Here is a 72,089-nt window from a genome sequence, read left to right on the forward strand (position 1 = left end):
CAGAACTGATTTATTAAAAAAACCCACACATGCAGGACATTGACTGAACTGCAGCTTTAATGACCTTGATGTTGGGATCGAGAGCAAAGTCTCCATCTTTGCTGATGATACTAAATTGTGTAAGGTAATAGAATCAGAGCAGGATGTAATTTCTCTTCAGAAGGACTTGGAGAGACTGGAAATGTGGGCAGGTAAATGGCAGATAAGGTTTAATACAGATAAATGTAAGGTTATGCCTTTGGGTTGCAAGAATAAAAAGGTGACTTACAAATTAAATGGAGATATATTGGGGGAATCCTTGATGGAGAAGGATTTAGAAGTGCTTGTAGACAGCAGGCTTAGCAATAGTGCCCAATGTCATGCAGTAGCTGCAAAGGCAAACAAGATCTTATCTTGCATCAAACGGGCAATGGATGGAAGGGAAGTAAACATAATTATTCCCCTTTACAAAGCATTAGTAAGACCACACCTTGAATATGGAGTACAATTTTGGGCACCAATCCTAAGAAAAGACATTATGGAACTAGAGAGAGTGCAGAGAAGAGCTACCAAATTAATAAAGGGGATGGACAATCTAACTTATGAGGAGAGGCTAGCTAAATTAGATTTATTTACATTAGAAAAGAGGCGTCTAAGAGGGGATCTGATAACTATATACAAATATATTTGGGGACAATACAAGGAGCTTTCAAAAGAACTATTCATCCCATGGGCAGTACAAAGGACTCAGGGCCATCCCTTAAGGTTGGAGGAAAGGAAATTTCACCAGCAACAAAGGAAAGGGTTCTTTACAGTAAGGGCAGTTAAAATGTGGAATTCATTACCCATGGAGACTGTGAATGCAGATACAATAGATTTGTTCAAAAAAAGGTTGGACATCTTTTTAGATGGGAAAGGTATACAGGGATATACCAAATAAGTATACATGGGAAGGATGTTGATCCAGGGATTCATCCGATTGCCAATTCTTGGAGTCAGGAAGGAATTAATTTTTTCCCTTAATGGGGTTTTTTGTTTGCCTTCCTCTGGATCAATACGTAAGTATAGATATAGGATAAAGTATCTGTTGTCTAAATTTAGCATAGGTTGAACTTGATGGACCTACGTCTTTTTTCCACCTCATCTACTATGTAACTATATACTATGTAACTATGTAACTATGTAACAAAATGTATATACGTATCAAGATTCCCTTCGTCAATACCCCCGTAGACCTGTAGGGGCGCACAGAGGAGTTCAGTTAAGGCCCATGGATGGTAGGAACAAGATTCTTCAATTTTTAGCTTAGGGTACTGTATATAAACATCACCCAGCCTGCTATAGTTTTTGTTTATCAACTTTTTTGTTCCCGAGCTGCAGTCTGGCTCTTCTCTTGCCCCCCGCTCTTTCCCTGGCTGCCATTACTTTGCATCTATCCATGCAGACTTTTTAAAGATCCTTTTTGTTTGACTTTTTTCATTAACTGCCTTGGTGCGAACACTAAACACTATCTATTTAACTTACAGAAATATATAGAGTAGACAGCACTCACCTGAAAGTAAATAAATGAACCTGCAGGGTGCCAGCGGAACTAGGAGGACCCAAAACTCTCCTCAACAATAGTTATAACCACTAGTCCCAGCACTCACTGACTTATAGAAAAATGTAGTACCACGGATTATACCACTAGAGAAAATATTTAATATATGCACAGGAAAATGTAAGGAGCAATGCAGCACACCGTTGGAGGCAGAGAGCAAACTTGGAAGTGATTCATGGTCTTTTTACCTGATGGTCTGATTTCTGTTATTCATACTCTCTCTGTTGCACCCAGGACTGATTCTGCTTTAATTAAGCTTCGAACTGATATTCTTTAGGTCTCTGAGTTCTGCTCTGGTCATTGGGGCACTAGGGTATAAGGGATGTACCTAGACCTGAGGGAACGGGCTTGAGAAAGGGGTGTCCCCCCGAAACATTGCCCCTCTGATTACCCTACCCCTGCTGTGTTTTGTCCTCAGTTTTTTTGTCTTTGTATTGTCTAACTCCCTTCTCCCTAGTGTATTCACCCCAATCACTATTGTTGTGTATGTACATTCATTTGCTTTTGTGCTGCATTGCTCCTTACATTTTCCTGTGCATATATTAAATATTTTCTCTAGTGGCATAATCCGTGGTACTATATTTTTCTATAAGTCAGTGAGTGCTGGGACTTGTGGTTATAACTATCTATTTAACTTGTATCGGTCCCTTGTTGTTTCGGGGGTTCCGTGTTACCTCCGATGGTTCCATTCTCCATACTGATAATAGGCATGACATCAAGAGAAAGTGATGTCTCCTGTTTTAGAGCATAGTTGTAATATTAAACTGCTAAGATCTTGCATCATTTCTAAACATCACTGCTGCTGCCAGACATTTTTTATACTCGCCATAATTGAGAGATTTCTCGCCCTTTCGGCATATGGGATTGATAAAGTAACTCTTGGGGATAATTTAGAAAAATGTCTCCTTCAGAGTGAAAGCAAATTCATACTGAAACTTGGTTCTCTTATGCCAGCGGGATTGAATTCATCTCTGGGTTTCTCTGTTTGTATACATTTGGGCATACACGTTTGAGTTTAATTCTGTGTTCATACCATTTTTGTAATATGGTCACATGTGAGGCGTGACGCTACTGTGATGGGTGTATTGATACAGGGTGTGACATCACTATGGTGAGCATATTTGTACTTCTGAGATACTGGATTCACATCAGACCCCCCCCGGAAGATGCAAGTAAGCGAAATGCGCATTGGTGCTGCAATTCCCCCCTCAATTCTCCAATGCTGGGCTTACTGATGTTATTTTATTTGGGAGCACCTCTACTTTGGAAGCAGCACTCGCTATCTCCACTACCCAGAACGCTGATGCTCCAACACTGGTTAATCATATAATCAATTTTTTTTAGGGTTTTGTCATTTGTTTTTATGTGATTTTTTTCAGCTACTACGATACATATTTTTTTCGTTTTAATGACTGGATATCTTTTCTGCACTATGAGTTTGCGATCATCTGCTATGTTCTTATCATCTTACTTGTGGATTATAGATGGTATTTCAGCTGTGCCTTATTTCATCATGTAAATGTGTGGATTGAGGTATGACAACATTGTAGAGAGATTTTTTTCATATCGGACGGTAGTGGTGTATTAACCACATAAGCTAGTTGCAGTTTCTATTTGGAGCGTGAGGTTGAGATATGAGCTACTATTCAATTTGTGCACATATTTATCTGCATCTTTGGAGATTGCAGGGGGTTTTGTGCGTGGGCTTCCAAATATTTTTTATGTGATGTATTTGTAATTTTTTTCTGTGTGTGTACCTGAGTTTTCTTTTCTTGGGGTTGAGGAGGAGCGCAGGATAAGTTCGTGATATGTGAAAAAATAAAAATATATATAGTGCAGATGGTAGATCACTGCTAAAAAGATAATCAATAAATGAAATGAACTCACAAAAATCGTATTGTATTACTGCATGTCAGAGATCCATCTCTCTCTGACTGGAGCCCTTTGTGTAGCTGGGGTCAGGATGCCTCTCAGTGGAGTGGATGATATGCAAGTGAAAGAAACCACAAATAGTGCATACTGTATAAACTATAAATATGTATTAGTCACAAATGTTAAGGAAACTCACATTTTCCATAAATTCAATGGGTGGTGGAGAGAACCGCCGATAGAAGGGTGGTGGAGTGTAAGGCTGCTGCCCGGTGCTTCCTTTCACTTACACCTCACAGTGTAGTTCCGCATCAGTCTCTGCCGTCGCGTCACTTCCGGTTTCGCGTCACAGGTGAGGGCAGGAAGCCAAAATGGGTCTGGTGTCAGCAGTAGATTGCCAGTCCTTCAGTGAGCAAATTCTCTCCAAACTCTAACTCTACGCGTTTCGCACATTGCTTCGCGTAGAGTTAGAGTTTGGAGAGAATTTGCTCACTGAAGGACTGGCAATCTACTGCTGACACCAGACCCATTTTGGCTTCCTGCCCTCACCTGTGACGCGAAACCGGAAGTGACGCGACGGCAGAGACTGATGCGTAACTACACTGTGAGGTGTAAGTGAAAGGAAGCACCGGGCAGCAGCCTTACACTCCACCACCCTTCTATCGGTGGTTCTCTCCACCACCCATTGAATTTATGGAAAATGTGAGTTTCCTTAACATTTGTGACTAATACATATTTATAGTTTATACAGTATGCACTATTTGTGGTTTCTTTCACTTGCATATCATCCACTCCACTGAGAGGCATCCTGACCCCAGCTACACAAAGGGCTCCAGTCAGAGAGAGATGGATCTCTGACATGCAGTAATACAATACGATTTTTGTGAGTTCATTTCATTTATTGATTATCTTTTTAGCAGTGATCTACCATCTGCACTATATATATTTTTATTTTTTCACATATCACGAACTTATCCTGCGCTCCTCCTCAACCCCAAGAAAAGAAAATTCTACATCCTGGGACTTGGAACTGTCCCACCAGAGGAAGTTGAGCTGCACTTGTACACTTTTATTTCTATTATCACTTTGTGGTGTAAGGTTTATTGTGTGTATCTAAGGTGTGTCACTAATTACACCAATCTAATATTAATTGGGAAGCGCCCAGTCCATCCACATTCCCCACTCCCCCACCCACTGTCACATACTTGTGTACCTGAGTGCTAGATTTGGACGCTTTCTCTCTCCCCTTACTTCACCAATAGATTATTGTTGTTGATGGTTCACAAAACAGGAAATAAATAGTAGTGATGTACAGTATTGCTAATCCTGACACATTCATGTAGAACAGTTAAATAAAGGTGTTCTTAAGAGATGATCATGATAGTCAAATTTCACATCTATTCTGAAAAGCTTCAGGACATGCAACATTTTGGACTGCACTGAGTCCTTTGTCAAGCCACCTGACAAATTGTAGCTGAAAATGGATTCATGTAGCCTGAAACGCTGCGTGTCCTGATGATGTTTAGAATAAATACATGACATAAGACCATAATGTCTCTAATAAGCCTTTATTGGTGCATTCTACCTGCGTGTAACAGGAGTAGCAACTCCTACTATTTATTGTCTATTCAATCAATGCTGGAGCCAGCCTGGCAGAGGAGTAAGCACCGTGACTTTCCCCCCCACCTTTTGGAATATGCATGTTCTTCTTTTTGGTTCACAAAACAGGACACGGCAGGGTCTCCTGGAAGAGAGCAGGACACGGCACGGTCTCCTGGAAGAGAGCAGGACATGGACGGGTCTCCTGGAAGAGAGCAGGACATGGACGGGTCTCCTGGAAGATGACAGGACATGGCAGGGTCTCCTGGAAGATGACAGGACACGGCAGGGTCTCCTGGAAGATGACAGGACATGGCAGGGTCTCCTGGAAGAGAACAGGACACGGCAGGGTCTCGTGGAAGAGAGCAGGACACAGCAGGGTCTCCTGGAAGAGAACAGGACATGGCAGGGTCTCCTGGAAGATGACAGGACACGGCAGGGTCTCCTGGAAGATGACAGGACATGGCAGGGTCTCCTGGAAGATGACAGGACACGGCAGGGTCTCCTGGAAGAGAACAGGACACAGCAGGGTCTCCTGGAAGAGAACAGGACACGGCAGGGTCTCCTGGAAGAGAACAGGACACAGCAGGGTCTCCTGGAAGAGAACAGGACACGGCAGGGTTTCCTGGAAGAGAACAGGACACGGCAGGGTCTCCTGGAAGAGAACAGGACACAGCAGGGTCTCCTGGAAGAGAACAGGACATGGCAGGGTCTCCTGGAAGAGAACAGGACACAGCAGGGTCTCCTGGAAGAGAACAGGACATGGCAGGGTCTCCTGGAAGAGAACAGGACACAGCAGGGTCTCCTGGAAGAGAGCAGGACATGGACGGGTCTCCTGGAAGAGAACAGGACATGGTAGGGTCTCCTGGAAGAGAACAGGACACGACAGGGTCTCCTGGAAGAGAGCAGGACACGACAGGGTCTCCTGGAAGAGAACAGGACACGGCAGGGTCTCCTGGAAGAGAGCAGGACACGACAGGGTCTCCTGGAAGAGAGCAGGACACGGCAGGGTCTCCTGGAAGAGAGCAGGACATGGACGGGTCTCCTGGAAGATGACAGGACACGGCAGGGTCTCCTGGAAGAGAGCAGGACATGGCAGGGTCTCCTGGAAGAGAGCAGGACATGGACGGGTCTCCTGGAAGATGACAGGACACGGCAGGGTCTCCTGGAAGAGAACAGGACACGGCAGGGTCTCCTGGAAGAGAACAGGACACGGCACGGTCTCGTGGAAGATGACAGGACACGGCAGGGTCTCCTGGAAGAGAACAGGACACAGCAGGGTCTCCTGGAAGATAACAGGACATGGTAGGGTTTCCTGGAAGATGACAGGACATGGCAGGGTCTCCTGGAAGAGAACAGGACACAACAGGGTCTCCTGGAAGAGAACAGGACATGATAGGGTCTCCTGGAAGATGACAGGACATGGCAGGGTCTCCTGGAAGAGAACAGGACACAACAGGGTCTCCTGGAAGAGGACAGGACACTGCAGGGTCTCCTGGAAGAGAACAGGACACGACAGGGTCTCCTGGAAGAGGAGGTTGAAAACCACAGAACTAGAATTTATATGAAAGCTCTAGGGTTTGATTCTACAATGTTCGCAGTGACCTATCACACCATGATCGGCCTAAAACTCCTATTCATGTTAGTGGGATTTTTTTGGACGATCATACAAAGCTTGTAGAATCCATCCATTACTAAACATTAATAAATCACCTCAAACATGAGATTTCCCTCTTGCATACATTAGATGTCTTGTGATATGTTTAAAATGCAAAATCTTGATGATTGACACTTTTTTTTTAAACTGGAAAGGAAATGACTGGTTTAGATCAGTCATATTAGTAGAAATATTTAACCATTATTTTTTTTTCTAAGAAATGCAGAATTCATGTACATTGTGACCAATAAAATTTCCAGTACCCTAACGACATACTGTACCTATACGTCATGGGCCCTGACATGCCAGAGTCCCTTACGAAGTACCAGGCACATCATGGGCACTTGCTTATTTTCTAGGGGGTGATCGGGATGACCACTCCAATGGAGTGGCCAACCCAATCATAACCTACGTGCAGCCCCCTTCATTTCCGTTTCCGACATCCGGGGCGTGGTCACATCATGTGATCACGCCTGGAGTGATCACATGACCTGACAGTGCTGTTAACATACCAGATGACTCAAGTAGTTAATAATATTAACTAAATTCTAACCATTCCTTTTTTTTTAAAAAAAAACAGTGTCTCAGCTTGTTAAGAATAAGCAGACATGACTATGAGATGAAGTGGAGCATCCATTATAATGACTATGCAAAATAAATAGTTTGCATGTACTAATTTAGTAAATCAGGTAGTTCAGCATTTAAAAATTGATCCAATTTCATATGGTTATCCTGCTTTATTTAAGGCCTTTTAAGAACTTGGTCCTTGATGTGTTCTTTAATTTGGATGTTGGTGACTATTTCTATTTATGTGTGTAGCAGGGTCACCTCTGACTACTATTCTACCCAATGGGCTGGCAGTAAACCCTGGTACTATCAGGTTGCCAGTAGTTGCTAAGGGGTTTTCCCCCTTACCTTTGGTACTGCACTTGAGTGATAGCAGAGGGTGGTACATCCTGTTGTAGCTGGGACAATGGGGTTCCCGCCTCCTGGCTGTACTTAAGGGCAGGACCGCCCTAAATTTAGGAGTTGTTCCTTTCCTCTGAGGAAGGTAGGTCACACAACTGGGAGCCTGAGAATGGGGCCTTCCCATGTGCTCTTCCCTCCGGGGGAGAGTGAGTATGGACCCTACCTCTGCCTCCGCTAGGGAGGTGGGGAAGAGCTAGGATGGCTGCGGGTCCAGGGACCTTCTTCAGCGATAGCTGACCTGACAGACTGTATACGGCAGAAGACTGCTGTGTAACTGTTACTGCAGAGTGTAGTAATAAACCCGTTCCTGTTTTGCAATATACCTCCTGCCTTGCAATATACCTCCTGCCTGGTGCGTGACCGTACTGGGGGGAGAGGTAATAAGTTCTACCGTGGGAGATCATCTTCAGTTCCTGGAGTCCATGGCAGATGGAGGCGCTGCACTGCTAAGGAGTTATGTGGGGTATGAACCCCAGAAGCTTGTTCCTGTGTCCCCACTACCATCGGTGGATGACTCAGCCCTCCTGTTGCCAGCAGGTATATGCACCACACACCCTGTAATGGCCCCTATCTGCGATTGGGTGGGGAAAACACTGTTACGTGTATGCATGTATGTATATATATATTATACACACACACAGCGGTGTGAAAAAGAAAGTACACCCTATTTGAATTCTATGGTTTTACATATCAGGACATAATAACAATCATCTGTTCCTTAGCAGGTCTTAAAATTAGGTAAATAATTTTGATAAGATGAACAACAACACATGACATATAACACTGTGTCATGATTTATTTATCAAAAATAAAGCCAAAATGGAGAAGCCATGTGTGAAAAACCAAGTACACCTTATGATTCAATAGCTTGTGGAACCACCTTTAGCAGCAATAACTTGAAGTGACCGTTTTCTGTATGACTTTATCAGTCTCTCACATCATTGTGGAGGAATTTTGGCCCACTCTTCTTTACAACGTTGCTTCAGTTCATTGAGGTTTGTGGGCATTTGTTTATGCACAGCTCTCTTAAGGTCCCGCCACAGCATTTCAATCTGGTTTAGGTCTGGACTTTGACTGGGCCATTGCAACACCTTGGTTCTTTTCTGTTTCAGCCATTCTGTTGTAGATTTGCTGGTGTGCTTGGGATCATTGTCCTGTTGCATAACCCAATTTCGGCCAAGCTTTAGCTGTCGGACAGATGGCCTCACATTTGACTCTAGAATACTTTGGTATACAGAGGAGTTCATGGTCGACTCAATGACTGCAAGGTTCCCAGGTCCTGTGGCTGCAAAACAAGCCCAAATCATCACCCCTCCACCACCGTGCGTGACAGTTGGTATGAGGTGTTTGTGCTCCGTCCTGCACTGTAGGGAAAGTGTCCAGGTATTTCGTATGCAGACCTCCACACTCCGTGTATCTGGTGCAAGAACACTGCCACAGCAGCCCGTCAGGAGCGCCTCACGTAGCTCTGCGCCACCGGGAAGTTTCCACTGCTCCAGCCACCTCGTGTAAAACGCAGGCTAGCATTCTCCGAACAGCTCCCTATCAGCGTAGTGACATCAGTGCGTCACGACTTTCGACGCGTTTCGTCATGTGAGTGACTTCTTCATAGTATATCTCTGCAGATTCATTATAGTTCCTCTTTGCTCATTAGTACTGTAAACAGGAAACAATGGTGGATTCGGTGCAACTGCGCATGTCTGAGTCAGAGAGGCTCCTGGAGTTCTTCAACAAACTTTATTGGCAAAACACACAAGGGCTAACACCGCATTCTCCCCCTCTACGCGTTTCACCCTCAAGGATAGGGCTTCGTCTTGGTCATTAGTACTGTGCCTGATACCACTTAACCTTTTCTGTGATTGATAGTCTGACACTGCATTGAAATACAATGTGCTGTACCTCCACATCATTAAAGGAGTTAAAATATCATTCACAAAATGTGCTAATCTTTATTGACGAAGATTATCAACATGATCAAATTAATTTCACGCTACGCACCTCCAACAAATATATTCTTAGGTCTGTTGACATAAAGATTAAATGATAAAGGATAAATTCCTTACAGGTGAAGTAACTATAAAAATAAAGTCCAGAGCACTTGAGTTAAGAATCCCCTGATGTAAAGATAAAAGCTTACCAAGCCTTACCATACCTTACCAAACCGTACCAATCCGTACCAATCCGTACCAATCCGTACCAACCCGTACCAACCCATACCAAGCCTTACCAAACCTTACCAAGCCTACCAAACCTGAACTCAAAATACTCTCTGTTGGACAGCAGGCTATACATTAAAGACACATAATCAAAATGGATGTGTATTTACGCAGCGTCTCTCCCTTTCTGCTTACTAAATATAGATATTGTATATTTCTTTTTAAAAGATGGTAACAATAGTTTCTCCTCAATGTAAAATGAATTTAAAGGCACAGTAGCACTAGTTTGTAAGCCACTTTCTCCAGTAATAGTTAGCAGCCTACATTGAAAAGGTGTTATATACCACGACACCTTTCACCAGGAAACACCTTACATCCCAATTTAAGTGAATTGATTTTGAGGTGTCTACCAGCGCCGGGAAGTTTCCTACGGTATTAGTAAATATGGGGTACAGTCTTTTGAGTGCATATCATATATTTATTTGTAACCCTCCCAGGAATTACTAGTTTGGTTAAAGGGGTTTACATTATGTGGTTAGAGAATGTAACGCCCCTGTCCCATCACATGGTACAGGGTTACAAGGCAGAAACCTTAGCCATGTCCACCTTCTGAAAAGTGTTTATTCTGCCCCTTGGTGTAGGATATTAAGTATAATTATTGCCACTCCTACTGTAGGCATGGTGACCTGTGATCACTAGTGGGTATATATGTAACTTCTAGGTCCATGTCCCCAGGAGGATGAGGTGGGGAATCTCATTGTATATAGAGTCTAGTTTAAGTGTGTAACTCCATGTGCCAGGATGTATGGTCAGGGGAAATATCCCTTATTGAGAATAGGACCACATTATGTAGGGTGATGCATGTCCTACCCAATACAGGGGATGTGCATGATACTCAGCGGGGGGATCCATTGAATAGGGCCTCAGAGTATCATAATGGTGCTGCTCAAATGACAGGTATTGTATTGTATGTCTTTATTTATATAGCGCCATTAATGTACATACAGTAGCGCTTCACAGTAGTAATACATGTGGTAATCGAATAAATAACAGATAATATAAATAACAGATCATGGGAATAAGTGCTTTAGACAAACATAACATTAAGGAAGAGGAGTCCCTGCCCCGAGGAGCTTACAATCTAATTGGTAGGTAGGGAGAACGTACAGAGACAGGAGGAGGGAGTTCTGGTAAGTGTGTCTGCAGGGGGCCAAGCTTTATGTATCATGTGTTCAGAATGTTCACAGTGCTATTCGTATGCTTCTTTAAGCAAGTGTGTCTTAAGGTGGGTCTTAAAGGTGGATAGAGAGGGTGCTAGTCGGGTACTGAGGGGAAGGGCATTCCAGAGGTGTGGGGCAGTCAGTGAAAAAGGTTTAAGGCGGGAGAGGGCTTTAGATAAAAAGGGGGTAGAAAGAAGACATCCTTGAGCAGAACGCAAGAGTCGGGATGGTGCATAGCGAGAAATTAGGGCTGAGATGTAAGGAGGGGCAGAAGAGTGTAAAGCTTTAAAAGTGAGGAGAAGAATGGAGTATGAGATGCGGGATTTGATTGGAAGCCAGGAGAGGGATTTCAGGAGGGGAGATGCTGAGACAGATCTAGGAAAGAGTAGAGTGATTCTGGCAGCAGCATTTAGGATAGATTGTAGGGGAGACAGGTGAGAGGCAGGAAGGCCGGACAGCAGGAGGTTACAGTAATCAAGACGGGAGAGAATAAGGGCCTGAGTCAGAGTTTTAGCAGTCGAGCAACAGAGGAAAGGGCGTATCTTTGTTATATTGCGGAGGAAAAAGCGACAAGTTTTAGAAATGTTTTGAATGTGAGGGGCGAATGTGAGAGAGGAGTCGAGTGTGACCCCTAGGCAGCGTGCTTGGGCTACTGGGTGGATGATCGTAGTTCCAACAGTAATGTGGAAGGAGGTAGTAGGGCCAGGTTTGGGAGGTAGTATGAGGAGCTCTGTTTTAGCCATGTTGAGTTTAAGGCGACGGAGGGCCATCCAGGATGATATAGCAGAGAGACATTCAGAAACTTTGGTCTGTATAGCAGGTGTAAGGTCAGGTGTTGAAAAGTATATTTGTGTGTCGTCAGCATAGAGGTGATATTTAAACCCAAAGATGTTATTAGGTCACCTAGAGAGAGTGTGTACAGAGAAAAGAGAAGAGGTCCCAGGACAGAGCCTTGGGGTACCCCCACAGAGAGATCAATAGAGGAGGAGGAAGTGTTAGCAGAAGAGACACTGAAAGTACGATGGGAGAGGTAGGATGAGATCCAGGATAGAGCTTTGTTCCGAATACCAAGAGTATGGAGAATGTGAAGGAGAAGAGGGTGGTCCACGGTGTCAAATGCTGCAGAGAGGTCGAGTAATATGAGTAGAGTGTAATGACCTCTGTCTTTGGCAGCATGGAGGTAGTCAGTTATTTTAGTGAGGGCTGTTTCCGTGGAGTGAGCAGTGCGGAAGCCAGATTGTAGAGGGTCTAGGAGAGAATAGGTGTTGAGAAAATGGAGCAAGCGAGAGAATACAAGACGTTCAAGGAGTTTAGAGGTAAAAGGCAGGAGGGAGACAGGTCGATAGTTAGAAAGACAGGTAGGGTCAAGCTTGCTGATTTGAGTAATGGTATGACTGTTGCATGTTTGAAGGAGGATGGAAAGGTTTCAGAGCAGAGGGAGGAGTTAAAAATGTGTGTGAGCGTAGGGATTATAGTAGGAGCAAGAGGTTTTAGGAGATGGGAGGGAATGGGGTCAAGAGGGCAAGTGGTAGAGGGAGAAGTGGCGATCAACAGCGACACATCCTCCTCTGAGACAATGGAAAAAGAGTCAAGGAAGGCAGGAGGAGAGTTAGGAAGAGGTGTAGGATGGGAAGAAGAAACAGGGGATGTTCTGACGTATGGATTTCACCTTTTCCTTAAAATAGTCGGCAAAGTCCTGAGCGGAGATGGAAGAAGGAGAGGCAGCTGAGGGTGGTTTGAGTAGAGTATCAAAGACAGAGAACAGTCAGCGTGGGTTAGACTTGTGCATGTTGATTAGTGCAGAAAAGTAGGCTTGTTTAGCTTGCGAGAGGGCAGAGTTGAAACAGGATAGCATAAATTTGTAGTGAAGGAAGTCTGCGAGAGTGTGAGACTTCCTCCAGAGGCGTTCAGAGGAACTAGTGGAGGAACGCAGCATGCGTGTGTGGGAATTTAGCCAGGGTCTAGGGTTAGAAGGGCGAGTGCGGCAGAGAGAAAGTGGGGCATGTAGATCAAGAGAGGAGGACAAGACAGAGTTGTAGTTCCTGACCAGGTTGTCGGGGTCTGTAGCAGAGCTGAGAGAGGAGAGGGAGGAGCGTAAAGTGGACTCAAAGTCAGGTAAGTGAATAGAGCACAGGTTTCTGCAGAACCGGGGTGTAGATGGAGGTGGAGAAGGGGAGAAGCGAGATAGAGAGAATGAGATGAGATGATGGTCAGAGAGAGGAAAAGGGGAAATGGAGAAATCAGAGAGAGAGAAGTTCTTAGTGAAAACCAGGTCTAAGTAGTGGCCATCCTTGTGGGTGCTGGCTGCAGTCCACTGTTGAAGGCCAAAAGAAGAGGTTAGAGAAAGAAAGCGGGAAGCCCAAGGGAGAGAGGGGTCATCAATGTGGCAATTGAAGTCCCCAAGGAGAAGAACATGGGAGTCTGAGGAGAGGAAGAAAGAGAGCCAGGATTCAAAGTGAGAGAGAAAGGCAGAAGGGGGGATGAGTAGAGGTAGGTGGGCGATAGATGACCGCCACATGAACAGGGAGAGGAGAGAAAATCTGGACAGTGTGAGCCTCAAAGGAGGGAAAAGCAAGAGAGGGAGGAATAGGAAGGGTGGTAACGACAGAGAGAGGAGAGCAGGAGCCCCACGCCTCCACCCCTGCCATCAGTGCGTGGAGTGTGGGAGAAGGAAAGGCCACCGTAGGAGAGGGCAGCTTCCAGAGCAGAGTCAGACTGAGTGAGCCAGGTCTCAGTTATAGCAAAGAGAAGCAGGGAGTGAGAGAGAAAGAAGTCATGCACAGAGAGGAACTTGTTAGAGAGGGAGCGAGCATTCCAAAGGGCACAGGAGAAAGGGAGAGAGGAGGGAGGGTGGCAGGGGATGGGTATGAGGTTGGAGGGGTTGACACCAGAAGGAGTAGAGGTTGCAGTTGGCAGGCGAGGACGAGCGCATGTAGGAATAAGACAGGGACCAGGATTGGGAGAGATATCCCCAGAAGCAAGGAGGAGAAGCATGGATAGAAAGAGGATGTGTGAGGATGATTTGTAAGGGTGTTTTTTAGTGCAGGGGATATAGCTGTGTGGTGTCAGAGGACGCAGGTAAGCAAGAAATTCATGTGAACTGAAAAGTGGTGAAGGAAGGAGAGATGGAGATATATGAATGGAGTTAGAGACATACTGAGGCTGGTAAAAAGAAGTGCATAATTTGAGAAGAAGTGAAGTCACAGCAAATATAAATGGTAAAGGCAGCATCACAGCAGTAATGATGCAGTCTGGTATTGATGATATGCTCCTTTCCAGCGTAGTTCAAATGCAGGAATCAGGGCCTGATGGGGTGTCCACTTCTTCCTCACTTCTTTTGAACTTCCTTTTAAACTTCAGTTGTTCAGTAGTCATGCCACTTATAATGGGCCACTTGGATATGGGCTGCAGGTAGACTAGCTGTTCTGACTGGGGTTATATAGGCCTAAAAAGTCACCTGACAATGTTTTTCTGTCTGCTTAATTAGCACATCTGAGGCACATTCAAACAAATGGTTTTCTACACAGGGTGTTCCCTGCCTAGGTGGCAACACTTAATTTGATTAGGGGTAGACAGAAAACAGCATTCAAAAATGTTTTTTTACCTAGCATTGGATCACTTGCATATACTATATAATACACACAGCAAAGGCTTCAATGATGATTTAGAGATGGTTTTTACCTAGCATTGGATCACTTGCATATACTATATAATACACACAGCAAAGGCTTCAATGATGATTTAGAGATGGTTTTTACCTGAGGAGAGAAGAAGGATAAGATCCATTAGGGTAAGAGTTCCTTCCTTTTAAACTTCAGTTGTTCAGTAGTCATGCCACTTATAATGGGCCACTTGGATATGGGCTGCAAAAGCACACCTGCATCCAAGGTAGGGACTAGGTGTGCATCTGCGCAGGGTGACAGGATGTGGATACTTGAATGAGTGTACTACCCTGCAGCCAAGGATCCCGGTGGAATGTAGGAATTACCCATTTACTACGTGAGAAATTGCAGATACCCATGGATGTAAAAGGGGACAAGCCATGTGCCTCTTTGGGATGCTGCCTGGGCACCCAGAGAAGTGTGTATGCTGTTCTATGTTGAATAAAGCATGTAGTTCCTGGCGGAGAACGGAGCACAGCAAGCCAAAATAAGGGGGCTAGATACCGGTATATAGATAAAAATCCTTTATTCCATGGTAGACATCATGGCATGGGATGTAAAAGCCTCTTACGCGTTTCGGGCCGTAGCCCTTTGTCAAAGAGTGAACAAATTATGTTGAATAAAGAAACTGTTTTGTGAGAGAAAAGTTCCCGACGCCCTTCATTTTCATCACAGCTTACAATGCCAGCCAGCACGGATGCCAGCCCTCTGAGAAGGTAAATACCTACACTGAGCACCACCTGTACATCAATAATACCTTGACGGGACACTACTTTTGAGCCGGGCAAGGAGAGGTTACAAATTTACTTAAGAATAGTTTACCAGGAGAAGTACGTTGAGTTGAATACAGACAGAATAAGTGTCCTGGAACACACGGGACACTTTGGAAATGTTGGACATTCTTCTGGCCTCCCAAGAGCAGGATCCTTCATTCCACAGACTGGATTTGTTCCCCTGCTGGTATAATGTTCACACACTATGCAGTATACCACAGAATATGATGAGTAATGAAGTAGTACTGGGAGAAACTGGGCAATGTATTTCTTCTCATACAGTGACCATATAATGGCTAATATGGGGGTAGCTAGATAAAGAAGCCACTCTGAGGAGCTCAAAAATAAGAGGGTGATGCCACTAACACATAACAGTTACTCATGCATACATTAGGCTGAACAATGCTTTTAAATCAAAGCTACCTACCACCTCCTATTCCTCCGCAAAAAATATGTTTCCTAGGGTCACCTGGAGTATAATCCCTCCGGTTTTACTGTTTCACTGCTGTATGCCTCTATAGGTTCTCTTGTGGTGGGCAGGACAAAATGGACCCAGCCAAACAGTTATTATAATTGACAGGCTGTCACCCAATGATGTTACTGGCAGCCATATTATCTTCCCAATCCTGCAGGATGAATGTGGCTAAATTGTGGTGGAACTGGGGATACTTATGTTCAGCGAGGCCATCGCCCCACAAAAAGAACATGTGGATTGCTTTATTAATAGGCTAATTTTAGTGAAAGATATGGGTGAAACTGCTGTGTCTACTTGGTCCACTATGCAATATGCGTGTGTGTGTGTGTGTCTCTGTGTCTGATATATATATATATATATATATATATATATATAGTGTATATATATATGTATATAGTGTATATACAGTATAGTGTAGGAAGGGCATTCCTTATAAGGCAGGAACTCGACCCGAAGCACTGAAATGTATAACCTCTGATATGAGAACCGGTGCCTGCAGTGGTTTCACATTAAGATAAAGAGCTTATTGTCACATCCAGTGAGAACCGAAACTGTACTCTTTATCTTCATGAGACGCCCCTGGGAGTGCTGGGTCCTATAGCTAAGATATATGTTATTCAGGGTTACATTATTAACAAAATACACGCAGGCATTCCGATAAAAAAAGTCATTATAAAAATGACAAAAATAGAACAGAAACTTGGTATCTTAATACTTTGGGGATTTAAGGACATAGTTACATAGTAGTTGAGGTTGAAAAAAACTTATGTCCATCAAGTTCAACCTATGCTAAATTTAGACGACGGTTACTTATTCTATATTTGTATTTACAGTATTTTGATCCAGAGGAAGGCAAACAAAAAATCCCAGTGGCACATCATTTAATGATGTCTCATACAGGGGGGGGAGGGGGGTAATGAAATTCCTCCCTGACTCCAAATAACGGCAATCAGATAACTCCCTGGATCAACATCCTTCCCATGTTTACTTATTCTGCATATCCCGTATACCTTTCTAGAAAGACGTCCAACCTTTTTTTGAAGATGTCTTTTGTATCTGCCATCACAGTCTCCATGGGTAATGAATTCCACATTTTAATTGCCCTTGCTGTAAAGCCGGGGTGCGCAAGCTGGGGGGAGGGGAGGCGCAACATTTTCTGGGGTGGCGCAGCACTTACAAAGACCCTGCGCTCTTCCTCACAAGATTTAGGACGGTGGTGCGGGAGGCCTCTGTAACTGCCTCCTACCTTCTCACCGGCGGTTTCTGGCATTTCTACGCCATTGTAGCGTGCTGTCACATAATGTTGTGATGTCAAATCACTCTGCCGCCGGAGAGAAGGTAAGAGAGGAGGGGGGTAGGCGGGAGGCGCGACTCCTGGGGGGGGGGGGGGGGCGTTTGTACTGCCTTAGGATGAATAGTTCTATTGAAAGCTCCTTGTATTGACCCTGAATATATTTGTATATATGAAGTAAAGGAATCCAGAAATTAGAAGCACTGTATAAAATTAAGGATCTTTCACTTTAGTTTTTTTTTAAATCCCAGCACAGATTTATGGTGGGAATCTACAACCAGGCAGGTTTTCCCTTTACATAACAGAACACAAAACCCCAGCAAGCTCTTTTATATGTATGTATTTAAGTGTCAAAATGGAGTGCTATTGAGCGTGGCATATGTATACAACAGACGACAGAGAAGCCCAATGCTGCATCCAACATGACAGAAAGTTTTCTTTACCTTAATCATTAAGTCATTATGGTCACTGGAAATTTTCCTGCCCATTCGTTAAACATTAATAGCCACTTGAAATGGATACGCAATCCTAACGTGTGCGTAACAATGACATTGTCATTGCCAGCAAGGAAGATTCTCGGGTCATATTTACTTAGCAGAAATTGACACATTCACCAAAAATGCAACATCCCTGGAAACATGAGGGCAAAATGAAGAGTCTAATGATGTTCTAGAGCAGGGGAGGGCAACTCCAGTCCTCAAGGACCACCAACAGGTCAGGTTTCCAGGATATCCCTGCTTTAGCACCGGTGGCTCAATCAGTGTCTTCCACTGAGCCACTGATTGAGCCACCTGTGCTGAAGCAGGGATAGCCAGAAACCTGGCCTGTTGGGGGCCCTTGAGGACTGGAGTTGCCAACCCCTGCTCTAGAGTAGAGTGTGGATTGGTATGTTCATAAAGTAATAGTGCAGACCAGGCCCCCCCTACTTTATTATAGTGTAGATGGGGACAGTGCCCTTGTTAGTTAGGATCCTGAAGTAGAATAAGGGAGTCAAACATAAGTCTCACAGTATGAAAACGGCGTGCCACAGAGGTCCTCAGTAACCAGGGCTCCTGAGTGTATCTGCTCTACCTGCAGATCTGTATTAACATTTCTCTCAGGCTGCTTGGAAGTGGCAGTTCCCACACAGGATGCCCAATGGTCCTAGTATTGCCGGGATAATACACAGAGGTATCCTAAACCAAAAAATGAGGGGAGTCAGGGTCTCAAAACAGTTAAAAAAACCAAGATATATCCCTCCCTCTGAGTGTTAAGTGTGGGCACCCATGGAAGCACAGTGTGCAGCGATGGTAATAGAGAAACCGTGCAACGTTGTCATAAGTGTGGTGTGCGGTCCCCGTGCCAGGGGACATGAATAAAAGATTGTGTTGTACTGTAAAAGTTCCTGGTGGCTATTATTCTACAAAACTTGCTACCTCATCGCCCAGCCGCCTGAATCCGGCACCCTGAGTCACGGTAACCCCTGCGGAGTAGCCACACAAAGGACACCGATGAAAACTCCCTAGGGGCCAGGTAGGGAGGGTTACAATACCAATGCCCAACCCCACATGTATAGATAAGGTCCCCCCCCAAACAGCACCCACATTAAAACTACCAGGTGTCACATTACTATGTATTAGGTGAGCTTCCTTGTTCATCCCATTACACTTGTGGTTTGAAAGGTGATTACACACATTCATAAGTTGTTTTAATAATGTGGGACTGTCCCTTTAACAGCACCAAGTCTGATTTAGAAGAGTCGCCGAAGCAGTCATCCTCTGGAGACCAGCCAATTGGCTGTAAGAAGAGGGGGATTCCTAATACGTGGATCAACACAATGCCAAGTTACACTGGTGCATAGCAATAATCTTAGTCACCATTGTTCAAAAGTTTAATTTAACTTGTGCTGGTCTATTTAAGGGATTGCTTCTTAAGTCTCAAAAACCCACCTACCTACATATAATTAATATACTCCAATTAAATATTTGCAAATGTGTATTCATGCATCACAAACGGTTTCACAAATACAATACCAGCAGATATAACCTTCCTATTTTATTATTTGTGGAATATATGTCTGAAGTATTACAAAGGTGAGGAGCTAGGCTTGACTTTGGCCATACACTCCTTGAAAGTTCTAGAAATGGTCAGCAGACTGAAACCCCTCTAGGATGGGATACCTTCCCCCAATCCTGGGTCTCATATCTGTGAGGGGAGGGGATGAGTTCATGACAGCTCTCTCTCTCTCTCTCTCTCTCTCTCGCTCTCTCGCTCTCTCTCGCTTTCTCTCTTTGACATGCAAATGAGCACACAGTAATATTTCGATTTTATATATAGATTGATAGATAGATAAATCCTACATCTGGGGAAGATGACCACTTTGACTGAGCGGCCAGCCCAGTCAAAACGGAAGTGGAGCCCCCTCAACTTCCGTTCCTGACATACAGGCGCTAGGAGCGATCACATGACCGGAAGTGTCTGCGGTTTGGTTCCTGGTGCTGCCAGATCCCCAGCACTATAAAGGTTACGTGGAAAAAGAATAGCACAAAGAGAACTTGATTATTCTCATTATAACATGTGCATTACCATAACTCCTCTTACTGACCTTCTCCGAAACACAATCTGGGGCAGACGGGGCAAAATTGGAGCATAGTATTTTGATACCTTGACACAGGATAAAATGTCCCAGTAGCGCCCAACATTGACTTGATACATAGACCCTATAATATTCCTAAAGACCTATAAATTGACTATACTCTGCAATACAAAATTCAGGGGTTCAGAAAGATTTTCAGATAGTGGTTTTCACACCTGCATGACACAGTCTAGTCCTTGTGTAAGAATAAGCTGTATTCACTGGGTTGAGAAGGTTTTATAAAGCACTATATTTACATGACCGGTTCTACAGCACAGAATGCAAACCTACTGTATAGTAATAACACCAATCCTGCATACTCTGGGGATTTTATTTATGTGGAATTTGCTTATCTCATGACGTTGAATCCCCCTGGTTTAAGAGAAACAATGCAATAAGAATACAAAATGGCGGCACCCATTTCTTTCCCCCTGGGTTTTCTCTGCAAATATCTCTTGAACTGGGAAATTACAGGTGATAAGAAAGCAGTAATTCTGCGGTTTAGTTAACATAATAAAGAATGCACTTGGGAGGGATTTCATTGATATATTGTTACTTTTTATTTAATCCTGCTGTGAATGTACCTGGCATATTTAAGCATATTTCACAGAGGCAACACACACTGATCTCCATGTAATCATGTGAGTGTTAGGTAGGCAGTTCGCTGAGCCTGCATAATTTGGCTGGCAGGGTGCAGAAAACTCTTGCACAGCCTGGGGTGTTTGGAAAGGTGCATGATATTCAGCAAGTACAATGGAAATAAGTAAAATAGCTAGTTACAGCAGAGGATTCGCTGTGACTTGTGTGATTTATTGTCTTTCCAAAGCATACTTTGTGAAACGATGCCTATCTGGATCTGGAATTTCTTGCTTATCTTGCCAGAGGAAAATGCTGAAATATGCCCCTCGTTGCCAAAGAAAGCTGGGAATCACTGCTCTGCTCATACGGGCTGCTATAGTTCTGAATGGGTTAAGGCAGGCCTGCACAACTCCAGTCCTCGAGGGCCGCAAACAGGCCAGGTTTTCAAGATATCCCTACTTCAGCACAGCTGGCTCAATTAGTGGCTCAGTCATACTGGGTTAAGCGAACATCACCTTACTTTTTCCTTTTTCTCTACTTTTTTCCTGCTATACAAATTATTCACTTCCTTTTGTTCCCCCTCCCAAGCACTCTACTTTACTTGCACTGATTCCTGTTCACCACTTTAGCTCTTTGTACTTGTTACATTTTTATTTTTACTTCCAGTCCTTTTCTAATACATCTCTACATATGTTTTCATTGTATTTGTGTAGGTTGCTATTAAAGAATTTACACAGACGTTTTCCAATATCTCATAACACCACGAGCTTGCTCATAATATTTCTTGAGGGAAGTATACATTTCAGACTTCATTTAGATAATTGGGATTATTATGTGCTCAGATGCATTATTTCACCCGGGTGCATTATCCTTAGTTAGTCTTTAAATATAGTTGCTGGCATAGTGAAAGCTTGCAAGCTATTTCCCTAATTGACATTTTTGCCTTAAACACTCCTTTGTTTGCCTTGGAACAAATAAGTATACCACATAGTTAATAGCCAACGTCATGGTATTTGCTGCCGTGTAGTTTAAGAGCATTTCCCACAATGAATACTTTAGCTGAAAACACTTGTGCAGAGGTGAAAGAGACTAATGAAATATAATCTCTGTATTAGGTTACAATCTTATATATCTAGTGCGTCGCAGTGCTTGTAAGATAAATACTACTAGGTCCTTTAGGCATAAATATTTGCCGTACCTATAATTGCACATTCTGGACCAACATTGATATGCCTTACTCGCTACACCAAGGGATGTCCTAAACTATCAAATGTTACCATGTGGCATGAGCTGAGCATCCCGTGCTTCTCTCTTTCATTCCCATAGCCAAAAAACTTTCAAACTTCCACATTTTAAAAGAATATATATAGGGGGAAAACAATGTGATACCCTTCGGGGAATGCAGCCGGCAGCTGTAGCTGCTAAAGAGGGCTACAGTTGTATATGCTGCCAATGGGTAGATCATCAGTGCTGTAGGTGTTGGTGAGCTTGAAGGAGCATGCGCCCCCCCCATCTCCCCTCCAAGCCAGACTCCATTTTTTTTAGTTTACATAGGGGGAACCCAGTGGATTGACAGAGCTGAACGGTGTTATTTTTAGCTCCAGCGACCCCCTGGTATGCGAAATACTTACCGGAATGCTAGCGCAGCTACTTCCTGGTTATTTAAATACCTCGCATCGCGCGGGCCGAGAGGATGATGTCACGGCTTCCTATTGGCTCGCATATCGCTGGAGCTTTAAACCGCCATATTGTTTCCCATGGAGTGGGGGGCGGCGCAGGTAAATATCTCAGGAAGCAGGGGTCCCCAGAGCTTCATTGTGTTTCAGCTTTGGAGACCCCCTGCTTGCCACCCATGTAAAAAAAGAGGGGGGCGGGAGGCACACAACAAACGAGTAGGGGGAACTGTTGCTTTCAAACAGTAATGAGGTGGGGAGTCATAACTCACCCCCAAAACTCTGCATAAGCATAAAAAGAGGCTTATTTCTGCCCTCTCTGACTGGAAGGCGTTGCTGGGCAGGCCCTTCAGGGGGTAAATGGGTTGGAAGGCAACACAAAGGAGTGCAATTTTAAGGAGCATTCCCATTTAAATGCTCCCCTGTTTCAACATGGGTGGGAAGCAGGGAATCTCCAGACCCGAATGGCGTTAATTTCAGCTCTGTGGACCCTTTGGTTCCTGAGATATTTACCAGGGAAGGTAATTTCCTGGGCGTTTAAATCCCCTGCATCCCGCTGGCCAATAGGAAGCCACAATGAATGATGTTGTGGCTTCTAATTGGCTAACAAGCTTTATTTTGTTTCTCCTGGAGGGAAGAACCTGGCAGAACTTTCCCCGTTAAGTAACCTGGAAACCAGGAGGTCCCCGGGGCTGTAGTGAATACAGTTCAGCTCCGGAGACCCCCTGCTGCCTATACATGGTAAGAAAAGTGGGAGTAAGAACCATTTTCTGTAGTGAACTGATCCTTTAAATAGCTTTGTTTCCAGACAGGCCTGCAACATTGTATTAAAGTTAAAGGGTTAGATTCTGTAAACTGGACTTTATTCTCTTTCAGAAATTCATGTTGTATCCCATCAGACGTGGGCTACTGTACGTATGTCACTATTAACATATGGGCCAGATCCTGGTCATGCCAAAGGGGTTGACTGGAAACCTGGATTCAAATATGCAATATGTTGCAATAATGCTATAATTACATGAACATGCAATGTTATGCCAACACAAGCACAAAAGCATAGAGGAAGGAAGGAACAGAGACTAAGTAAAAGTGGGTTGTGATAAAGTGAACAGATTAATTAACGATAAAGCAAGTGAAATAAATTGGGGTAGGGATTATTGGGGAACTCATGGAATAGGTAGATGAAGAATGACTAGAGAAAGGAAAAAGCTGAAGACAGAAGAGACGAAAATACATAAAGACAATTATCCCAGCTACAAAACTGGGGCAAATAAACTGCACCAAATGTATAAGGGAAACACATTCCCATTAAAACCAATGGGATTTTCTTGCTTAATAAATCGGCTGCAGTGTTTTTGCACCCTTTTTGTCCTGATGTTTGCAGCTGTGGGACTTTGATAAACAATCCCTTAAAGGTTTTGAAATCATTGAGATTGAAGAAGTTGACCAAAATAGGGCATTTTAATGGAAAATGTATGTTTTTTTCCCCCTTATCAGTTGTGCTCTGTTGGACGGTATCAGAAAGTGAGACTGACTCTAAAACAGTGAGACTCATAGGAAATCAGTGAGACTCGTAGGAAATCAGTGGAACTCGTAGGAAATCAGTGAGACTCGTAGGAAATCGGGGAGACTCGAAGGAAAACAGTGAGACTCGTAGGAAATCAGTGAGACTCGTAGGAAATCGGGGAGACTCGAAGGAAAACAATGAGACTCGTAGGAAATCAGTGAGAGTCGTAGGAAATCGGGGAGACTCGTAGGAAATCAGTGAGACTTGTAGGAAATCAGTGAGACTTGTAGGAAATCAGTGAGACGCGTAGGAAATCAGTGAGACTCGTAGGAAATCGGGGAGACTCGAAGGAAAACAGTGAGACTCGTAGGAAATCGGGGAGACTCGAAGGAAAACCGTGAGACTCGTAGGAAATCAGTGAGACTCGTAGGAAATCGGGGAGATTCGTAGGAAAACAGTGAGACTTGTAGGAAATCAGTTAGACTCATAGGAAATCAGTGAGACTCGTAGGAAATCAGCGAGACTCGTAGGAAATCAGTGAGTTGACTGCAACTTTTTTCATGTACTCAAGTATCAGTTAAACAAAATGCTGATTTTGGAATCCAATAACAAAAAGGCCCTGTATTATGTGTACAGGCACAGGGCAAAATGTATTAACTGGTACTTTTCCATGAGTCACTTTCTAGTGCGGGAACACGTTTTTTCCACCACTTTATAAGGGCCTAATTGTCAGGCATTGCAGATTACTGTCTTGCTATTAAACTAATGCTAAGAGACAATTTAATGATGTATCTCTTAGGCTCCTATTTAATATGCTTTGAAACTGCCTCCCCAAGCTGGAGAACAGATCAGCTCCAATCCAATGAATGGGACAAAGGTCTTCCCCAGCTTGAAGAATAAGGAGCTTAATGTCAATGTATGGAAGCACTTTTAGGAGTGGTTATATGAGGAGTTAGTTGATGAGTTTATTGGTACGATATGAAATTGGTATGTATTGGGCCTCCTTCAATATCCTGTGGAGCCGTGTTCTGTATTTGAATGGGGCTGAAAACTTCTCTGTCAAGAAGACCACGTCACAGCATGTTAATTAGGGGTATTTATGTCCATTTAGTCTGGCAAGCCCTGAGGTGGCATTACAGCAATGCTAATACGGAGAACCTGCCGGTGTGATTCTTTATCTAAACTGCGTTTATACTCCTGTTGACTCTGGACTACTGAGCTTATACTCTGCTTTGATTGTACATGTATGGACTAGCACCCTCTCTATCCACCTTTAAGACCCAACATAAGACACACTTGCTTAAAGAAGCATATGAATAGCACTGTGGATATTCTGAACACATGATACATAAAGTTTGGCCCCCGCAGACGCACTTACCAGAACTCCCTCCTACTGTCTCTGTACGTTCTCCCTACCTACCAATTAGACTGTAAGCTCCTCGGGGCAGGGACTCCTCTTCCTTAATGTTATTTATATTATCTGTTATTTATTTGATTACCACATGTATTACTACTGTGAAGCGCTATGTACATTAATGGCGCTATATAAATAAAGACATACAATACAATACAACCCCGGTAACCAGTTTTCTTTATTAAATAGAAATAACAGTGTTTTGCACTCGTTTAAAAATCATCTGTGTATAAAATGTATTTTGTTTTTTCCCCGTCAATGTATGTGTGACCCTCACAGCAGCTAATGGGTTAAGAGGGAGACTTTACAGCTTTCAGTTTGTATTCATTAATTTCTTTACAGCTGTTTATTCTTAGCTGAAAACATGCCATCTACTGGCTACATAGTGCACTTGCAGCTATAACATGCAAGATTATAAATACTGTACTGTACAGTAGCAGCAGTCAAGACAGAAAAAAGCAGCATAACGTGAAATCTTGTTAAAAAAACAACAAAATAAATCAGTTCTGTGTGTCTGTTAGATAATAGTGACTGTTTTTATTTATTTTTTATTCAACTCTAAATGCTATTTTTTTTATGTGTTTTAATATACTGAGCATCCTTTAATTTCTAAAGCAGGCACCCACCTCCCCAGCAGTGCAAGATCTTTGTAAGGCTGAGTCCATGCTGCCGCTGAGCTCGCTCATGCTTGGATAGGGGTGATGTCACCAGCTCTCAAGCATGAGCGATCGCTGTCCCGCAACATTTTTAGAGCAGAAGTGGGGGGGCGTGGCTATAAGGGGAGGGGGCATGTCATTGGTTGAATAGGGGCTGTCTGTGTATCTCTCTCTCCCCCCATTTCTCTCTCTCTTCCCCCCCATTTCTCTCTCTCTCTCCCCCCCATTTCTCTCTCTCTTCACCCCCATTTCTCTCTCCCCCCCATTGCTCTCTCTCTCCCCCCCCCATTGCTCTCTCTCTCTCTCCCCACCTGCGCTCTCTCCCGCCCCCTGCGCTCTCTGTCCCGCCCCCCCTGCGCTCTCCCCCATCACCCCTGCGCTCTCTCTCGCCCGCCCCCCTGCACTCTCTCCCCCCCTGCGCTCTCTCGCCCCCCCTGCGCTCTCTCTCCCCTGCCCCCCCCGCACTCTCTCTCCCCTGCCCCCCCCATGCTCTCTCTCCCCTGCCCCCGCGCTCTCTCTCCCGGCCATCCCCCGTCTTTCCCCCCTTGCTTTCTCTCCCCCCCTTGCTATCTCTTCCCTCTCTCTCACCCTTCCCCTCTCCCTCCCTTCTCCCCCCTCTCTCTCTCTCTCTCTCTCTCTCTCCAATCTCCCCCTTTCTCTCACCCCCTCTATTTCTGTATCCCCCTCTCTCTCCTTTCTCCCCCACCACACCACTCCGTTTGCCCCCCAACACACAGCAGCACTCCGTTTGCCCCCCCACCACACAGCAGCACTCCGTTTGCCTGTTTGCCCCCCCTTGTCCGTTTCCCCCCCTCTGTCCATTTGCCCCCCCCCCTGTCCGTTTGCCCCCCCCTGTCCGTTTGCCCCCCCTGTCCGTTTGCCCCCCCCCTGTCCGTTTGCCCCCCTCTGTCTGTTTGCCCCGCCCTCTGTCCGTTTGCCCCCCTCTCAGTCCGTTTGCCCCCCCTCTCAGTCTGTTTGCCCCCCCTCTCAGTCCGTTTGCCCCCCCTCTCAGTCCGTTTGCCCTCCCCCCCTTTCTTTCCACTTCTCTCTTGCTGAATTCAGTGTCACAGTGTGTGTGACAGGGGAGTAGAACACGCCCCCTCTCTCTTCCCATTTGTCAGAGCAGTCTCTCTTCCCATGTGTCATGTGACCCTGCTCTCGGCACCAAAGTATCTCTCCCTAGTCTCCCCAAGCAGAACGCTTGTGAGAGTGCTTGTGCGCACACGCATGAGCGCGCGAGCACAGCGGGAGAGGGGATGTGCTGATTCACATAGAAGAAAGTAAGTGCCCCAAGCACCAAGCGCCAAGCGAGCTCAGCGCCAGCGGGGACTCAGCCTAACACTTTCCTATTTGTGATAATCTGTTGCCAATGTTACCAGCAGTTTGAGTTGCAAATTATAACAACAGATAATGTTACCTTAGTAATGTAAGGTCTCGGACATGGTCAGCGCTTATGCGCTGACCCGTGCTGAGCCGTGCTGCTGCTCGGCACTGAGCCCCTGCAGCCGCAATGAGACCGGCTTTAGCAGGGGCTCGCGCATGCGTCAGCACGCTTGGGGAAGCGTGTGTCTGACGGAGTTTTGAAATTTCCCCGCTTGCCGGAGCGCAGGCCGGTCACGTGAGCGGTTCTCCCAATGAGGGCAAACCAGCTCCGTGACGTCACTGGCCCACCCCCGACCCGCTCCCTGATGGTGCGCTGTGTAAGGCCAGGGAAAGCACCGCTTTCCCTGAGCCTCAGCGCGCCTCAGCACTGTTTGGGGCACTATGTCCCAGGCCTAAGGATACATTGAAGCTGCTGAGTCACGCTGACTGAAGGATTGACTGAAACTGAAAGGCGGCCATTATGTTAGGCACACAATCAGGATTTTTACAGATTTATAGCAGGAGCACCAAACGATTGCCAGCTTTGGTAAGGATGTAGAATTATACACTGTCACATGCTTTACATATACAAATAAGACAAAAAAAAGGGGGGAAAGCAGTATTGCTGCTTTAAAAGCATCTTTCCTTCACCCCTGCCCCACCAGCCTTGGCACACCCTTATTTTATTACCAGAATGGGAAGCAGAGGGTCCCCAGAGCTGAACTGCATTAATTTCAGCTCCGTGGGACCACCGAGTTTCCAAGATACTCTCAGGTACTGCCTGATATTTAAATTCCCTGCGTCATGCAGGCCAATATGAAGCTGCTGACATGGCGACTTCCTATTGGCCGCATAGTGCAGGCTATTTAAACTGCCATTTTGTTTCCCCTGGAGGGTACAGGAACACTCGACTTTTACAAGTAGATATCTCAAGAACCAGGGGGTCCCTGGAGCTGAAATGAACTGCTATTATCGATTAACATGTTGCTTTAACTCATGACAGAGGAGGTAATTTACTAAAGAGCGCAAACTGTTAGTGCGCAATATCTGTACTGTTTGTCAATAGCCACCACACTTCAGAGTACTTATTCTTAACAGCACGAGGAATAGTGTTACAGAAAGGAAAGGTCAGGGTCTAAGGATGTCTAAAAACACTAAACTAAGTGCGCACAAAAACTTCTGCTGAATTTACTCTTTGGGATTAGGCTTTAGAGGCTAAGGGTATAACTACCAAAAGTGAATGTGTAGATAGAAAAACAAATGAATACTATGTATCAGAAAACACTATATAGGACAAATATAAAAACCACAACAGTGTCCAGTAAGTCTTCCAAGATAGGCGTGTGAAAATGCCGAAATAGCACCTGTTGCGAAACGCGTTGGAATAGATTGTGTGCTATTCCTATTGAGCTTATTCCCGGGAAGAGTTCTCCATTTGTTTCTTCAAATCCTACACTTGGTTTTACCCTGTTTCAAATACTGCTAAGCTGTGACGTCACTTCCCAGCACCCCTGCTGCAGCTGCTGTATCAACAGAGGTAATTTCATCTCCACCCATACCGGCATAGCCGGCGGAAATGTGGGACACTTACCTCTGAGACCGGGAGCGGGTGCATTCCCTGTCAGAGCTGATTTCTCTCCCCCTTGCTGTGGGTGTTGGTTACAGCGACCAGGAGCATGTACCGTTTCCAGCAGAGCTGGTTCCTTTTCCTTTCCTCCAACGGGACTATATCCACTACTACAACCGGGAGCGGGTGCCTTCCCTACCGGACTTAGGGGCCTATGCAGTAAGTGGAGAGTTTTGTATGTCGCCAGCGCTATTATTTCTCAGGTTTTTGGCGGGTATGTGGCGCAATATGCGGTAATTGGCGATTTCGAGTGAAGTGGTGTGTTCTACATGTTGCGAGTACACGCCGCAGAGGTTCGCATCTCCGCACTTTGTGGTTGCCTATTTGTTTTGGCGTAGCTTTTTTGGCGCTTTTTTCGCAATGCCATTGTGCCGCGCGCCGCCGAGACCATACTCGGCATCAACTGCATTGAGAGTGGTGCTGACTATGGCGAAATAGCCATTCTCGCCACACGCACGGCGCTTTCTTTCCGAGACCAGTAACATATGCCGAGTTGAACTAATCTCGCACACATTTCGCCAACAATAGAATGGCATATGCCATACTTGCCAAAAAATAGACGAATCCAGCCTTCTCCTCATTTGCTGCATAGGCCCCTTAATGTGTGTTTGAACCTGGACATTCTACTCTCCCACACACCACTTTGTCGGTATCAAACCTGAGTGCATCATTAACCTTATGACGACCACGGGGTTCTGGTAACGCTGTATGACTGATGATTTTCACATTTATGTGCTTTTATTATGTGCATTTTTTATATACATTTACATATCTTTTACTAAAATCATTATTTCATGAGAATGTTGCGCTGGTCCTGTTTTTCAATCTTCCAAGATAGGTGCTGTTTCTTCAAAAAGGTTCAGTTGGACCTCCGTGACAAAGTAAGTGATCTAAAAAAAAACAGAACAAAAAAAGCGCAACCACCACAGTGTATTATTTACTGTAAAAAAGTATAAATCAGCAAAAATACGAGGTATCATACTCACAAACGACTACAGAATGTGCGCGTTGTTGAGTTTAAATAACTTGGATGTTTGCCGTCCTCTGGAAACGTCTTGCTCAGTCCCGCGTCTGCTCAGGTTCACAGAATCCTGTGTAGAATGTCGCGTCTGGCGTCACACGCAGTCAGATTACCAGGCCTGACGCCCGTCTCATCAGGCACACTCAGTGGAACAGTGCAAGGAAAGTGAGCGCAAACCTTAAATACACATATATATATATATAAATAAAAACAAATAAATATCACCAAAAGGAGATGCAGCTGGTGTGAGAGATTTCGCAATCTCTCAAAGTAACTTCTGGGGGGAGGACACAAAGCGCAAAAAAACTTCCTCTCCAGGGTGGAAATAACACAAGGAATCTCAAATGGGTAGCATATGTAAGGAAAAAGAGAAAAGAAAAATAGTGCAACACAATTTAATTATAAAATACAATCGAGCAAGGAGGCTCCAACACACTCACATGCTCCCTGAAGAACACCCCTGAAGAAGTCCATACCTTGGATGAAACGCGTAGGGTTTTTCCTGTGCGCTCAGACCTTGTTGAAGCAGTCAGTTCTTTCTGTGGACTCTGTTGTGATATCAGCTATTCGCCGCTGCACCCTCCCGTTTGGATACATCTGCGTTGTATTGACTACCACGGAGCCAGATGATCCTCCCCCCACTGCTGGATAGCTGAGGGAACCGGTCCGTGACGTCACATGCTGATCGAGTGTGGAAGCAGAGGACGTGAAACAGCTGATTGGAGTCCACAATACAGCGTCTGAACCCAGAGTGGTTAAACTGCTTTTATATATTCGGGAGCATGTGAGTGTGTTGGAGCCTCCTTGCTCGATTGTATTTTATAATTAAATTGTGTTGCACTATTTTTCTTTTCTCTTTTTCTTTACATATGCTGCCCATTTGAGATTCCTTGTGTTTATTCCACCCTGGAGAAGAAGTTTTTTTGCGCTTTGTGTCCTCCCCCCACAGTCAGTGGAATGTCCGCAATCTGGCCCTCCTCTCTCACAGGATCAATGAGCAGTTCCATTCCACAGGCCCAAGGATTGTTCCTCCACAGAGGCCAAATGGTTAACTCGCCCGGCTGCTTGGGTTTCTTGTCCAGTTAGCCGTCTGCCTTTCTATGTATTTCCTAAAAAAAGTCATAAAGGTCTATCTCTGGGATTTACGATGCGTGCAGCGTTTTGCACTCCGATTCAGCATTAGCTGCCTTTGGTATGAATGGCAGCCAGCAGAGGATTGGGTGCGATACCCTGCATCGGCACTTAGTGAATTTCCATGTGTCACAGTACCTTTGTTGCCTTGTTCGTATCACCTGAGGGGTAAAACAACAGGACAACCTAGGAAGGAGTTAAGCCAGGGGTGCTCAACTCCAGTTCTCAAGCCTCCCCCCAACAGGTCAGGATTCCAGGATATCCCAGCTTCAGCACATGTGGCTCAATCAGTCCGAGCTTCAACACGGGTGGCTCAATCAGTCCCTGATTCAGCACAGGTGGCTCAATCAGAGGCTCAGTTTTTGACTGGGCCTCTGATTGAGCCACCTGTGCTGAAGCTGTGTTATCCTGAAAACTTGACCTGTTGGGGGGTGGGGGAGAGGCTTGAGGACTGGAGTTAAGCTCCCCTGAGTTAAGCAATGGACATGTTACAATTGGATATGTCAGGGCCTGCATGTCTAGTTAGCATTAAAGATCTCCACCAAGTCTGAGATAGCATAAACCTAAATCTGCTAATAAATGGTCACATTTAAGAAAGTTAATTAACCCGGTTCTTAATTGCTCTGCGTCAAATCAAACTTTTATTTCTTTGACACCAAGGCCTTATAAAAAATCATGTTTGCCTACATAAAAAGGCTTGTGTGGGTATCTTTGCCTACATTTCGCCCAGCTGTGCATGGTCCATCATGAAAAATACAATAGAAAAAATAAAAAAATAAACTTTTTCTTCTTTTGTTCTCTAAGACATCACAGCAGAAAATTGGAATATAAGCACTTGGACACAGTGAGAAACATCCATCAACATCCCTGTACAAAATAATCTCTGGGAGGTAACTAAAACAATATGTACCATGCACTGCAACTCCATATCCTATGTGTGTTACATTTACGGTTCAGTGAATTAGCTAAATAGTTCTGCCTGGGTTTGCCCTATGTCTTCTCACATTTCTGGCCCCTTTCCAGCATCAATCAATGGGCTAAATCCACAAAGCTCTGGTAAATCAGGGCCCTTATCGTGACATTCCCTAAAACAGGAATGGACGTTATACTCCCTGAGGTCAATGTGTAGACTCACAGCTAATTACATGCAAAAACATCTTCTTAACTACATCTCAGGCTGAACATCACGTTGTTATAGCATAACATCGCGTTGTCATCCAGTAACGTGACTTTATGAATGTATTAGCGTTAATCCGATCCAGACCCGAAAAAAAAGGTATTTAGGCGCGCAACAGAGGCGAGGGAAATAATGTCAGGAAATAATACTTAATGAAATCCTGTGCACCCATCCAGAAGCTGCCAACAGCTTATGTCAGGTATGGATAGGAATAACGTCAACTGACATACACCATTAGTTAGGTGACTACTGTATAGCAGGTCATTTTATCGCCCTGTACTTCAGGCATCAGCCCTAAATTGTACGGTCATCGGAGCAGAGTCTGTGCTTGTAACATTCTATGTACAGCACTGCGTACTGTGTACTATGTTGTAATTGTGAAGCGCTTTGAGTTCCATTGGGAGAAATGAGCTCTACGACATATGACATCCGTTGGGTTTCAGTCGAAATTGTAGATCCAAATGTTTCTTTGCTTCCTCCCGGAGTTCATGTCGTCACCTGATTTGAATTTCAAGACGATTCTTTTTTTAGCTTTCTCTCCCTCTGAGTGGAAACAATTTGCTTGCATATTATATCCAATTTTAATTTCTGATGTGTGATTTCTTTCTGGCGAAAAATATGACTCACCATTTGCTTTTATTCTAGCTGGCATTCTGTCTAAATGGTAAAATGCTAATTGGAATACATAAGTCTTTTCAAATTAGATTTATTCATTTCGTGACACTGAAATAGTAGGCAGGAAAATAGATTTTTAAGACGCCAAAGAGGTTTTCAAATTCTTTTCATATTCTACAAATGACGTGGTTTTAAAGAGTATTATGTTAAACCTGCGTATTTTAAATCTGGTCACCTAATATGATTTCAATTATAATATTCTTCAGCTTCTTATGTAAATACATGATGTATACATCAGTACCTAAAAATTCTACTTCTTTCAGGTACCATAATTACTCCCCACATTTTCTTTTGTCCCTCAATGAATAGGAAATAGTGTTCTGTAATTCTCAATGACTGGCATCATGCATCAGGCATTATATTTAGGATCATATTCTCTCCCAGTCCTGAAATGTCCTCTCCAACTTTTTACATGGTGGTGGGGATACATACTTACAGAACCTAATTGATGGCGAATTAGTTAATTTGTTACAGTAGCTTGTAAATATTGTTTTTGGTTAATGTGCTAAGAGCTTTGATACTGTAAAAACCAACACTAAACTGTACAGTGATTATAATCTGTTAGACTAATTAGAAAGAATTACAGTCTTAATGAGTGCGGTAAGTAATAAGGTCCACATTAGCGTATTACTCTCAAGGGTAATTTCTATGTTCTATGGAGTGGTCGCTCAGGCTGTTTCCTGGCAAAAATCCCCATTGACAACAATGGGAATCTTTGGTCAAAAACGTACCAGATGATCGCTTCAAAGTACAGTACATAGAATTTCCCCTTAGAAACATCATTCTAAATCAATTCTACAGCAAATAAAAATATCCCTTGTCAGCCCTTTCACATGTCTGACAGATCTGCAACCCTGTTTTTTCCCATTATATCTTAGCATTCAATAATTCGACTGCAGCCAGGGATTCTGGGTAATTACATGCTAATGAGCAGTCACGGCGTGTGTCACTTTTGACTTCTTGTCCATTTTAACATGGTCCCCTATAAACTTATGCCTGACGTATTGCACAGCTTTTCAGCACAGCCTGGGTTAAAGAAGCACATAGCCAGTAACCCTACTCACAGACAGCTGTTTCATCCTTTTGGCTGTCTTCAGTGTGAGGCTGGTTATACTGGCTTTGTAATGTGAAGCTGGAGCCTCTTGTTTTCTCTAAGACTAATACAGCTCACTTCAGTTTAATTTTCTAATTCCTTTCATATGCTCGAGGGCCCAATTATTTCCACCCCCAGTTATAATTAAACAGGCTGGGTGAGAAGGGAAGGAAAGAATATATGTACAGGGCCTCTAGATATTCATCATATAAGCATGTTGCCTCACGATCACCACTGTGATGGATGGCTCCCGCATGGAGTGATCCACCACTGAACAGTCTCTGGCTCTGGTACTACAGAGGATGATCTACCTTCAAACACAGTGGCCAGGATATTCACTCTTCCTGGCTGTACCCTCACTTTAGCTGCTCTACAGGACCCTGTCCCTATCCTAGGGGGCGCCCCTGTAGTAGCCACAAGCTGAGGGTGAGTAGGGCCTAGCTGCGGCCTAAGGGGAGACTTCTTGCCCAGTGCAGAGGCAACTTGCCTCCCTGCACAAACGCACCCTCCCCTCTCTGTGTCCCAGCTCCAACTAACGTCCTCACTCCAGCGCACACCAATGTATCCCCTTTGCAGCAGGATAATCTGTAAGCCCTATTTGCTGTAATGCAGCAGGTGATATGGGTGAAAGGGCAGTCCCCAGAGGCTTCTGGGTAATTTAGTTCCTTTAGAGCCTCTACTCTATTGGCGCCACGTGCGCTATCTTTACTGCGCATGCGCGCTCCTGTAATGGCCGCCGCTACTCTTCACTGCACATGTGCGACCGTGTAATGGCTACCGCGTTGCGCGATCACCTGTGCATGCTTCTGCGCATGCGCGAATACTCTAAACATGGCGGCGCCCTGTAACTGATGTCGCCGGGAGCCCCCACCGGAGCGAGGGTAAGGGAGGGAGATAGGGGAAACCGGGGAACCAAAGGGGACCTGGCTATATGCGTAAGAATTATCTATGCATAAAAATTGCATTTGAATACACTTTGCGCCAGATTTGCTGCAATACCGGCTGGAAAGTGACAGCCAGAAAACTCGACAAATGAAGTAGGGCATTCGCTGGAGAGGAGTAACTAAAGAAAGAGATAAAGGAAAAGATAGAAAGAGGGAGAGACAAAACGAACCTGGGATGCACCCGAGAGAGAAATTCCTGGGAAATATGCAAATAACTTCAATATATATATATAGTTGAGAGGCAATCTATATAAATTGAATTTTGAAAGAGGGGGTCAAGATTCAGATTAGGCAAGGGCTTTTTAATAAGCATATGTAGGTATGTATGTATATCTTTATTTTTATAGCGCCATTAGTGTAGCCAGCCCTTCACACAGACAATACAGTACAGGGAATTATAAAAATACAATAAGCGCAGCAAAGTCAGACAATAGGAAATGAAATCCCTGCCCCGGACAGCTCACTATCTAAGTGGTATGTTGGGAGACTTACAGAGAGAGCAGGTGAGGGAATAAGTGCAGTAGATAGCAGTGCTTGGCCACATTGGTTGGTAGGTGTTGCTGTGTGTGTGGGACAGCAGCCATGAGTGTATGCTTTTGGGATGCTTCTTTTAAGAGGGGAGTTTTAAGGTTGGTCGCTATTAAATTAGATGGGTTAATACCATTAACAGGGAAAGAGGTGGCAGGGAGGCATGGGTGAGAGCAGATATGTATATATATGGCTGGGTCCAGGATATATTTCTAGGTTCTTTTCTCATTTAAAATGTATATGAATAAAAAGCTCTATTTCATTATTGGGAAGTCTGTTGAGTGAAATAAAAGGATTCTGTTGTTTTAAACATACATTTATCATTATTTAGTATTATATTGGTTTTGCTAACAATGTGGAGGGTGTTACATATGGTGCTACCTGATGTCATTATAATTATTTTGCAAACAAAGGAGAAAAAACAGTAGCAATAGGAGTTGGCAGTTTACCTGTAGGCAAAACCAGTCCTATGTAAATAAGCGCCTGATTGATTATTTCATTTTATAAGGCTCCACTCGCCTACATTTTGCCAATTACGACATGTCACTGCTATTAGTTTTTCTCTGGTCCTCGAAAATAGAAAGTATATGAATCACACACCCTTCAGGCAGAAGTCGTAGGTTTCTTATTTACACACAGGTGTGTCCCTCCCAGCCTCCAACCATCAACATAAGAAACCATGGGCCTGCCAAAGGGCTGTACAGAAGATTGAATATATTCTGAGAACTACATGAGAGATGTGCAGCAGAAACAGAATGCTGAAGACAATCACATGTTCCCTTTTCTGCTACAGAGCCTCAGAGGCTACATGCCATATCTACTAAGTGGGGCAATGCCATAAGACTATATATATATATATATATATATATATATATCACAACAAGAGAAAAAATATTAGCGCCAACCTATCACTATATAATATCTCTATAAAAATAAAAGGTGATTGTAAAAATAAAAATAATACAGATAAGAATAAAAAACCTATGCTAAGCACAGTGGATAGAATAAAAATTAATGTATTAAACTAATAAAATGCATAAAAAATACATAAAAAAAGAAAATGTCCAGAAAAATATATATAAAAAATATATACAAATCCAAAGATATTCCAATTGCTATCCAAAAGAGTCTCTGCAGCCCGAATGAAGGGAACACCACTTCCTTGAGGATATCTACAAAAACACAGAAAAAACAGGCGCACTCATAGCATAAAATTGTATAACAATAAATTTATGGAATAAGGGATAAAAATACACACTCACAAACAGAGCTGAATAAAATGCATTTTTGAGTACAACTCAGCCCGTTCAGACGCAGGAACCCAAAGAGGAGGACTTCGGTGTGATGTCCGCGGTGTGTCTTGCCACAATAGCCCCTCTATGTCCCAGCAGGGACCGAAAGCCACGAGGGACGCCGCCTTCCCTTGCTCCGGCGCTACACAGAGCATACACTGAATCAAATCTCGCGTGAGCTCGATGACGTCAGCGAGGTTTCAGCCGGAGAGAGTTCACAATGTAAACAGGAACTTGAATGTCTGAATGGCTGGTAGCAAAATGCTAGCAACGCAGCAAAAGTGCTATATATGCAAATGAGTGTTGTCAGTATAAAATATACAAACTGGACAGTAGGCTCCACAGCAATCTCGACGTGTTAAGTATTTAGTAATAATTATTAATTAGTTAATTAACTGCTAATAATAATTAATCATCATACTTATTAATAATACATAATTAATCATAAAGAATGATTAATAATGAATTATTATTAATACATCATTATTGATTAATGAATAATTATTACTTAATAAAGAATAATAAAGAATTATATATTTATAAATTATACAACATAATTAAAATAATAATTTATTAAAAAAGTTAATTATACCATTTCATACAGGAATTGAACCCAGGACCCTTGCATATGTTGGTAAGAGTTCTTCCACTAGACCACAGAACTGTGTAATGTCATAGACAGCTAGAAATAGACTTAAGATTTCACATTGACATGTACCTTGTGTTGTAGAGGATAAATATATTTAAAGGTGCTGTCTTGTCACACCAAGCCTATGGTGTAGAGGTAAGAGGCAAGGCATTGGTATCAGAAGGTCCCGAGTTCAATCCCTGCATGTGTTTTGTACAAAATGTATTAATGTTTAATTGTGTCTGTGTCTGGTAGTCAATAAAGCATTGAATTGAATGTTTGAAAAAAACAATGGCATACGACGGCCAGAGAGCAGAGAGATATGAGCACGTGGACAGCAGGAAGAGGAGAGCACTGGTAAGGCGGCAAAATGGAGGAGATTTAAATCTGTAATGAGGAAGCTCCAGAGCTGATGCCGGTAACGCGAGGTGAAATTTTAACGCGACCCCGGTTGTAACGCGGTCTTTGGGTTGTGGACCCCAGCGTTATAACGGAGTTTAGCTGTACTTATGATAATAAAGTTTTATTTTAATTAAACAATTAATCATTCAGTATAGGGCGCACAAGTGCTAAATGCTGAGTTTCTTTAACTCCTTAGTACAGGTATACCCCGCTTTAAGGACACTCACTTTAAGTACACTCGCGAGTAAGGACATATCGCCCAATAGGCAAACGGCAGCTCGCGCATGCGCCTGTCAGCACGTCCTGAACAGCAATACCAGCTCCCTACCTGTACCGAAGCTGTGCGCAAGCGGGGAGACTATAGAGCCTGTTACAAATGTGTTATTTACATCAGTTATGCACGTATATGACGATTGCAGTACAGTGCATGCATCGATAAGTGGGAAAAGGGTAGTGCTTCACTTTAAGTACATTTTCGCTTTACATACATGCTCCGGTCCCATTGCGTACATTAATGCGGGGTATGCCTGTATACCATATTTAGCCTACCCATCAGCACCCCTCCCTCATTCCTTCAATCTCACTAAGCTAAAGCGGTGAACCCCTATCATTATCAGCCTCTTTATAAAGCAGGTATAAGCAAATTCCAATGGTGGTATGGCCCACAAACGGTTGTTGTTTTAAATTAACACCTTTTTTGTGTGTGGGAAATAACTACAGTATGTATATGGAACAGCAACTTACAAGGGCAAAAAGAGAGAATGCCATTCTGCATTCCTTTTCTTTTTTATTTACACGCCCTACACACAAACACAGGCTGACCTGCATGGTTTGGTTGGTCTAGGGGAGAAGTTAATCTTTCCATTGAGTGTGTGGGCTTTGAGCAAAGGGAAGCAGAGAGCCCCACAGAGGAGCATCTAATGAGAACTCAGGCTTAGGAGCTCTCGCCCATGATCTGAATCGATGACTGCCGGAGGCCTCTCCTGGTGCAATTATTTCTATGTTTAAACAGCAGCATACAGTACATCTGGTGCTACTGGTCCTAATCTTTAAACATTGGACTGTCTTGATCTGCAGGCCAGTCCACCTATGGATAAGTTTCTCTCTTTGCCTTTGTATGCAACGATCAATTTCAAATAATCTCTTCACATCTTGTGCTTATAGCTTGTTTGCTGGGCTGCCAGTGAAAGGAAAGTCAGTATACATGGTGTCAACAGTCCATAGACTAGGGTTATACAGTCACAAGGTTTTTAAGACTAACCTGAAAGGTTCCCTAGAAAAGTAGAAAATAACATTTGCACGCATGGTTCTCATGGCACATGTCATTTTAAATACAATTGGATATAATAAATGTAGTATTGCAATGAATGGAGTTTTGGGCATTATATAGCTCTGTAATGGTCTACATAGATTTTCTGGAGGCCTAATGAGTCCTTCTCCCAAAGAGCTTAAAGCTGCAGACCAAGCAATATCCTATAGGTGTGTTTTTTTAATCAGTTCTTTACTATGAGAAAATACTTGTAAAGTAGCATTTAAAAAAAAAAAAAAAACAACAACTCTGAATGACATTTTTATGTATTATAATGTAACAAGCCTTTTTGGTTTCTATAGTAACCATTTACAAAGTCCCATTCCCTTTCTCTGCGGAAACGGGCTCTGGCACACCCCTTTTTGAGCCCTGCTCTCTCTCTAGCAGTGCACCAATTGTATCTAGTGACTGCCTGGTCACATGATCTTCCCTACAGAATTTTGGTCCTCTTCTGCTGCACTGACAGCCATTTAGTGAACCCCCGAGCCGAATCTTCGCCGATCGATCGGCAACTTAGCTAATTACTTATCATTGTGTGAATTGTATTGATGCACATATTAAAGGAAAAAATAAATAATAAAAACGGCAGCTTGGACTGCTGCTTTAAATGGTAAATTTGGTGCCTGACGTTCAGGGAGATAACAAGTCTTACCCAGGGTGTAAGGAAAACTGACTAAGATTTCAATCGGGTTTACCCACTTGAAAGGTAGGCTTTTCCTTCCGCCCATTTATATTTATTTTATTGCAAAAACTGATGAGGTGCCTTAACAAGCATTATATCATTAGAGTTCTTTGCTGAAAATAAAGCCAAGAACTACTGTTCTAGAATCTCACTATGGTATCTTGTCTAGCAGCACTAATGTCTTTATTGGTCACACAACATATGGACGTAAACAGAAAGTAATCAGCTGTGCAGATAACACAGACATCTGCAACAGAGATGGGAATGATCAAAAGTGTGGCTACTTGTACAATATAATACTAACAAGGGTAAAACTATGCACTTTGGCCACAACAATCCAAACACAGAACACATAATAAGTGTTACACTATTATTTACCATTAGAGATGTGTAACGTTTTCGCAGAAGTTGGTGAACTAGGGGAAATGTACACGTATTTTTGCAAAAATCTTACTGCTTTGCCAAAATGTACTCCATTTCTTAATCCAGAGGGAGGGAGGAAGGATGGGGAGGGACGTGGGAGGGAAGGAGGAAGGATGGGGAGGGACGAGGGAAGGAGGAAGGATGGGGAGGGATGTGGGAGGGAAGGAGGAAGGATGGGGAGGGACGTGGGGAGATAAATGAGTTCGGACAGGAGGGGAGCGAACAATTTAGTAGAGAACTTAATTATATACCTCTAAATAGTCACCCATATCCCACGCAGTGAGCTACCTGGTAAATAAGCCCATTTTAAATATGCAAATATGTAATTTAGGCTCTGTACTAAATTGGTCTCTCTCTCATGCTTTCCCTCTCTTTTCCTCTCCCGGAATAGTCGTATTTTAGGGTATTGATTAAATAGCCTAATGGAACTAAGTGAATATGTGCCTAATTCAAGCCCTATTTGCAAACTTTTGCTCATTTTCAAACAATGTGACTTTTGCAAACATTTTACAGAACGTGCTAAATTTACAGAAAGTTTGCAAAAACATTTGAGAATCATTTTACCAGACTATCGCACGAATACTTCAGTCAGCTACGATTTACAGATGAGATTATTATTTTTGGAACAAGTCTAGAAGACCTCCAGCAAGCAACCAATCAGAGAGCTCACCAAAGCAAGGAAGAAATATGAATATCCACAGGACCAACGTGTCAAGTCTGCAAAGATCGTAATAAATGGAATAGAACTAGAAGTTGAAGACTACGTCTACCTTGGCCAGCAAGTAACTTTGGATGGGAACCTTATGAATGAAATCAATAGGAGAATGAAGATGGGATGGAGCGCATTTCGAAGAAACAAAACAATCTTTCAAGGGAACCTTCCAGTTTGCTCACATATGGATGTGAATCTTGGACCCTAAATATGAAGATAACTCAGAAGCTTCAGACAACTCGAAGTACGGAGAAATGTATGCTGGGTATTACCCAGAGAGACAGGAAAAATAATTAATTGTTTTAATATCAAACAAAAGTCTGTAACTTCATCACACAGTTGAAGAAATTAAAATAACAGTGGGTCGGACATCTTGCAAGAAGAAGTGACCATCGTTGGACAACGATGGTACTCGACTGGATTCCAAGAGAAATGAAAAATTAAGAAAATTACTAAAAGTGAGACGAGATGATGAAATCAGAAAATTTGTTGGAGCAACATGGAGAAGATAAGGTTCCAACCGCAGTACCTGGAGGACCATTGGGAAGGCTTTCATCCTGTAGTGGATTAACAAGGAATGAAGATGATGACACATACAGTACATACACATATACAAAGAGGGAGAAGGAGGTACGGAGAGAGGGAGAAGGAGGTACGGAGAGAGGGAGAAGAAGGTACGGAGAGAGGGAGAAGGAGGTACGGAGAGAGGGAGAAGGAGTTACGGAGAGCGGGAGAAGGAGGTACGGAGAGAGGGAGGAGGTATTGGGGGAGGGAGAAGGAGGTAATGGGGGAGGGAGAAGGAAGTAATTGGGGATGGGAGAAGGAAGTAATTTGGGGTGGGAGAAGGACGTATGGGGGAGGGAGAATTAGGTATTGGGGGGAGGGAGAAGTAGGTAACGGGGGGAGGGAGAAGGAGGTAATAGGAGAACTATTGGTGGAAAGGAGCTATGATAGGGGAAATAATATATTGGGGATGATGAAGCTTTGTGGGAGAAAAATTAGATAATGAAGGGATATTTTGGGCCTGGGGGGATGAAAGTAGGTATGGGCAAGTAGGGAGGGCGGAAGAGTAGGTATGGACTGTGGGGATGGGGAGAATATATATAGACCTGAAGGGGTGGTATGTAAGGGCCTCAGAGTGGAAACCAGAGGAGGGCACAGGTCCATGTGGGCCTCCCTGTGGTGCAAGAGTTGGAAGGAGTGGTGTTCCATCCCAGAAACTGGAGAGAGGTGAGCCCACCAATTTGCTGGCAAGTGCTGACATTAGGGACAGAAGTTAGGCCCAACTTCCTGTCCAGGCCAGCCACGCCCCCCCCCCCCCCACACACCAGGTCCAAGACACTTGTCCCAGATTTTCCCCCCTGTCAGTGGCCCAGGACAGGACTGACAACAGAAATATTGGGGCCCAGGACAAATGAAAGGAGCACCCCCTCCCGTTAACCTTTGATTTGGGCCTGGGGGGATGAGAATAAGTTTGGGCCTACGGGCAGAAGGAAGTATGGGCCTGTGAGGAGTGGAAATTATTGGGAATGGGGGGGGGAGGGAGAGAGAAGGTGGTATAAAGAGGGAAAGGAATTATGGGGGGAAAGAAGCTCTGAGGGGCAGGAAAAGAGCTATTGGGGGTGGGGAAGCTAAAGTATGGGGAAAGGGAAGGAGCTATGGGTGGAAGGAGCAATGGGGAGGAAATTAGCTATAGAAGGGTCAGAAGGAGCTATGGGGAGTTGGTGGTAATTAAGTGATAGTATGGGCCTGATGGGAATAAGTACAGGCCTGGGGGTGTGGGGGGAGTAGGTATGGCACTTGGGGGCAGTGAAGTGGTATGGCATGGAAGTGGACCTGAGGGTGTATTGGCCTTGGGAGAGGGAGTGAAGAGGGCGTTTGGGCCCTGGGTTGGTGTACATTTGGGCCTGTGGGGGGGAGATTAGATTTTGGCCTGGAGGGGGGGGGGGTGAATAGTTAAGGGTCTTGGAGAGGGGGGGGAGCCAAGAGAAGGGCAGGGGACCATGTGGGCCAACAAGATATTAGAAGAGGAGCCCAACTGCTCAGGAACTGAAGGCAGTGGAGGGCCCGCCCATTTGCTGTTAGTTGCTGACATTTTGACAGGAATTTAGACCCAACGTCCAGGCCAGCCGGGCCCCCCAGAGTTTCCCGGGACCAGGACACTGTTTTCTGATTGTCCCCGCCTGTCGGCGACCTTGGTCAAAAATATGCATATACTTATAGACACTAAATATGTGCAAAACTTTTGCATGGGGCCACAAACAAAAACTGCAGCCTTGTCAGAGTTCGCAAGTCATTCGCTAAGCATTAGGTCAATTATGTCAGATCACAAGATTCACTTAATGCTGAGACTATGAATAGGGAGAACACCTTAGCAGTTAGAAGATTCTGCTCTACTCAACATGTGCAATTCCAAATAGGATAGGGGTGGTGCTAGCATGGAAGTGGATGTGAGCAAATTATGGGGGGAGAGAAAGAGTTCCTCTGTTGCTGCACTAAATATATATTGAGTGCAGCAACTGAGGAAGAATTTCTACTCCCCCATTATTTGACTATAAATAGGGCACACACCATGTTTTGCACACACCCTTGCAATATGTAGTTAAACCGTACTAATTTAGCAATTTTATTAGTCTTTTGAGGCTTGGCCAAATGTTTTTCAAGAAATGGAATTTGGGGAAAAAAAATGCATAAAATATTGCGTATTAATTTTGGCACATGTCTAATGCCCACACATAAATACACTCATACCTAGCTATACACCACAGGTCTCAAACTCAAACCAAGAGGCCAGGTTTTATGGATATCCCTGCTTCAGCACAGGTGGCTCAATCTTCGACTGAGCAACTGATTGAGCCATCTGTGCTGAAGCAGGGATATCCATAAACCCTGGCCTCTTGGTGGCCCTTGAGGACTGAGTTTGAGCCCCCTGCTATACACGCATAAGCACAGACACATTTACAACTTAACACTTACTTATATAAACATACATTTATACATACACATTAACATATTACCAATTTGTCCAATTGTAAGTGCGCATTTTTATGGGCTAAAGAGACACTTGTATATACCATCAGCACCAGCATTTGCCTTATCGTTCCTCTGAGGTTGATTCCTGACATATAGATGCATACAGTATACAGATGAATACTTGAGAGAAATGATAGGCTTGCTGCCTGTTCTTGAAGAGATTGTTTGTATCCAGCATCTCTCGGCATATAACATTTTGAGACTCCTGTTGTTCACGTGGAGTATTTTCTCTCCTTTTTATTAAGAGATCTGCATGATACTGTATATATCTATATATTCACTACACTGGCTTTTATCTAGTTGCGCTCCCCATTACTTTTCATTTATACGCTATATTCTTGGGAAGATTTGAAAACTATCTTTCCTTTTTAGGTTTCTGACCTGCATTTTTTTCCCTTTTTATACAGTATAATGATATACAAGACCTCATTGGTCTCTTTCACAATATTTAGGAGCACCTTATTTTTTCCTGTCACTTTAAAATACAAGTCTTGTTTTGGTTTAATTTTGCTAAATATTTGAAGCAGTAAAGGGTCTTCAGGAAAGGAAATGAGTCAGTAAATATGATAAGAAAGCATTTACAGGTGGCATATTTACAGATAGTATCACTATGCACAAACAGTAGATAAATTAGCAGCAGCGTGCTGAAAGTATACAGCATGTCATATAAAGAATACATTTGATAGATCATATAATGATTTTATACGTGGCTTTGATCACTAACTTATGTGAAAAAGAGATTGGAGTTGAGGACTTTGGCTCGCATTAATTCCTTTACATCACATGGCAACAACTTGTCAGTAAGGACAAGATCACAAAAGACCCGAACAATTGTTCTTTGGCCATCTTCTAAACCACAGTGACTTAATCTGGCGTGACCATGTTAAGCAGAAGACTGGAAAACATTTCTCCAGGATGATGGTATTCTCTCCAGGAGCGAAGAAAGGAAGGAATCAACCAAATATTCCTCTGTCAGTCTGTTGTGGTGATTGTAGACAAACTAGCATCTGTTTTTCAGTGACATATCCAGTGAATAATTAAACTGTTGTTTTTAATTGTTATTTCCCCGTGGGGGCTGAACTCACATCTCACATTCTTATGGTCCTCAAAACACATGCAAAATCCAATCTTTCAGCTTCAATTACTTCCTACTTTCTTCAATTCCAGACATAGCTAAGAAACCACCACAGCTCCTCAACAGCGGTTTATAAATCCCACAAAATATAATTGGACAAAAGCAATATTTAAAAGTAGGTATCCATCCATAGTACCGTAGATTCTATGAGTATGGCAAAAAAAATCCTATAGTATTTGGTCTAATATTTGAAATGGAAGAGGTTTCCCCAAAAGAAGGAGTGATTTGCACATTATCACAATCTTTTAAGCCAGCATTTAATCATATGCGAGTCAGGATAGGACATATGTATCAACTTTCACTGAAGTAAATGGAAGTTGATACTATATTAAATATGGGTTACCACACTCCTTACGCTGGTCCCTTTTACCGTCTTCCCATTGATCAGAAAGCATTTAAGCTCCATTTACTTTAAAGGTGGTGAAATCTTCCCCAGGAAGGAGAATACTGCTTCCCAGCATATTAAACAGGGGCCTATATTGCATGGGAGAGGGAGGGGAAGGGGGCAGACTTGAGTTCATTGGGATGAAGGAGACTAGAAAACCATGAACCAAGTAAATCTGATGACCAATATCCAGTGAAAGTGTCCCTCAGTACTTAATGCTCAGATGTGGCTCTGTTATGGGATAGAAACTTCAAATAAGGCACTGTGGGTATCCATAAAAGTTTAGTATTCATGACTGTACAATAAAAATTCCATTCACATCGTACTGTATATTCATATAGGGTTGGAGCAGGATGTTAGAGACATATAGCTGAGCTCGGATATTGAATGATGAAAGGTTGTGCCACTTATTGTACCCACTATGATCCCTATTTACTAAGGGGTGCTATACCAAAACATATGTTCCTGTGTCAGAAGACAACCTACACCCGTTCACTTGAACAGACCATGAGGTGTCTTATGGAAAAGCACTAATTAATGAACATGGACTTTTTTTCCTCATTGTGCTTGGTTTAAAATTTAAACCTGGGCGTTGGCACAAGTTGCCAAGCGCAGAACGGGGAAACAACTGCCTAAGGACACATTCAACAAGTTTAGGGAAAACTTGTGTGGCACTGGTAAAAGGTTAGGGGATATCAAATTATTCACGAGAATGATACATGCAAAATATTGTTACTTGTAAACTCATCTTATGAGAACATTAGGGCAACCATAGAATAACTTGAATCCTGCAGCAGTAAGGTGCAACCCCATGTCAAACAAAATGTAACTAATGACAGTGATGTTTCTTAATTAAAACTAGATAACTGATGCTTTAAATCACCAGCCAACTACTAATTTACGATAAATAGGGGAAATCAGTATTGGGTCTGTATAGTCTTCCCGATAAAGAGCATAAAAGTGAAACATATGTTGGGGTTCAGCTATTATTGTGTTTCATTGATGTTGAAATACATCTGAACATTTTTACTCTAACGTATTTCTTCTGGCTCTATTAGAAGCTGCACTGTTTGTGTGTGTTGTGAAGAAGTTATAATTGTATAGGGCGGGGTCACTGCTAAGTGTCCTTTTTGGCTAGTACTGGCACAGCGATCTGGAGTGCTTTGTGCTTTCTATGTGGTTTGATCTAGCATTTGTACTGCTGACTTACTGTATGTGTTGGGGGCTGGAAATTGGTGATAGGGGTAGATTATCCAGCCAAGTAATCTTCTGAAAATTGATATTGAGAAGAAGTTGGTACCACAGTTTAGGATAGATGGGGAAGGGGCTGGGCTAAGTTTTCTGCCCTAAATACCGTCATGCCCAATTCAACTAAACTGGTGATACTGGAGTTTTATTTTGAGGGAATCACATTCTTCTTGAATCTTGTTCAGTTATTGTCTATAAACAAATGCATCAGGAGTGTAAAATGTGGCATCAGAGCTGAGATGCACAGCCATCCAGATGTGCCATGCTAAGCATCATCAAATAAATAATAGTGTAGAAAGAAGGAGATATTTCTGAAAAAAGAACTAAGGTTGTTGCTTTAAACAACCAATGAAGAAGCCCAACATCCAAAGCTAGTATTGTGTTGTCCACATCCCAAAGATTGAAATACATTTCATGGACACAGTTTGAAGGCATGGTGACGTTGTAATCTATACTGGTAGGAAATGCACTAACTATGCTCACGTTTTTCAAAATGACAGAGGAAAGAGGGCAAGGGAGATAGCATCATGTTAGCACTCAAAGGAGGTGCAGCTCTTCACTGAGACACAATCAGTAACATGCATACATACCCAGTTTGTAAACCACACACCATATTCAAACAGATATTGTGTTATTATTTACAGTATATTAATAGCTATGACAAGTATCCCTTATGTAAGGGCTGTATGACAATGTGCCATTGTAATTATAATGTAATGTCACAAGTCCCTAATTACATTAAATAAATTGCAGCGTGAAGTAATGCGTGTTTTGGACAGTATTGTGGACGGGTGAAGATTTTGCTCCTGTCTGGCTTTCCTCGTCTGCTCATCAAGTATGAGAAATGAGTGTTCTAGTATAATATCCGGGATCTATGTGCTAAAGCTAAGACATTTAATTCTGTCAAAGTAGCTGGCCACCCAAAGACAACTATGGGAAGGGTTACGAGGTCTGCCCTTTACCTATTGCAGGGGCTCTCAAACTTTACCATATCGTGGACCACTTAGATATTATGGGAGAAGGAGCGGCTCAGTGAGTAAAGACACTGACTGGTACTGAGAATTTGAAGCAGGGAGCCTGGTTCAATTCCCGGTGTCAATTTATCTCCCTGTGCCTCAGGCACCAAAAACAGATTGTAAGCTCCATGTGGATGGACCTGTGCTTGCAAAAATGTCTCTGTAAAGCGCTGTGTATAACTAGCAGCACTATACAAGAACATGTTACTATTATTATTATTTGTTAATTTTAATGTTGCTGTTGTTCTGAGCCTTAATGTTTTCAATGCTTATATCTCCTCAACGAAGAATCAAATGGGAAAAATAAAAACATTGTTGGTGATCAGTGGAGATTGTCAAAATGACTGGGCCTGTATCTTAAAATCAGCGTTGCAAGTGATGGAAAATGCACCCAGTGCAGGGGATTTCAAAGGTTTGGGGGGCTAAACTAAAGTATACAGGGACCAATGGTAGGCCCGGGAATACAGTTTGAAAACTCTTGACTTGTTGTATTAGTGCGTATTATTTTTACAATGATATTTTCTGCGTTTGACCCTTTTCAGGGTATAATCATGCAGAATAATTTCACACTTTATAATAATTAAGGCTTGATAGTCTGCTTTGATGATCTGCTTTTGACTTTTACATTTCCGAAACCTTTGGAAGCCGTGCCTCCTCATCTCGCCGCTCTTTGATGCTCACTTTCAAAACGTTCTTCTTACAGCACATGTTTTTGTTAAACTGCTTTTTTTTCACAATTCTTTTTTTCAACCTTTGTTAGTAAAAAGAACCACAATTTGTTTGACCTATTCACCAGTTACTTCAAAACAGATTTAGTTGTCTTTCATTATTCATGACAAAACCTTGGATAGTCCAAGAGTCTTGTTTTCGATGACCATTTTCAATACACATACAGTACAAACATAGAATTTGATGGCAGATAAGAAACACTGGGCCAACTTAGTCTGCCCATTTCCCGAGCTGTTATACAACCTCATACCCTAGTTGATCCTTTAGAATAGCCTTATATTTATCCCAAGCATTTTAAAATCCCTTTAGTGTACTAGCTTTGACCACAGGGCTCTTCAACTGGTCACTTATGGGCCAAATCAGCCCACGGAAGGGCTTGATGTGGCCCTAGACTTTCTGATCCTGGTAATTTCATACCAGTGGCTGAAGCAGTTGCGGTAACTACAGTTTTGTCACACCGAAACTCATTTGTAATTCAAGGTAATGTAAATGTATATGACACAGATGTTACAAATGTTTGTAAAATGTTTATAGTATTGTTTGCTTTTAGCAAATGAAGTTACAATAGGATTGTTGCCCTTCTGCACCTAAGTCATTTTGCCAAACTACTTGAAGAGCCCTGTTCTGCCACTTTAATTGGGAGGCTACTTCACTGATCCACCACCCTTTTTGTGAAGACGTACTTCCTCCCATTTTACCGGAGCCTGCCATTTCTATTTGGGGGGGTTGGTTTGTTTAATATGTGTATATGGGGGTGTTATATGTATTTGAGGGGGTGGGGGTTTCCTTATATGTATGTGGGGGTGTTTTTTTTATATGTATTTATGAGGCTTGTCAAAACGGTTGCTGAAGCTAATTTAATGTAACTTCCAGTTGTGTTAATAAAAAAAATCATTGTAAACATTTAATACTCATATACACATTTTATACAATGCCGTAGCTGTATAGAAAACTGCTCATCAAGACGTAAGCAAACATTTTTTATTAAACTGTTTTAATCCTTAATGCCTAAATCATTCTTTTTCTATTATGTTAAACTAGGCTCCCAAAAAAACATTCGTACTGCCTGTTTTTTTATTTGGTGCACAAAAAAAGCTTTCTAATATTTTGGGGTTGCTCCCCCCACCCAAAAAAAAATCCTATTTAATATAGATTACGGATTTTACATAATGGAATATATTCAATCAGTTATGGATGCAGGAAAGCTGCCATTATTCATCAGTCAACCCATTTTGTGGCTACTCACTATGTCCTCCCATTTCAATACAACTTTATATATTGCCTATGGTCTAAATTCATCCTGTCACTCTGAGGCTCTTGTAATTCTGGTGTCCCCAGCGACCCAGCCCCCCCAGGGAGGGGAACACAGACCTAATGCTAGGATTAATTAAGCCCTGATGCAGGGTACTCACCCAATCAGCCGTTAACTGCCATTCAAGTCTACAGCGATTAACTCTGGATGGGACTGCGATACCCCATATCAGAGCTGTCTGAATCTGCCCCTAATTATTTTTAACTTTACAGTACCGTAACACAAATCAAGATACAAGGTCATGTGTATTACTTATACCATGTAATTGTCTGGTAACCAAGAGATATCATTATTGCTTACAGTGCAGATGTCCTCAAATTGCATAAAACTAATACTATTGTTTGAATGACTCACTTTTCTTTGAATGACTGACTTAAGCTGTTACATGTGTACGTAGAGTTGTAGACGTTCTGTATGACCGAACGGAATTTGGCAAATGGTTTATTCATTTATGTAATGTTTAATTTTCTCTTAACCACCTCACTGTAGGAAACTCTGGTCATCCTAATTTAGGCCACCACCATATGTCTGCAAATCTTGGTAAAAACTTTTATCTACGGCTTATCTAAAACTTGACTGGCTCAGTGTTTGATTCAGGCGCATTTGTAAATTCCTTGTGTTGTTTGTCTTTATGAGGAAGCCTCAACATTTTGCTTTCAGGCACCATTTATCAAACTTGTCAGATTACCGGTTTGCATTGATATTTATAAAATATTTTTTAAAAAGCTAGGTCACATCTGAAAAACTGTCATTATTTCAGACTTATTTATTTATAAAATGTTTTACCAGGAATTAATACATTGATAGTTAAGTCTCGTTTTCAAGTATGTCCTGGGTGCAGTTATGATAAAAATACATGGTTACATTAAATGCACAGAGGTTATACATTATATGTAAAGACTTTTCATGAACGGTTAAAGATAATATTATGTTATGGGCGTGTGTAACAGTTACAGACCAGATTAAAATGTGAGACTGCTGACGTCTTGAAAGAATTGAGATTGGTGGTGGATAGTGAATAATATGCAAAGCTTTAGTTGGTTGGGGTGAGGGCATTATGAGCATGTGTCTTACTTCATTTTCACTATCCAGTCTTCCAAACAATGGAAACAAGATACAAATGCTTTTCAACCTGAACCTTGCTCAGATATCTCAGTTGGAGCAAAGCTATATGAAGCTACAGTCAAAGCATTTACATGTGAAAAGTTACGTAATTATCCCCTGGCAATCTGGGCTACATATTGTTTAGATAACCAGTTTTAGGAGTTGAAATTCTGATTGATCAAAAATATTTTCAGAACGTACCAGATGTAATTGAAAGCTTGAAATAGACTCTATCATTACAAACATGTGCCGTTTCCTTCCTGTCCGATCTGAAACAAAGTTCATCTGTCCGCAGACGTTTTATTTGCATACTGCAACAGGCAGTTGAAATCTACAATAAATGCTCCCTCGTTAGCATTGTGTGGTACACAAGACCCCAGAGATACTGCTCCTTGCACTATCTGCAATCAAAAAACCCAGCAGGAGCTAAGAAGGTCACTGCATTCTCAGGGTAATCATCTGTAGTAAATGTAATTCTGACATGACAGGGCTTCCAGAAGTATTGAGGACAAGGGATCATCGGCAAATCGGCAAGACAGGAAATAAAGACCGTTACCCAACATGTAATTATATATGTGAGCAGGCCAGAAACACAATGGGGTTTTTCTATGCACGGGCCTCCAAAGAAAATGTGCAGAATGAAATGCTGGAATGATCTGGGCCACACTGCCATGTTCGCAGAAGCCGCATTGTGCCTTCTAAGCATGGTGGTATCCACGGGGGGTTAGTAAAGTCAGACAATGGTCAGTCATGCTCATTAAACCAGTGACCTTGGCTAAGTTTGCATATTTCAAGGTCATTTACTGCTTACAAATTATTTTTGAGGAAAAGCAGAGCAGAATAAGTTAGTAAAAAAAATACAATTGTAATTCTGCATTGCGAGTTCAAATAAGCACACAGGGACAAGTTTTAAAGTGTATATTATTGAACAAGTTCAGTTTCCTCTAGCTGTATAACTTAAAACATAACTACTGTAGTTATTTACATCTTTGAAAGAGTATCGGGTAGACACATAGCAAACAAACAAAGATATCAGAAGGCCAAAGCAACATAGTGGAAAATTGTGCTCTTAACATACAAATCAACATAGCATTGGTGTAAAGATTCTGCATTTGCCCTAACTTTGTGAAATCTGCAAAGTAATTTAGTTGAAATAGAATTCAAATTGTAACGTGCATGCACGGTTATAATACATTATCACAAGATGTACAACACACACACACACACACACACACACACACATATTTATATATATATATTTATGATAGCACATGGAAGTATTTATTTTTTAGACCAATACCATGGCATATGTTTACATTTTGTTCCAACAGAATAACTTCATTTATCATAGTATGCAAACCATTTGTGCTAATCATTTGCAGTAGGAAAACATTGCCAAGTGGGGGCTGTAACTCTTCATTAACTTCAAGGGGACTATTTAAGAAAGCCTCTTGGCTGGAAAATTAAGGCAATAATAGTACAAAAACAACACAAAGTAAAGAAGATGATAAAAATAAAACTGATATCAATTATATACATGTACCAGTTTGGCAGCTGGGGGCCTCTCAGATAAACAGTCCTTTAACATAATGGCCAGCATACAGTACAAAAATAATAATTTTCCATTGGCTTGCACTACCCTCCCCCCACCGCCCCCCCCCCCCCCCAAGGTTTAAGCTTGCCCCACCCCACTTTCCAAGTTGGCAGGTCAGTTTAATTTCCGAGGTTACAACAGATCCAAAGTGATCATTCTTCCTGTAATTATACAGGTAAATAAGAATTTTAACCCAGGTGAGTGTTGGGCCCTGCTATGGTCATGCCTTGTAAGTGGCAGCAGGCTTAAGATGCTTTGGCCAAAGGGTTAAACTAAATGACCCTTTTACAAGAGATATATAGGTATTGCACTGTGTATTTTTGTCACATTGGAAGTAGCTTTGGGCATTTTTGTTTTTTGTTGTTTACATTTAGCCACGCCCACTACCACTTCTTTTGACACTTTTATGCATATATATATTATGTGGTAATGGTTGGGGTTTCTCAGAGCTTTTTGGGAATCTGTGTATTACGTTTTTTGAAGTAATAAATAGGGACATACAATCAAAGCCGCCAACAGATTTTCCAGGGCCCAGAACTACAGTTATAACCGGGAGTCTCCCCCCCCTCCCTTGGGATCCTCCCCCAAGTCGTCAGACCTGTGAAACCCCTCCCCCCCCCATTTTAGCGGTCTTGCAATCCCTTTCCTCTATTCCTTCCCCTCTCCCCATGTATTTCTATTCCCGCATCTCACTCACCCCCTCTCATCCTCACTCTCTCCCTCCTTCACGTCTCTCTCTCTTCCTCACTCCCTCTTACTCCCCTCTCACAATTCACCCCCCCCGCTATCACTTGGTTACCTCCCTCTCGCTCATTCCCGCTCCCTCCTCACACTCATTCCCTTCTCCCTCCCTGACCCCACACACAATTCCCCCCACAATAATTACCCCCCTCAAATTACCCATACAATCCCCCCACAAAATACATTCTTACACTAAACCCCCAAAACATTCTTACACCCCTCTCCCCAAATACATACTTACACTAACCCCCCCAAATACATACTTACACTACCCCCCTGAATACATACTTACACTACCCTCCCAAATACATACTTACCCTACCCCCAAATACATACTTACCCTACCCCCAAATACATACTTACATTACCTCCTCAAATACATACTTATACTACCCCCAAATACATACTTACACTACCCCCCGAATACATACTTACACTACGTCCCAAATACTGTACATACTTACACTACGTCCCGAATACATACTTACACTATGTCCCAAATACATACTTACACTACGTCCCGAATACATACTTACACTACCCCCAAATACATACTTACATTACCCCCCAAATACATACGTACACTACGTCCCAAATACATACTTACACTACGTCCCAAATATATACTTATACTACGTCCCAAATACATACTTACACTACCCCCAAATACATACTTATACTACCCCCCAAATACATAGTTACACTACCCCCCTGAATATATACTTACACTACCCTCCCAACTACATACTTACACTAACCCCCCAAATACATAGTTACACTACCCCAAATATATACTTATACCACGTCCCAAATACATACTTACACTACGTCCCAAATACATACTTACACTACCCCCGAATACATACTTACACTACCCCCCGAATACATACTTACACTACCCCCCGAATACATACTTACACTACCCCCGAATACATACTTACACTACACCCCGAATACATACTTACATTACCCCCCAAATACATACGTAAACTACGTCCTACATACTTACACTACGTCCCAAATATATATTTACACTACCCCCCAAATACATATTTACACTACCCCCCAAATACATACTTACACTACCCACCGAACACATTCTTACACTACCCCCAAATACATACTTGCCCTACCCCCCAAATACATATTTACACTATCCCCCAAATACATACCCTACCCCAAATACATTCTTACAATACCCCCCAAATACATACTTGAACTACCCTCCCCGAAATACATACTTACACTACCCCCCAATACATTCTTACACTTACCATGGGGATGGCCTCTTTCCCCAGCTGCTTCAGGCCTCGCTCACTCTCCTATGCCGGGCCGCTTGCTGCGGGGGGCCCGGCCGGCGTCGAAGTTGGGCCTGGCCCGAGATCAGGCTCATCTTGTTCGTTCAGCTGCTGGGCCTCTGGATGCCACCGGGCTTGGCTATTCCATGCTGCTGTCGCAGGCGTGCCTCTCTACCTCATCGTCTTGTGCCAGGTCTCTGTCTCTCATGCCGATGCCTCTGATGTGCACCGACGTCAGAGAGAGGCCCGATGCAGGACAGTGAGGGAGAGAGGCAGGCCCATGGCAGTAGCGTGGGAGAGCTGGAACCCGGTGACAACCAGAGGCCGAACTCTGGCCGGGCCCAACTTCCAGTGCTGGCCGGCCTGGCCCTCCACAGACACCAGGCCTGGGACACATGTCCCGGCTCTCTCCCCCTTGTTGGCAGCCCTGGTTACAGAATGACAGTATTTCCCCAAAGTTTCTTAAACAGGAACTTGTACCACCAGCTCTGACCAGCAGGTTCACTAATAATAATAGAGGGGAAACCATGAAGGCAATAAATATGTAGACTAAAACATGGCAGTTTTATGTGTAATTCTTACCGGCACCATATATGACCCTTGTACAACCAGATGCAAACTCTAATGAAGCCAAAGGAACCAGGATTTACATAAAGCATCCCATGCACGGAAACATTTGATATCTTCATTATTATTCTTTGATACATAGGGTTACACAGATTCACTAAGCGCTGCTGGGGGGTATCGCACCCCGATTCAGCATTAAATGCCGGATCAGGATGCAATACTCTGCATCAGCCCTTATTGAATCTGTCCTTTATCAAATGAAAAAACAAATCTCTGTTGCTTTGAATAGAATATTACAGGAAATTTTGCCCAACTTTTGCAGCCAGGAGACTTTGATAATCGTGACGATTATGTGCCAGGATGTTGATGATGTTAAAATGGTGCGATTTATGTCATTGTTGATTTAAGGACAATAGTGAAGAACACGTGGGGGCTTAATTATCATAATGTTTGGATGTAAAACTAGGGCAAAAAGTATTGCAAATGATACCCCTCCACATTCAGCTCTTAGATTTATAACTATTGCCCAGGTGGGGGTATGAGGCCCTATTGATACATAATGGGCCCCACATGGTCTACGGTCCGATGGGGGGAGGGGGGTGAATACAGACACAGTATGCGGGTGAACAATGCTTTACTGTTCTCCAACTAACACAAATAGCCTGTGATCCTCAGCAGAGGATCACTATATACACTATACACATAGAACACAATCCCCAATAACACCGCACAGGTGTAAGTTAGTGTCAGTGGTGCATGAGCCACCCAGTCCTGGGTATATTGGCTTTGTGACCGTGGGAGCTCGTTGAGTACTAACGCGTTGCAGGCCTGTACATCGAAAAGGGTGCTTTGGTACAGCTGTGCTGTGTAGCCGTTGAGGGTCCCCTTCGACGGCACTCGAAATCCCGATCATGTCCTTATTGGGATCTGCTCCTCCTACTGAACACATGCACTCGGGCACACTCTGCAATCCTCAACCGAACCTGATAGCACTCAGGCTCGCGCAGATCAGTATGCCCTCAACATGGCTTCCGCGCCCCCATTTTTTAAAGATTCCTGTCCCTCTTACTCCCACCTCTTCCACAGCCGTTATCATTGGCTGCTATCATATCACTTAGTAGTCACATGTCTATAGCACATTGAGGAGGAACCTGCGAGTGTGTGGATCCCATCACACAGGGGGTCACACGAACAATGGTAGTGGGTATATAGAAAAAATATTCCTATAAAAAAAGACTGTCCTTTAATTGTTATGTGTTTGTTGTTGCTTTTTTTTTTTTTTTTTAAATCTGATTGTATCAGTTTTGCAGTAGATGTCACCTTTTCATCTTGGGGAAATATATATCAAGTGTCACAAAATTGGGTGTAAATTGTGTCATCTTGACTTTGCATCAAGGTGCATTGCATGCAGAGCTATTTCTGCTCATTTTATATTATATTTTAGATTTACTAAATGTATATATTTTTTTAAATCATAGATTTTTTAATTGTAAAATTGGGGTACCAAAATGAAGAGATGTGCCTAAAGGAGGCACCAAAGGTCCCTTCTAAGAGGCGCACAGCAAACCTTTATAATATAATTTGGTCAGGGGTGAATTGATATATACATAAAATAAAAAAAGTTTATTAAATAACTTCGTTAAAATCGTGTTGTGTAGTGTGATGTGTATGACACAGATAAAAATGGACTGGTTAAGTCTATAGTACTACTCTGTTATGTTAGTCACTACCAATAGTGAACCATGCTAAAGTGATGGTTTCACACAGGTTGCACTCATATGAGAGCTTATCAGGATGTAAAGTGTTACTGCTTACAGCTGATTCCTAAGTCCAGACTTAATAGTGTACATCCATTGTTATCGGTGCTAAACTAGACATTGTAGACCTGAATAGGCAGAGGATAACTGCTGGCGGAGGATAGCCCGTAAGTAAGGCTCTCAGTGGGCTAGAAACTGTGCTAGTGTTATTAACGTGGTCCCTGTAGGGTTCTGAAGGCAAAACACACAGCCAAAGAGGGTAAGTGAAATTAGCTGTTCTAGTGTTAACCTCTTCGCGCATATATAGTTACTGCCAGATATTGTTTAAATGAATCAGATACCCAGCTGCATATAGTTAAGTGCTGGATCTTTGGCAGGGAATGTGTATATGTTCTTCCTAAGAGGCTCCACTAGAAACAGATCAGGCATTTGTTATGGGTATATGCAGTATGGGGTATTCCCCTCTGTGTATTATAATATACCTGTAGTGTGCAATTACACTCCAGTGCTGGCAGAGTTCACGATGTCACACTGTACCGGACAGGCTTGCTACAAATAATGTTACTTTGTCACAAAAGGGTTTGAACATGTAAGGTATAGATCTCTGCTGAGAAAGTTTCTAGGTCTGAACCCAGAATAGTTTCGTTGGAGTAGATCAAATGCCCAACTGCATATGGTTAAATGCTAGTTTTTAGGCAGAGGAGGTGTGTCTGTTTCCTCGGTACACAGTAAGTATTACTGCTGAAAAACGGGTCAGGTTTTCACTGCAGGTATATACCCAGAGACGGGGTAAATTGTTCCTGCAGATATATATATACTGTGGGGTGATTCCCTCTATATGTTAGCATATATTGGCAGTGTACATTTAAACCGTAATGCAGGACAAAATCGCAGAGTCACACTGCACAGGGCAGGCTTGCTGCAAGTGTGGTAAGTCTCTCCAGAGCTCCTCTGTTCACCGGTTGATAAGGCACAGCACAAAACAAGTTACAGACACCTCTTTAAATGGGTGTATCAGTGATAGTAACCATGAACATTGTTCAGCATACATGTAGCAAATGTTAATACCACGAGTTAGTTAATAGATCGTTACTTTGTCACAAAAGGGGCAGAGTTTGAACAAGTAAGGTATAGATCTCTGCTGAGAAAGTTTCTAGCCCTGAACCCAGTGTAATTTCGTTGGAGTGGATCAAATTTCCAGCTGCATATGGTTAAATGCTAGTTCTTAGGCAAAGGAGGTGTGTCTGCTTCCTCACTACACAGTGAGTATCTCTGCTGAAAACGGGTCAGGTTTTCACTGCAGGTATATACCCAGAGACGGGGCAGATTGTTCCTGTGGATATATATACTGTGGGGTGGTTCCCTCTATGTATTAGCATATACTGGTAGTGTACATTAAAACTGTAATGCAGGACAAGATCGCAGTGTCACGCTGCACAGGGCAGGCTTGCTGCAAACAAAGTGGTAAGTCTCTCCAGGGCTCTTCTGTTCACTGAGTGATGAGAGCACAGCAATAAACAAGTTACAAACACCTCTTTAAATGGGTGTATCAGTGATGGTAACCATGAGCATTGTTCAGCATATAGGTAGGAAGTTAGTCAATAGATCCTGCTATATGGTACACAGAGGGGAATACCCCATACTGCATATACCCATAACAAATACCTGATCCGTTTCTAGTGGAGCCTCTTAGGAAGAACATATACACATTCCCTGCCAAAGATCCAGCACTTAACTATATGCAGCTGGGTATCTGATTCATTTAAACAATATCTGGCAGTAACTATATATGCTCGAAGAGGTTAACACTAGAACAGCTAATTTCACTTACCCTCTTTGGCTGTGTGTTTTGCCTTCAGAACCCTACATGGACCACGTTAATAACACTAGCACAGTTTCTAGCCCATTGAGAGCCTTACTTACAGGCTATCCTCTGCCAGCAGTTATCCTCTGCCTATTCAGGTCTACAATGTCTAGTTTAGCACCGATAACAACGGATGTACACTATTAAGTCTGGACTTAGGAATCAGCTGTAAGCAGTAACACTTTACATCCTGATAAGCTCTCATATGAGTGCAACCTGTGTGAAACCATCACTTTAGCATTGTTCACTATTGGTAGTGACTAACATAACAGAGTAGTACTATAGACTTAACCAGTCCATTTTTATCTGTGTCATACACATCACACTACACAACACGATTTTAACGAAGTTATTTAATAAACCTTTTTTATTTTATGTATATATCAATTCAACCCTGACCAAATTATATTATAAAGGTTTGCTGTGCGCCTCTTAGAAGGGACCTTTGGTGCCTCCTTTAGGCACATCTCTTCATTTTGATACCCACACTCCCTCGGCAGCACGCTAACAACATCTAGGGGTTTCTGAGCGAGGTTCCTCTCTACAGTACTAAAATTGGGGTACAGAAGGAAAAAAGGGTAGGGGAAATTGTTACACATTACAGTAAATCGGCATTCGTTTATTCACATAGATAGCTCACCTTACTGAACATACATATTTTACGTGTTGCATAAAAATCGCATATATCAGTCTCTAATGGGATGGAGGGGGTGGGAGGGGTGGGGAGAGGTTCAACCATAAGGTATAGAACACAGCAACTAACATTGGGAGGGGGTGGGGGGGGTAAATTTATTTTTTTGTTGATCCCTAGGTGCTGAAATTCAGTTTCCTCAGAGTTCTCCCACAAACCTAGGCTTGCTTATGTCTCTGTATATCTGATCTACAGTACATGCAGGCAGCCATAATACAGCTATTAGATTCTAGAGGAGAAAGGCAATTTGGAGGCTCAACTTTGAACAATAGTTAAGCGAGGAATAGAAGATAGAAAACTATAGCATCATACAATACTTCTCTCTAGTAATAAGCACCGACTGTAGTAAGATAACTGTACTGAAATAGAACATTAAAGTTAGAGGAAGATGGCAACTAATGTACTGTAGATCTTACTGATCAATAGTGGACATGCAACTGAATGACATTTATTGTCCAATAAGAACTTCCATGCGGTACTGAATTATCCCCTGAAGAATGTATACTTACATCTGAATGACTTCCTTGCAGTATGCCTCCACAAATTAGTATTAATATTAGATCCCTCGGCTCTTGCTTTAAAAGGTAATATTTCATTTGGCATTGCATCCACTTTCTCAATACCTTGTAATGTATACATAAAAGTGTATATTTGAATTTAATAAAAAAAAAAAATTGGTATGTATGATCAATATTGTATGTACCTGCATGCTACTTTTTAAAGTCTTGGGTTCCTTTCATCTAAATGGATTTCCTTATGTGATCTTGGAATATCACATCAATGGTTTATGACCTAATGAATTGTTCAATAGCTTTCTAATGCTTGAAGTCAACCGACTAACTACGAAGTCCAAGACAATGGCTTCCACTGAAAATTGCATTGTATATATATATATATATATATATATATATATATATATATATATATATATATATATATATAAAACCTGTAATGTCAAATTGACGTCTAAAGAGATTTTTTTAAATAAAGGACTCAGATGTATTCCCGGGCAGAGACCAGGTAAGAGAGGTACAGAGGCCTTACACCTCCCCCGGCATTTAAATGAAATGCCGTGGGGAAGAGGGGGGGGCCCCTGTAACCGCCGCGCCCCCCTACAAATTCTCGCGCCCCCCACTTTGCGCTCCGCTGGCATAGAGTTCAATGAGCACGTTCTGCATTATGTATTACATTGTGGTGTGCGTGTGTATATCTATATATATATATATATATATATCACACAGATAGTCCGCATACACACCTCTATTATGGGGTATTTACAGTACAAGACCATAAGATATACTCTGAATTAAAGAGAATGGTCGGTGCTCTGAGATAGGGATAAGTATAACACAAACAAGACAAAAAGGTCTCAAGTACTCTAAATATCATGGCTACATACTGTATGTATTTGGCTTGTTCAGTCCATCTACATGAGTGAATTAGGTAAAATATATTAGATAAATAACACTCTTGACTAATACTGTAGGTTACAAGGTAGAATATGCATTTTTCATGCTCCAGTTTCCTAATTACTTCTCAAAAGGACACAGCTTCAAGTGTGTAAATTTAACAGAAGACAACGAATACATACATTTAGCTTACAGAACGCAATGGCAGCCTCATGGTGGGCTAGCTGTAATGTCAGCATAACCCAGAAGTACCTTGTTAATGTGTATTAAACATGCTCATTGAGTATAATAGACAGAGATTAACAGGTAAACAATTATTTACCAATGCTCTACTAATAATCCCAATACAGGCAGTCCTCGTTTTACAACGCTTCGCTTTACAACGAATGGCTTATCCAACGCTATGCAATGCATACCTATATTCATTTTTACAACGCCAAAATGGCTTATCCAACACTCTTACGACGCTTTGCTCTGTTATTTATGTGTATATAATATATATATATCATATAATATTATTTTATATAATATATTATATTATTAAATGACATGATATATTATGTTATATTATATATATAATACAGTATATACACTATATAATTTATGTGTGTGCTGCATATCTTATTGCCTGAGTAAAATATTTTGTGTATTTTAGCATTAAAAATGCCTTCAGGAACGGAACCTTTCATTTAAACAGTGTTCCTATGGGAAAACGTGTTTCGCTTTACGTTTCGCTATCCAACACCATTTTGAGTAACGCATTGTGTTGGATAACCGAGGACTGCCTGTAAATGTATCGTTCATTAGTATTTTGTATTATTTACTTTGCGTGTCAGTGGGAATTACGGGCTTGTGGCCCAATACATATTTTGCATTTTCTAAGAAGTTCTTGCTTGTCTTCTTTTCTGTTTTTGCTCCAATAGGGAGAAAGATTCTGTTAGGAGACACTTACCTTCATTAAACAATGTATTTCTGTTCCTGGGGAGCTGCCAAGCAAAGATACTTCTTCTCCTTGTCAATAGCACAGGAGAGACTGGTACAGTATAGGAGGGACAGTGTTCTGATGTCTAAGGGACCAGGATTAGGCACCCTGCCTAAAACTTGTAATTGCTGCCAGACAGATAAAATATCTCTTGGTGAAGACTGATCTGATAGATCAGGTCTGTGAATTCCAATCCCTGCAGGATTTGGATGTCTAAAGACAAGTACAGATAATCTACACTGTAGCTAATAGGTAAGGGTCAGAGATAACTGTTATAAAGCCCCAGACATGAAAAACCTTTTAGAGCCCCTGCTAACAGTATATCAGCAAGAAATTCATAAACTTAAGGTATCAGAGGGACCTCTCCCTATGCAAGTAAATCCTATAACCTAATGGGACAGAGGCAAAAATCCCCTATGCAAGAATACTTCAATAACCGTATGGGGACAGAGAGACCGCCCCACCAATGCGGTGATAGCGTCTGCTCCAACCACGGTAGCCAGGTTCCTGTTTACAAATCCCACTGTATCAAATTTTCCGAATATTGAATATTTTAATTTAGCACTTTAACTACACAGCACCAGTCTAAGGATTGGGGAAGATTTTTTATATAAGAACACTGGTTTATTTAGACTAGCATTGTTAAAGTTATTATTATTAGTTAGCTCTCCCCTTATTTCTCACAGTACTTTATCAGAACCTAGAGGTTGATGGTTTTCTTAGGGTTAGAGCTACATATATCTATTTGTTAGGTTAGCTAGTAGTGCCGGGTTTTATTCTCTTACACAAGTCTCAGAGACATTTAAGGCCTTGTTGCCATACCTACAGTGCAGCAGGGACGTGAGTATCAGGGCAAAGCCCTGTTCCATTAGTTAGGTATATAGTTTACCATGGCCTCCTGGCCGCTATACCTTTTTCTGGGCCCTACAGTGTAAGACCTGTTAGGTGCAGGCAGTGGATGGGTTCATTCCTTCTTTAAGGCTTTGCATGCTTTTTGCAGCCTTGGATACAATTGTAGGTATTCAAGGGTGGGCCATAGCAACAGCCAGAAAGTGTCAGTCTGAGGCAAGGATGTGATGATCTATCAGTATTCAACCTGCTCTGTTAAGGGGCAGGGTTACAAACACAAACTCAAGGCTATATATACTGGCACTTTCCTAAAGTGGGTGGCTCTCTTTCCTCCCCCTGTGAAGGGAATACAGCTACCCTCTGTCTCACTAGAAGGCAGAGGAGGAGTCCTGAAGGCCTGGTCTAGGTCTCAAGCCCTAATCAGTGCACCTTCATTGGGGGAAGCTAGGAAAAGAACGCCCCTGCTTTGTACATCTAACTGTAATAAATATCATTGAACCATAAGAAGTGTGTTTCAATGTCTGGCTGCTGAAAGAAAGGTGTCAGTCTGGGCCATCCTGCTGCTATCCAGAGGATCCATGCTGACTGTAGGCGCTGCACCCAAGAACTAAGGTTCCCTGAAAACCTGTGTCTCTGCATAGGCCAAGGTGACGCATTATTTCTTTTGACCTCTCATGTTGTACTTGTTACTCAATTTTATGCATTTTGCCACCATTTATTGGGAGACTTCCCAGGACTATAGGACTGGAGGGGGTTATGTATATATATTTTTCCCTATTAGCGTTGTGTAACAGGGAAGGGAATTTATATTTGTGTATGTGCATCTGATCATTGCTGTCTCATGCTTTTTATTTTGCTGTTTCCAGTGTCTTAGTTTATAAACCTATTGGGAAGTGTTTACTTTCCATTGTTTTTAAAGAAGGATTTGCGGGTTATTGGTAAGCTCCAACAGAGTGACAGGTATACAGCATTGTAGTTTTCTGTGGATTATCTGTGGTTTTCTGTGGACTCATACACCCAGATAATCACCAGGAGCAGACACTAAAGCGCTAAAAAGAATAAAGAGAACCACAGAACATACAGTAGGGCTGAAGAATACTGTGCCCCTAGGACAGGGGAAGGCAACCTGTGGCTCCCAAGCCGCATGCCGGTCTTTCCTCACCTACATGCGGCTCTCCTCCTCTGTAGGTTGCCGCTCCCCAGCTTCTGTCTCTCTCTTTCGCTCTCTCTCGATATATTATATAAGCCTCTAGAAGAAGCAAAGGGTGCGAAATGCTGCGTCGGGCTTGTCTTTGTGTGTACTCCCCGTGGATCCCCCTTATAGGCTGTGAACTCTCTCTGCTACAATACTACAGATCTCTTGCCTCACATGCCATCTCAGGACTTTATCACAAGGACAATATTTTCATGATGATCTGCAACTATATATAGTGATTTTTCCATCTTATCAGTGGTGACCCCTTGTTATTCATTTGTTTCCTTGATGACCTCGGTGGTACTGTATTGGCAATTATTATTATTATTAGCAGTCAATATTTTACAGCACACAGCTTCAATTAATAATTTTTTGACCGTCCGGTCTTTACATATATCTCAGGAGTTCACTACTTCTCTCCTCTTGAGCAGTATTAATCTGTTCTTATACATTTATTAAGGACTACAGTATTGTTCTGTCATTTTGTATGTTTTATAGCTGCAGGGATCCCATGGGGATTGTTTTAACTTTGTATCTTTTTTGTGTTGTCCATGTTCATGAATAAATATTTTTTCATTATTATATTTGCTTGAGTGCTTTTAGTGGGACACTTTTCTTTTTTCTTTTCTCATTTATATATATATATATACACACAGTCGTGTGAAAAAGAAAGTACACCCTCTTTGAATGCCATGGTTTTACATATCAGGGCATAATAACAATCATCTGTTCCTTAGCAAGTCTTAAAATTAGGTAAATACAACCTCAGATGAACAACAACACATGACATATTACACGTGTCATGATTTATTTAACAAAAATAAAGCCAAAATGGAGACGCCATGTGTGAAAAACTAAGTATACCTTATGATTCAATAGCTTGTAGAACCACCTTTAGCAGCAATAACTTGAAGTAAACGTTTTCTATATGACTTTATCAATCTCTCTCATCGTTGTGGAGGAATTTTGGCCCACTCTTCTTTACAACGTTGCTTCAGTTCATTGAGGTTTGCGGGCATTTGTTTATGCACAGCTCTCTTAAGGTCCCGCCACAGCATTTCAATCGGGTTGAGGTTTGTACTTTGACTGGGCCATTGCAAGACCTTGATTCTTTTCCTTTTCAGCCATTCTGTTTTAGATTTGCTGGTTGTTTGGGATCATTATCCTGTTGCATGATCCAATTTCGGCCAAGCTTTAGCTGTCGGACAGATGGCCTCACATTTGACTCTAGAATACTTTGGTATACAGAGGAGTTCATGGTCGACTCAATGACTGCAATGTTCCCAGGTCCTGTGGCTGCAAAACAAGCCCAAATTATCATTCCTCCACCACCGTGCTTGACCGTTGGTATGTGCTGATATGCTGTGTTTGGTTTTCGCCAAATGTGGCGCTGTGCATTATGGCCAAACATCTCCACTTTGGTCCAGTCTGTCCAAAGGACATTGTTCCAGAAGTCTTGTGGTTTGTTCAGATGCAACTTTGCAAACCTAAGCCGTGCTGCCATGTTCTTTTTAGAGAGAAGACAACCCTTCCAAAAAGCCATACTTGTTCAGTCTTTTTCTAATTATACTGTCATGAACTTTAACATTTAACATGCTAACTGAGGCCTGTAGAGTCTGAGATGTAACTCTTGTTTTTTTGCAATTTCTCTGAGCATTGCACGTCTGACCTTGGGGTGAATTTGCTGGGACATCCACTCCTGGGAAGATTTGCAACTGTCTTGAATGTTTTCCACGTTTGAATAATCTTTCTCACTGTAGAATGATGGACTTTAAATTGTTTGGAAATGGCCTTATAACCCTTCCCAGATTGATGGGCAGCAACAATTGCTTCTCTAAGATCATTGCTGATGTCTTTCCTCCTTGACATTGTGTTAACACAAACCTGAATGATCCAGACCAGCAAACTGCTAAAACTTTGACTTTTATAGAGGTGGTCACACTTGCTGATGATTAATTAATCAAGGGCATTTGATTAGCAGCATCTGTCTGCTACTTAGTATCTTAATTCCTATGGAAGCAGTAAGGGTGTACTTAGTTTTTCACACACTTCTCCATTTTGGCTTTATTTTTGTTAAATAAATCATGACACGGTGTAATATGTCATGTGTTGTTGTTCATCTGAGGTTGTATTTACCTACTTTTTAGACCTGCTAAGGAACAGATGATTGTTATTATGTCCTGATATATAAAACCATGGAATTCAAAGAGGGTGTACTTTCTTTTTCATATGACAGTATGTATGTGTGTAAAAATATATATTTTAGGGGGGTAGTCTGTGTGTGTGTATGTATGTATTTGGGGGTTTTTGTGTGTGTATTTGTATGTGTGTGTATTTGGGGGGGATGAATGTGTGTATTAGGGGATAGTGTGTGTGTATTTGGGTGGGGGGGTAGTGTGTGTATGTATGTATTGTGTATTGGTAAAAGACAAACTGTTTTGCCAGAAAAACAATGAAAATAACAAAATAAAGGGACTTATTGTGAGATGCATTTTATTCTCCACATATTTTTTCCTTTTCCCAATTCTGATTTAAGTACGTTTGTTGTATGTTAATGCTTATACATGTAGCACTGCTAACCTCCCCCCCCCCCCCACTCTGGGAGATGTTACTGCTGCTACTTAGATGTTGTGATGCTGGCATACATGTGAGGGTCAAGAGAGCAGAGATGTCCACGTTGGTGTGGGGACAGGGACAGACTTTTGATGTACTCATACTTCGTTCATGGTGACAGCACCTCCAGCTTCAGTGAGCTCCAGATATCCCAGAGTAGTTCTCACCAAAGCACACTTCATTCCCTCCCCTGCCCAATGTACTGCAACTCAGACATGGGTATACAAACAAAGGGCTTTATTGCAGACACTGCAGATGGTACACACATAGCGGATGCAGGTGGATAGCAGAAGATCCCCAGACCTCTGGATGTGATGGACCTCTGTTACTATTGAGGCCTCTGTAGAATTTAGATGGTCTCCCAGCCCCTAGGGGCTGGGAAGCACGCTCATCTTTGATGGGAGAGATTCACAGCACTTCCAGTCTCTCCAGACTAGATACTAACTAACAGTTTGGCACTACCTCTCTTGCATCTGGATGGGGAGGGCCTAGGGTCTGCACCACTATTCCACCACTATTGGTTGTACACAAATACCAGGTCACCTCCTCTCCTGTCACTCAGAGAGTAGCATGAGGGGGGTCAAAGCCCCTTAGGATTGCCTGTCACAGCCTGTAGCTGTCAGGAACTTACAGTGACAGGAGGCGGAGAGGCAACTGAGACCAGCCATGTTACATACAGTATATAAAGTACCTACAGTATAGTGTGTGTACAGTATATGAAAGTGTTTGTGGGGGTGTAATATTCATGCATGTGTTGCGGCTCTCGGATTTTTTGGACAAAGACATTTTTTAAAAAATGGCTCATCTTCCTTGAAAGGTTGTAGATCTCCTTGTCCTAGGATAAAGAACACTGCACCATTCAGCTCTAACAGGGTGACCCACCCAAGGTACGTCACTGCAGTGTTTCTCTCAATAGGCTGAAGGAGCGTTACACATATTTTACACAAGCCTTTCTAACACAAGTGTTAAAGCAGCAGTCCTTGTTAAGTAATTATTACTGAAACATTTCTGACATCGCATGACGTGTATTATAAGTTATTGCCAACGTAGATAGACAGAGAGGAATCCGGCGCCACAGCAATCAGTCACAATCCACTTCGAATCCGATGATTATACAAAAAAGACTTTATTTAAATGGTTGCACATACTAAAACAGCAGGCTACATCACCACCTCGTCCTCTACGCATTTCACGCCGTAACAGCGCTTCGTCTTGGAGTCACAGCGTGGCTGGCTGTTACAGCGTGAAACGCGTAGAGGACGAGGTGGTGATGTAGCCTGCTGTTTTAGTGTGTGCAACCATTTAATAAAGCCTTTTTAGTATAATCATCGGATTCAAAGTGGATTGTGACTGATTTCTGTGGCGCCGGATTCCTCTCTGTCTATCTGCATACTTCTATTTCGGACGCACGCAACGGGAACAGGAGCCAAGGAGAGCTGGGATCCAGGACGGAAGAGAGGACAGGGGTAAGCACTGTGTCCCTGAGCCCTGACTATTATTGTGGTCCCCTTGTGCCCTCCGATTGCTGTTCCCTTTTGTCAGCTCACTGACACTCCATGGTGTTGGTATACACAGCTACATGCCAGAGCGCATGACATTATTAGATTTCTATTGCCCATGTACCTATATCAAATGAACCGCCTACTTTCGCTGTTTACTTTGGGAAGAGGGCACCGCACAGAAAAGGAACAGAATATAACATACTGCACACTGGGACTACATTTTTTTCTACAGAGACTTATAGTGATGGAATCAGGTTTTTCTGGGGGAAAGGGAAGGGGAAGGAGAGGGGGAGGTGGGTTAACTCAGCAAAGAAGCATATGAGTAGCACCATGGCTAATACTATACGCATGATACATAAAGCTTGGCCCCCTGCAGACGCACTTACCAGAACGCCCTCCTACTGTCTCTGTACGTTCTTCCTACCTACCAATTAAATTGTAAGCTCCTCGGGGCAGGGTCTCCTCTTCCTTAATGTTACTTTTATGTCTGAAGCACTTATTCCCATGACCTGTTATTTATATTATTTGTTATTTATATGATTGTCACGAGTATTACTACTGTGAAGCGCTATGTACACTAATGGCGCTATATAAATAAAGACATACAATACAATAGCAACTGAGTTCTGGCACCCTTATAAAAAAGGAACAAGACATAGTGATTATGAAATCATTGTAATCCTTACTTAAAGCTCTGTTAATGGTTGGGGTTTCAGTATAAATTAGTTTTTCTCTGTGCGCGTTCCCTATACATTTTTTTTCTCCTACACAATCTCCACTGGCTGCAAGTATACTGATGATATACTTGGCATCATTATACCGTAAACCAGTTCATGAGCTTCTGCTTTAAATACCAAGCGTTCCCCTTTTTCTATGAAGTGTTCCATTCATGTCACCGAGCAAAGGAAATGTCCTTACTACTCAATTGTTATCGCCGCTAAAGCATTAATTGTCCACAGCTTGGAGAGGCAACAAACCGGTGGTTAACCCCTCATAATGAACATTTCTATCGCACGGATTACGTCCTAATTACTTCTCTTCATCAGCTTTTGTTTACTATTTAAATGGGATGAGATTACCATTTTTTTTTTGTTTTGAGAAAAGAAAGAGGTGGAAGAGAATGAAAGAGGAAATGTAGTTTGGATGAAAGGAACGGTGCTCCCATGAGGACGAGGAAAATCTTCCTGTGGAATACTCCACCTTTAGTTCTACATGTTTCTTAGAGGCCTCTTGAAATAGGTACTAGACTAACTGGATTGGTGATTCTTCTGTAAGCTTGATAGCCTTAACTCTCAGGGGAAATTAGGTTCATTGTTTGTTGAACAAAACACACCATATCTAGCTTTGAGGTGTTACTGAACAGCTGCTGTGTAGCTCAACAGAGAGCTTGTTTCACGAAAGAGTTCACAGAAAAGTGTTGATGAAAGAGTTTTTGTCCAATGTGCCTTTTAAGACCAAGGAATACATTAAATCTTGGCTGGAATGGACAATAAAACGTACAGTAAGTGCCTAAGAATACACAGTATAGTTATTGTATTCACATGCATTTACATAATTTCTATGTATAAAAGGTCAAGCCCAACATCATTGAATGGCCTTTATTGAAATTATTTTTGTTCAATATCACACATAACATTTGCAATACAACAAATATATATATATATATATATATATATATATATATATATATATATATTTTTTTTTTTAATATACTCTTGGACACTGACACACATTTAGTACTTTTACATTTTTTTTATTTTTATATTAACTATATTTCTATAATACACCATATGAGGACTAGTCATAGCTACCCAAAGCACGACAAAAAAGGTTAGTAAGGTGTTCAGTTCAATGTACTATTTATGTAACTACTTACAGACCTCATTACAGCATTGAGCAGCCAATCTGAGCACCTCACTATTACTGTTGCCTTTCAATTGGACACAGTAACATTTGTACTATTACCAGTAACATCAGATACATTGTAACAACCCCACAGTTGAGCTAATCTGCCCCTCAGACAAATCAGTACCGATTAATTGTCTCCTCAACACACAATTTACTCCCTAGCCACACTTCCTTGTGTTTTATTTTATATATGATATATATATAAACAGTATACTGTATATATATATATACAGTGTTCGACAATCATATACATTTACACGCCCGGGGCGAGAGGATTTAACCTCTGGGCGAGTAAATACTGGCCCAAGCAGCACACGTGTTTGTTTTTTTAAATTTCCCTGCTCGCGCTGAATTTTCCCTGCTCGCGCTGAAAAAAAAAAAACTCCCCCTACCTGACAGCTGATTGGCACGCTCTCCCAGGCTTTGTGGGAGCGCGGCCAGGCTCTATATGAGCCCGCCCCTAACGAGCCGCCATTCTTTTCCTATGGAGGACACAGTAAGTACCATCCGTGCCTTTCCCCCCCTCCTGTGTGTGTATATATGGGAGTGTGTGTGTATATGGGAGTGTGTGTGTGTGTGTGTGTGTGTGTGAGTATGGGAGTGTGTGTGTGTGTGTGTGTATGTATATGGGAGAGTGTGTGTGTGTGTGTGTGTATGTATGGGAGATTGTGTGTGTGTGTGTGTGTGTGTGTGTGTGTGTGTGTGTGTGTGTGTGTGTGTGTGTGTGTGTGTGTGTGTTTGTGAATATGGGAGGGTGTGTGTGTGAATATGGGAGAATGTGTATGTGTGTATGGGAGTATGTGTTACACCAGAGGTACCCCCCCAATAAGTCATCCCCCCTGCCCAAGTCAGTCACCCCTGCCCCAGTCAGTCAGTCACCTCCCCCCCAGTCAGTCAGTCACCCCCTCTCTCTGGTCTCCCCTCTCTCTGGTCTCCCCTCTCTCTGGTCTCCCCTCTCTCCTCTCTCTGGTCTCCCGTCTCTCCTCTCTCTGGTCTCCCTTCTCTCCTCTCTCTGGTCTCCCCTCTCTCCTCTCTCTATTCTCCCCTCTCTCTGGTCTCCCCTCTCTCCTCTCTCTGGTCTCCTCTCTCTGGTCTCTCTCTCCCCCCTCTCTGGTCTCCCCTCTCTCTGGTCTCTCTCTCCCCTCTCTCTGGTCTCCCCCTCTCTGGTCTCTCTCCCCTCTCTCTGGTCTCCCCCCTCTCTGGTCTCTCTCTCCCCTCTCTCTGGTCTCTCTCTCCCCTCTCTCTGGTCTCCCCCTCACCTCTCTCTGGTCTCCCCCTCTCTGGTCTCTCTCTCCCCTCTCTCTGGTCTCCCCCCTCTCTGGTCTCTCTCTCCCCTCTCTCTGGTCTCTCTCTCCCCTCTCTCTGGTCTCCCCCCTCTCTGGTCTCTCTCGCCCCTCTCTCTGGTCTCCCCCCTCTCTGGTCTCTCTCTCCCCTCTCTCTGGTCTCCCCCCTCTCTGGTCTCTCTCTCCCCTCTCTCTGGTCTCCCCCCTCTCTGGTCTCCCCCCTCTCTGTTCTCTCTCTCCCCTCTCTCTGGTCTCCTCTCTCTGGTCTCTCTCTCCCCTCTCTCTGGTCTCCCCTCTCTCTGGTCTCCCCCCTCTCTGGTCTCTCTCTCCCCTCTCTCTGGTCTCCCCCCTCTCTGGTCTCTCTCTCCCCTCTCTCTGGTCTCCCCCCTCTCTGGTCTCTCTCTGTAACGATGCGCGGAACACGCCCCCTGCGGCGTGTCCCTTCCTTACCTGTTTACTTCTGATCGCCGCCCTCTACCTGCGAGTCAAGATCCTGTGTCTTTAAGGATTCTGAAGCAAGCAACGCCATCTTGCTTTCTGGCAAACCCTGCCCTCTTCCTCCTGACAGGAAGTAAACCTCTCTTTGACTTTCTCTCTGCTATTAGTCTTTTGCTGCCTGCCCTGGTGCCTGCTGGTACTCATCGCATACTGTTCCTTTCTGGACCTCCTTGGGACCTTTACTTATCTCCTGCGGATTCCGGAAGACTGGGACAGTCACTCTTATACTACTGAGGTTAGTTTACCGTCGGGTAGTGTAGGTACCTGCTTAGTAGGGTTCACCTTGACGTGGTAGCAGGCTTATAATTCCTTGGCCAATGGATTAGACTAAGAACCCTTATGTTATGTTTAGTTTCACTGCACCTTGCTGTTTCTGTCACTTTGCCTTTAAGACGTCTGGACGTTCTCCAAGAAGCAATCCTTCTCTGGATGTTACCTTGTGCTCTGGACTCCATGCCCATGTTTCTGGTTTCCGTTTCCAGACTCCCGTGCTGAAGCGTTGGCTTCCCCACAACCCCCGCATTGGTGCCTGAGAACGCGCGCACTCCAGCTCTGCTGTCAGAGCATGCGCGTGCGTGCAGCTGGAACACTCGTGTCTCTGAGTAGGCATCGCAACTCCGGACGCGTCGTGCATTCGCATGCGCGCGGCGCGGTCACGTGACTATGTGCGCCGATCC

This window comes from Ascaphus truei, chromosome 1 (assembly GCF_040206685.1).
Source record: "Ascaphus truei isolate aAscTru1 chromosome 1, aAscTru1.hap1, whole genome shotgun sequence".
NCBI classification, from domain to species: domain Eukaryota; kingdom Metazoa; phylum Chordata; class Amphibia; order Anura; family Ascaphidae; genus Ascaphus; species Ascaphus truei.